Raw genomic sequence first — 70,236 nt, forward strand, 5'->3', positions numbered from 1 at the left:
GATGACCTGCCGCCCTGCTCAGGTCTGCCCCAATGGCCAGTAAATCAAAGAGAGGGAGGGGGCGAGAGGCCGTTCAGTTCTCCAGTCCAACCCTTGAGACTGAGGCAATTCAAATGCAGACTCGGATACAAGTGTTAACCCAGAATGCATTGTGAGCTGAGGCATGGTTGAAAAAGGTTGCAGGGTAGAAGATAAACCGACTTCATACAAATGGTAATAACTTGTTGCACGCTGTTTTGTTCAATACATTAACATTGTTCATTTGGGGGAAATGAATCGATATCATTTGACAAGTTTACACTTCAAAAGATATCGACATTTATGGATTATTATTTATTATATCAACATCTATGTGTGATGATAAACAGCTACCTGAAATTATATCAATATATCTATATCTATATCTATATATATCTATATATAGATATATATATATGTGTGTGTGTGTGTACAAACTTCCCAGCAGTTACAAGTAGCCAGTTTTACTATTATGACAAATAAAAATACTAGTAGTCTCACCTTCCAATCCTTGGAAACTTGATACTGTGTGGAATATTAAGCAATCTTTGTGAAAAAAAAAAAAAACAAACAAAAAAAACATTTTGCAGACAAGATAAGCAGCCGCCAGGGAGCCATAGATTATTTTTGTAACCTGCAACCTGTAATTCCACGCTTCAGTGAAGTGAACTTTTGTTGTAAACTGGCACTTTCAACATTCATTTTGGGGGGAGGGGATGAAAAATATGACAGGAGACACACTGGTTTATTCTGGAGTAAATGTAAACCTTTTGGCGCTTTAAAAAGACCAAAAACAAAGCAAAACTACAAATTTTAACAAAATATTGTGCAGTTTAAGGAAAGTAACGGTATGCTGTGTCAATGACTGGTCGAGGATGTGCTCTTCCTTGTGGCCATTGTGGATTACTGCAATAATGACAATAACAAATGTCTGTAATTGCTATTGTTTTCACTGAGATATATAGTGGTATTGATTATTGATTGCATCCTCGGAGGTACACTCATCACCTCTCTTTTAAGAGGTGATGAGTTTTCATTTTAATTTAAGTAATTTCCCCCTGATTCTCATTATAAAGAAATTGGTTTTGGGCCCTTTCATTTTTCCGCCTCCACTATCTGTCCCTGCAGGCTACTCTGAGGAGACCTTCCCCAAATTTGAAGAACCCTACGACGGCACCAGGAGTAGCACCGTCGTCCTGAGGAAACCCAACTCCCAGCTGCCGACGGCTGAGGCCCTGGCGGAGAGGATGGAGCAGGACGAAGAGGAGGAGGTGGAAAGGAAACTAGAAGTAGTGCAGGAAGAGGACGAAGAGGAGGAGGAGGAGGAGGTGGAGGCGGAGGAAGAAGCAGAAGATGATGCCGACGACGACGAAGGCGAGGAATCAGAGGAGGAGAGCGAAGCGGAGAGGAGGCACCTCCTCACGCCGCCGCTCCGCACCAAAGGGAGTAGGGAGGAGAGGGTGGGTCTGGAGGTGAGCAGGGAGCTGCGGGCTCAGACCGGGGGCAGGAAACAGATCAGCTTCAGCGAGCACCCCGACGTGTTCCGCTACCCCAAGGAGGAGACCTTCGATGCAGAGGAGGAGGAGGAGGAGGAGGAATTGGTGGTGGTGGTGGGGGATGATGATGATGAGGTGGTGGAGGAGGAGGAGGAGGAGGAGGAGGATGAGGAGGAGGGCGATGAAGAGGACCAAACGTGCGAGGCGGAGGAAGCGGGGGAGGCGTACGAGGAGGACCCGGTGATGGAGGCGGAGAGCCTGACGTTCGGCTGCGAGGCGTCCTTCAACCTGGAGGAGCGTGGGGAGTACGTGGTGGCGGTGCAGACTCTGGGGGAGGCGGAGGTGGAGGAGGAGGAAGAGGAAGAGGAGGAGGAGGAAGAGGGGAAGGGCGGCGGTCCGGTCCGCACAGACAGGGCCGTGGCCGCCGGCGACCACCAGGGGATTTTGGGATTGAGCGGGCTGAGGATACGGAACAGGAGAACCACATGAGGCATCCACCAGCGTTTTTAGTTCCCTGCTCACAGTCCCTTTCCTGTACCGTGTTCAACCCCCGATCCCTAAAGGTCAACACACATTTTACATAACATTACCCCTGAACATTTTCCTGATGATAAGCTGACATTTGTACCTTTTCTTCTTCTTTTTTTTAATATTGTCTCTATTTTTCGAGGATGGAAAATTGCAACAAAACAGTGAGAAACCTTCCTTAAACCTACCTCCTGGTCCCGCTGGCAACTACGGTAACACATATTTTTTGGTCAGAGGTACTTAAGTATACATTTCTTAAAATACAAGTCAGTCAACAGATGTTTATCCAAATACGCTTCTTGACTTCTTTATACAAATAAAATCTCCTTTAAAACCTCTCACGTGGTGATCTACTCTATGTTATCAATATCTGCACATGGGCATCAGCCCGTGACTATTTCTGGGTAACAGGAATAGTAAACTAGTAGTTTGTGAGATTGTGAGATTTGAAAGTACTGTAAATAAACAACAACAAATAAACAACAGATTCATTGTTTAATTGAAACATATGCTTCGAGAAATACCGTGAGTTGTGATCACATTACATGCAAATCAAATTTTTAAGGGCGGTAGGCCCACTGTAAAGAAACATTGCCATTTGTGAATTGGTAACAGGGAGGACGGATGGATTTAACAAATAGAAATAGAAGGCTGGGAATGAGCAGGATTTCTGTATTATCTTTGGTACAAATTTGATAGATTATAAAGTAATGGGGTCAGCTTTCAGGGGGATCAAATCGGATAATACTGTCTCTGGCTCCATCTAGTGGCGGGGAGAAAAATAAACACCAGGAATCCCACTGACGCTTCAGTCGTCAGAAGATCAAGTTATGAAAGTGATAACTCTTCAGATAATTCTAAGTGGATTCTATAATGACATAGAGACCAGCACTTGTCATTTCGCAGTGTTACGAGTCTTGAAGCTTGATTGCTACGATCCAGATCTCCAAATTGGTGTAATGAAGGAGCAAAATCTGCATCGCAGAGGGAGCTGAACAGATGTATTTAGAATCCAAGCCCTGGAATTACTGAAACACTTCACATTCTTCACAAGTAAATCAGCCCCTGGATACATGAACTAATTATATACATTTTAAACCACAACTTATTATAAACAGTACTTTTTTTAATCTTTCATATCTTAAATTTAAAACCGAAACTTGCCATCGGAGTCGATCATCACGTAGGGAGCCATTTCATTCGGATTATGTCAGGGATGGTGGAACGATGTGAAGTCTAAATCAAGATATGTAATCATGAGTGTGTCATGAGCTCGGAGGGCTCAAACGGTGTCAAGCAGCTGATCGAATCATGAAAATGAAAACAGGGCCCTGTTTGAATGGGTATTTTAGACCTAAATACATGCATATTATCTAGAGAACTAGACGTTTGCCTGTTATAAACTCTGCAACACCGCTTCATTGATGACAGATGCATTCAGCGAATATCACACAAATTTAAACTTGGTGAAAGTTTATTTCTTCCATGATGAGGACTGGATGTATACAAACACTGTAAATTGTACACATTTTACCTTACAACAAAGCCACTAAAAACACATAGAAAGTGAAAGAACATTTGGTTCCCGGAAACATGTATGAACATGTGTATCAACATTTTGCTCAAAATCTTAAAATAGTTAGAACACATTTAATTACAAGAATAGCACATTTCATGAAAGAATTCTTCATAACCCACAGTAACAATGAGCACAATCAAAGATTGTTCTTTGCTGTTTGCCTTAAGTTAGCAAATTTGTACATATTTAATGATCATAGAATACAAAATACTATTATATATTTGACAAATCATTTTCCCCGTAACAAGCGAGAGTAATATTCTTTTAAGTAAAAATATGCAAATGAATAGGCCTTTTCCACATGATATAGAAACCTGCTATTGATTGGATATACTGTATACTTTACACCAGATTAGTGGAATATGTGATCAATCAAGGACAGAATGCGTTAGTAGTACCGCTACAATGTGCGCTGCTTCCAGGGCAGTAGTTAAACCTGCGTCCAGCTTGCATTTTTCGGGGGGGGGCTTGACTCACAAAATCACAAAATTGATATGGAGCCATCGACAGATATGAGCAGAACTTGAAGCCTGAGAGCCTTCATGCATCGTGCGAATACCAATTGAGCCGTCGCAGGACAATGTTATTTGTAGGTTATAAATGACTGGACAATCACCAAAATGCTGGAAAAGTCCCGACAGGTGGGGTTTCTGCTCCTGGAGCTCACATTCCATCTGAAAGTACTGTGCATTTGAAGATTTAAAGTGGAAATCCATGACATCATCAGTTGTGGGTAGATATGAAACTATAAATATTTTGTATAGCTTCTTCTGATCAGGGGCGTTAGGGGCTTAGCCCAACCAGGCTCGACGGGGACTGATGATAAAGAAACAGAGTAAACTAAAATAACCTAATGAAGGAAAAATAAAAATGCACAGTTTTGCCGATCGCTGGCACGCCGTGGGCACAGGCGGTGCCGTCGGCAAGGGAGCGATCGGGGCACAGAGCCCGCCCTGCGGGGCTATTTTAGATTGGGGGCTATTCATAAAACATTGGGGGCTTACCTCTAACTACGTTGGTAGTGGACCCTGCCACCAACAAAATGGATACAGCATGTAACACAAATACGTTTAATATGTTTCTTATAAAGCTCCGGCTAAATGAAGTATCAAATATGGGACGAAATAATCTCATGGATTTCCCATTTAATTGATTGATTAAAATGATGACAGAGTAAAATCTGGTGGGTTTAGCTACAGCCCTGATTTAACTCGAGCTCGGCTCGTTGGAGACCTAAAGCGTAACACTGGAATCACCCTTTCGAAAGGCACAATAATGTATATACACCCACTATACTGTATGTAGACTCGAAAATAATGCGCACCATCATCCTATACATTACATTCTCAGACGTGATAGTGTGATACAATATTTTACATCCACAGCACTGCGCCTTCCAGGGACGGGGCTCTGGTTCTACACTGGACGCGGGGGGATTTGAGGCTCGTACGTCTTCACCCTTTAAGGGCCCGGCAGGGCGGGCAGTGGTCCCAAAAATACAATTCCGGCTATTTTATTTTATTTCTAAGGAGCGAGCGAAACTTACTTCACAGCTTTAATCGTCAACAACACACGTCCCCTTGGTTTTTGGATTTCACTCGCCTGGACATGAATTCCTTCGCTCCCTGTTGGAAAGCGGTTCATCGACCGACACCGTTGGAACGGCGGCGTCGGAGGGAAGACGACGCGATCGTTACGTGAACACCCCTCCCTGGAACCACAAGCATTTTGGCATTTGTTTCGTTTCATCCCCGGTGTTCACAGGAGTTCACCGCTTGCATGTCCTTTAAAAGCTTAACAATATATAATAATAATAATAATAATAATAATAATAACAATAAAATAAATACATTTTACACAATATATTTGAATATGCAATTATTTTGTGTTTCATTGATCCCCTTTCATTCTTCACCCTCTTCATGCAACTTTGATCCTGCGTGAATACGACTGAGACTCATTAAGGTCACAGTAATATTCTGTTGTTGTTGTTGCTGTTGTTGTTGTTGTTGTTGTTGTTGTTGTTGATGTTGTTGTAGTAGCTCCACAAAACAAACCATTGAAAAAGCTACAAAGGATACTGATAGAAATAATAGTAATTTGAACGTGTGGTAAGAACACTAAGGTAACAAAAAATGTATAAAATCATTTACGTGCATTTTTATTTTTACATGTTAGTCGTAACTCAAGAACTGTGCATGGGCAACATTCATGCTTGAGGAAGTACATCGTATTTTACGGGTTTTTTTGCGGCGGACTATTAAACAACGAGTAGCGATGTTTCGTTTAATGACGGGCAGCTGTTAGTTACGGATGATATCACAGCTGGAACCAAACAAAACACAAGTGGTTTCTTTTTTTTTTAAATCCATTACAAACATGACGCGGTTAGATTAAACAGGATCTCGATTGTGGACGACTCTTTGTGCTTTTTGCCCTTTTTTTTTTTTTTTTTTTCCTTTCGTCAAAGAAGACCTTTTCCCATGAATACACACACACACACACACACACACACACACACACACACACACACACACACAAACGCGCAACATGCACACACTGAAGACGAGCTGTACAGCACTCTCAGACAAATCGCGGATAGCGTCCCGCTCGTCGGTTCCTTGCTCATTTGGAGATCTCAGCCCCCACCGCAGGGGCGACTGGAACCGCAGCCTCAGGTTGGAGGGCGTCTTCAAGTGCGTCGGTGGGGAAGGGGGGAAGGGGGGGGGGGCGGAGGCGCGGCATGGCGGGGTTCGCTACTCACAGGCCAACTTGCTGTCGAAGCTGGAGAGGGCGATGGCGAAGGCTTGCAGGGCGCACATGGGGTAGTTATAGTCCATGGTGAAGACGTCCTCAGCCACGCGGCCAAACTGCATAACAATGTAGTCGGCTGGGGGAGGAGTTTACCTTTTTTCAGTTTACCTTTATTTATTTATTTTTTTGGGTTCAGGTTAGTCTTATTTACAAGATGGACCTGGACAGAGAAAGCGGTAAATAATTTTGACTGAATAAACAACGTACAACATTCTGGTCGTTGTGCAATACTTGAGCAAAATCGCACAAATTGCACGACTACCAGAATGTGAATTTGTCGACACAGAGGTGTATGTTTACTGTTCATTTTTAGGTTTTATTACCAACGTCTTGTTTACTGTTAACATTTTTATGTTTATTTTTCCATGTTTCCCGTTTTGTTCAATTTCAGGCTTATATTTAATAGGTTTATTGTACATTACAATTGTACATCTTTCTGATTCACTGTTAGGTTTGTTTCATGAGTTACTGTTTATCACCAAATTCTTCCTTTAAACATTTTCTGTGATTTATTTTATTTTTTTATTAATTGTTATTGTTTCTCTGTTAGTTTTTAGGTTATATTTGTCATTTCTATCTATCTATCTATATATGTATCCAACATAAAAACATAAAAGATAGAGCACTGTAGTATAAAACAATATTTACCCCTTGAAAAGCATAACAATATAAGGTAGAAATCTAGGAGGTAAAGCAACTACAATCTCCTGCTTCATTCCCAAGACTTTTAACCATCGCTTTGAACATATTCTCAGCGACATCTCCTGCAGCTTTCGGGTGTTTTGTCAAATGCAGATTCACCAAAGGTTTGATTTTGAATTCCAGACACGACTTGGTAGGATAGAGATGTTCAGAGGGTGATAGATTTAGATTCTCAACTTGTCTTCCAGGGGTTTTTTTTTTCCCCTTGCTTGGGGCTGAGATTTGTCGAAAACAAAAAAATGTCTGAGGCATGGACGTGTACAGTTTGTAAAAAAGAGCGTGTTAAGTAACATGATTTAGATGGTTATTAAAAGTATATTTATTATTTATGAATGTACTTTAAACAGGACAAATACAGTAAGTGGATCTACGGCGTAAGAGCCTTTGGGATAACGGAACAGAGAAACTTAATCCAGCAGGTTTAACCTGGTTTAAAATTCATATAAACCATATGTGATCTGAGAAGCACTCGGCAAAAAATAGCAAAAAATATATATGTATTATCCATCCATCCAACCATTTTCCTCTTATCAGGGGCTGGGGTCACGGTGGCAGCAGGCTGAGCAGGCTTCTCCCCAGCAACGTTTTCCAGTTCCTCCTGGGGGACCCCGAGGCGTTCCCACGCCAGCTGGGATATGTTATCCCTCCAGCGCGTTCTGGGTCTAACCCGTGTTCTCCTACCAGTTGGACGTGCCCGGAAAACCTCCACAGGAAGGCGCCCAGGAGGCATCCTGATCAGATGCCCGAACAACCTCAACTGGCTCCTTTTGACGCGAAGGAGCAGCGACTCTACTCGGAGCTCCCTCCGGATGTCCGAGCTCCTCACCCTATCTCTTAGGCTGAGCCCAGCCACCCTACGGAGGAAACTCATTTCGGCCGCTTGCATTCGCGATCTCGTTCTTTCGGTCACGACCCAATACTCATGACCATAGGTGAGGGTTGGGACGTAGATGGACGTAAATTGAGAATTTTGCCTTCCAGCTCAGCTCCCTCTTCACCACAACGGTCCGGTACAAGCACTCTACCCTTTTCCGGCATGCTGACCGCGTCACACTTGGCTGCAAACCGCCCCAGTGCGTGCTGGAGGTCGCGGTCTGATGAAGCCAACAAAACCACATCATCTGCAAAAAGCAGAGATGCAATTCTGAGGTTCCCAAACCGGACACTCTCCTCACCTCGGCTGTGCCTTGAGATCCTGTCCATGAATATCACAAACAGAATCGGGGACAAGGGGCAACCTTGGCGGAGTCCAACACCCACTGAGAACGTGTTTGACTTTGTGCCGAGAATACGAACACGGTCGAAAGCCTTCTCCGGGTCCACAAAACACATGTAGACTGGATGGGCAAACTCCCACGACCCCCCCAGCAACCCTGCAAGGGTAAAGAGCTGGTCCACTGTTCACGTCCAGGACGGAATCCGCATTGCTCCTCCTGAATCGGAGGTTCGACAATCGGCTGGAGCCTCCTTTCCAGCACCCTGGAGTAAACCTTCCCAGGGAGGCTGAGTAGTGTGATACCCCTATAATTGGAGCAAACCCTCCGGTCCCCCTTTGTAAAAATGGGAACCACCACCCCGGTCTGCCACTCCACAGGTACTGTACCCGACATCCATGCCACACTGAAGAGTCGTGTCAACCAAGACAGCCCAACAATGTCCAGAGCCTTCAGCATCTCAGGGCAAATCTCATCCACCCTGAGGAGCTTTTTAACTGCCTCAGAGACCTCTGCCAGGCATATGGACGAGACTTCCCCTGAGTCTTCAGACTCTGCCTCTTCCCCTGAGGACATATTGGTCGGGTTCAGGAGTTCCTCAAAGTGCTCTTTCCACCGCCCGCCAATATCCCCAGTCCAGGTCAGCAGTTCTCCTCTCCGGCTGAACACAGCCTGAGCTAAGCCCTGCTTTCCTTTTCTGAGTCGCCGAGCAGTTTGCCAGAATTTCCTTGAGGCCAAACGAAAGTCCTTCTCCCACACCCGGGTTTTTGCTTCAGTGACCGCCTGTCTGCTGCCTCGGGAGACCCCTGGGCCAGCCAAGCCCGAAAGGCCTCCTTCTTCAGCTTGACGGCTTCCTTCACCGCTGGTGTCCACCAACGGGTTCTTGGGATACCGCCACGACAGGCATCGACTGCATCCCTACCACAGCTCCTAGCAGCTGCCCCTGCAATGGAGGTTTTGAACATGACCCACTCGGATTCCATGTCCCCAACCTCTCCCGGGATGCGCGAAAAATTCTTCCAGAGGTAGGAGTTGAAGACCTTGCGGACAGGGGCATCCACCAGGCGTTCCCAGTTCACCCTCACTACACGTTTGGGTTTTCCAGGTCTATCTGGCAACCTCCCCTGCTATCTGATCCAACTCACCACCAGGTGATGATTAGTTGACAGCTCTGCTCCTCTTTTCACCCGAGTGTCCAAGACACGGCCGCAGATCTGATGACACGACTACAAAGTCGATCATCGATCTTTGACCTAAGGTGGTCTGGTACCACGTACACTTATGAGCCACCCTATGCTCGAACATGGTGTTCGTTATGGCCAATCCATGACTAGCACAGAAATCCAATAACAAAGCCCCACTCGGATTCAGATCAGGCAGGCCGTTCCTCCCAATCACCTCCAGGTTTCTCCATCGTTGCCCACGTGAGCGTTGAAGTCTCCCTGTATAACTATAGAGTCTCTAGGTGGAGCCCCTTCCAGGACCCCACCCAGAGACTCCAAGAAGGCCGAATACGCTGAACTGGTGTTCGGTGCATAAGCACACACAACAGTCAGAGCTTTCCCCTTAGCAACTTGTAGTCGCATAGAGGCGACCCTCTCGTTCACTGGGGAAAACCCCAACACAGCTGCACACAGCCGGGGGCTCGTGAGCATCCCCACACCCACCCGGCGCCTCTCACCTTGGGCAACCCATGAAAAGGTTAGAGTCCAGCCCCTCTCCAGGAGTTTGGTTCCAGAGCCAGTGGTGTGCGTAGAGGTCAGCCCAACTATATCTAGTTGGTACCGCTCCACCTCCTGCACCATCTCCGGCTCCTTCTCCTTCGTGACATTCCACGTCCCTTCCACTAGTCTACGAAGCAGAGGATCAGCAGGCCCAGGCCCTTCGTCTTTCCCTGCCGCCCCGCTGGCATTGCACCTGACGCCAACGCCTATCCCTGCAGGTGGTGGGCCCACAGGGTGTGTGTGTGTGTGTGTGTATATATATATATATATATATATATATATATATATATATATATATATATATATATATATATATATATATATATATACACATATACAGTTTATTTATATATATATAATATTTATTCATTATTTTAATTAATTATTTTATTTGATTAAAAAACTGCCAGTGTACTTAATCCGTCTTGTCCAAACTAGATTATTATTATTATTATTATTTTATCATTGGTTTTACGCTTCGCTGAAAGACGTTTTGAAGTTGTTGAACTCACGGTCGTTGTCGTGGATGATCTGGAAATTCTTGACCGACGCCTGTGTGACTCTGCCGTGGAAGTTGAGCACGTAGGACTGCGTGTCGTCGTTCCAAACCGGCGTCTTGTTGTGGAGCTCGATCACGCTCTCCGTGTTCTTGTTCTGCCACCGCGCCAACAGCGACTCGTGGTCCTGCGTGTAGCAGAGAGAGAAGGGAAGTCTGTTTACAACCCCTTCAGAAATGGCCCACGGTGTCCCGGCCGTGCGGGCACCGGCGTGTCCGTCGAGGCGTGGTTTGATGGCGCTTACGTTTCGAGGGCGGATGGAGACTCTCTCGTGGTCCATGTTCATCCCAGGAATAATGACGCTCATTTTGCGCGGCCCTTTGAATCCTAAGACATTGGTTTCCTAGTTTCAGATGATGGAAAGCATGGTGAGCAGTATATTGTGACAAATAATCCATGAGGGGTCAATAATACAGTTTTTGGGATCTATAATAAATGCCGCTGTAATAAATCGAAGCATGTGGGCATGGAGTTGTGCTGTTGTATAAGCGTCAACAAGTTAAACTATTAGAATATTGACATCATGGACCTCCACCATTTACATAATACCAACAATATACAAAATTATTATGAATCTATATTTGGGTGCTGGCCCTCGGAGGGACTACGTTTGAAAGGACTCACGTAGCAAATGGCGGCCAGCTCTTGGCGCACGTTGCTGGCTTCCAGGCTGGTGGTGCCTTTCACAGGGTTCAGACCGTTGTCGTACACCGTGAATTTCGTCCCCATGAGGTTGGATCTGCGGAGTGCGGAAATTTGGGTTGCGACGCATTTCAAAAACCGACAAACAGAAAATCTGCATTGCAAAACCACAGGACGGCTTGGTATTAAATACACAGACGGGAGACGGAGGAATAAATCATACAAACATTATGTGTCTTTGATGTTTGAGTCTGTAAGATTAGGAACGACACTAGAATGTCTTTCTATTGATTACGGTCGACAAATAAAAGCAGCCTCACCTCAGCTTTCCAATAAAGCTCTCTCCGCCTCGAGAAAGATCCGTGGGATCGATGGAAATTAGGTAATTCGATGTTTTACTCTTTTTTCTCTTTCTGCCGGCGAGCAGGAACACCTAGGGCCAGCCGGGCCAAAGCACAAATTAGTAAGCAAACAATCCCTTCTATTTTGTACCCCCACTTTGTATTATTTTTTTGAGTCTTATTTGACTTTTATGTTATTTTATTTATAGTATTCTATTCATTAACTGCATTAAGTTTTAGGTATCAGTTAGTCTCAGTTATTTTCCAAGTAGGAATTAGGTTAGCTATGATGTTTGGTTTAGTTACTATTGTACATAATCTCATAATCTCTGTACGTAATCTCACTCACAATAATTTCACTGCCTATGCAGTATGTATGAACGTATGTATATGTATGTGACGAAAAAATCTCTTGAATCTTGAATGTAGTATAGTATAGTCTCTGAAGTTGGAGACTGAGTCATTGCCTTTGGTTCAGAGTTCACAGTTCTCTCTTTCTGCAGCACATGATAGATCTTTAAACCTCTTTAAACCTCCCCTGCACCTGATTTAGTGAAATGGAATGTTACTCAAATCTTAATTAAAATGGTAATAAAAATACAATTTAACACAAATAAACATACAACACACATTAAGAATGTGTTGTTTGTTCGGGAGATTACCAAACAGCACAGCTTTTGGGTGGGACTGTTGTTCACGGCCGTGCACAGACACAGTGAAGAGCATACGCTGAAAATAAAAGTCCACGTCTTCTCGGCTCCGCCTGTGTTTTCTGATCTGATCCCAACTTAGGTTCGGCAGCTGTGCTGACAACATATATTTAGCAAGCCCCACACTTGAGATGTTTACAGTTCAACAATGTGGATTTCAGTGCAAATATTGCTGCGTGTTACACAGCTCTGTGGAATACTCTATTCTGATTGGTCAATAGCGACAATCAGCAGTCAGTTCTTTCTGATTAATGACCGCTGTCTGTTAATAATGACCGTTGTCACAGGCAACGTCTGGATTCACGTCCTTCGTATCACTCCGGGCAATGTTTAATTAATATGGACAATAGCTCACTATATTTGCGAAATATGTTGCTGTGGACTATTTTTCAATATTCTGTGTCAATGCATTCATTTATTTAGTAAGTAGGTGTGTAATGAGAGGAAATTGCAGCCAGCTGGTCATTATCGCAAAATAATTCCCGGAACCTGATCAGGGGTCATTTTGCGATAATGACCCCCTGACTCCACATTATCTCATACTTAACCTTTCAATCTTAAGTACAACAAAATAATTATGTAAATAACAAGTCGGGAAAAAAAAGAGTGCAGCCATAAGTGAATGGGCACTTTTGCTGTCTCGTGGGCAGCGGATCATATGCTTCTCCGTAACATGTTCACTTTTACCAGCGGATCTTCCTCTCACCTTCTTGCCGTCCTCCCTCTCCAGGTGGAGGTAGTAGGTGGGGTACATGCCTCGGTCCATGCCCTTCTTGTCCCTGGTGATCCTGCACTTCACCCGGACCCCCTGGGGCGCCGGACGCAGGGAAAACTCCTCCAGGTCGTCCACGTCCACGGCAGGTTCGCTCACCGGCGGGGTGGACACAGAGGCAGCCTCCTACACACACACACACACACACACACACACACACACACACACACACGCACACACGCACACACACACACATGCACCTATAATTGGAAATGTCTGACTGGTTGTCGGTGAGTGAGTTTGAATTTCTATTTCCATAAAAAGGGAGGTAATGAATCTGAAGACGAGAAAATCCGCTGGGGACGGAGTAGAATGAGAACGCATGGTCTAAAATAAGGAGCTGGTGTGGAAAATGTGGATATTAATTTGAGGTTTGAGGAGAACGGGGACTAACTCGTGTTACTATTCTATGTTTTACGATAATAGTGGTGCCTGTTTCATTAAGTTTCTTTAGTAGATTTGGATAAGGGCTGGACACAGTTTTACGTCCTCTAGTTCCATGAAACCGATCTGGTAAACAGCTGTTGTGTAAGTGTATGTGGTTTAAGCAGCCACACGTCTCTCTTGGGTCTAGGTAATTGGGGCCGGGATCAGGGTGGCTGTGCGCCTGTTGCTCGTTAGAGCAATCAACAAGCAACAGGTAAGTCACCCATCCCCACACACACACACACACACACACAGAGAGAGCCTCTGTCATGATGTGCCCATCTCCTTCCATCTTGTTACATCTTGTCACGCTCTACAATAAACCGGTGTTTTTCCAACATCTCTACCTATGTCTCTGTGTCAGAGGGCCCTGAAAAAGCCACTTAGTGGTGTGTGGCAGGCAGAACTGTCCAAAAACATTTATCGGTTAAGGAGCATGGGCATCAGCAGCTCAGGGGACTGAGAAACACTAAAGTATTTGCAAAATAAGTTCTAAAAAATTGTGTTTGTATGAAAGGTTGAAAGCCGAATTTAAATACAGTATAATAAAAAAGATAAAAAACCATGCCCAAACATCTGTTGGCATGGTTTCAAGGTGGCAATATGAATCCATTTCAATAGCTAGTCGACTGATTGCATCAACCCCACAAGTTTTAAAATAGACAGGGGAATTGTATTAAGCAGGAGCCCACGCAGCGAATAAAAACTGATGAATGACGTGGGGAAGTTCAAAATCCCCCAAAAAAGCCTCCAACCTGGAAAAAAGCCATTATGGAGTTGCCATTTGATATTTATATATGACCTGCTTTCAGGGCAGAAAGAAAAGCCAAGGAGCCTGGTGTGACATTTGCATCCCATAATACCAAACTATACAGCGCCAGCTCAGGTTCTCCTTTGAAACAGATCAGGTTGAAAGAGAAAAAAAAGTGAGAAGCGGTGCATTATAAATACCTTGCATGACTTCTTGCTGGTGGCAGAGCCAGGCCTCGTGTTGCTGTTGAGCTGCGAGGAGCTGGAGCTCACCTCATCTTCGTCATCCTCCTCTTCATCGAAATTCATACTGCTGGAAATACCTTAGATACCCAAAGAGTGGCCATTGAAAATGTCAATTTAGACATTTTTGTCAATTTTTTAATAATAAGAAATATATTACTCTCTATTTAGGCTTACTTTAGACACCCTGATGCAATGCCATGGTTTTTACAATGTCTCAAATGAAAACACCAGGACAGACATTATAGTCATAATGAAAATAATTGCTTCCGTCCATGCTTTGTGTAATTTGGCTCTGCGTTGCCTTCAGAGAATAGCATAGAACATTAAAAGAGAAAAATCCTGCCGCTAGCTGCTACAAACTGAACTGAACTGTGTATACAGTATCTCTGGGGTCTGTCTTGAAAACTATTGAATTAATAACAAAAGCCAAACTGCTTTATACAAAGCTGCACCAGTGCACAGCAGTCAAAGTCACTTACATCTTTCTGGAGTGTATTTTTGCATTTCATTGCATTCTACTTTTTGTTTTATACCGGCAACCACTTTCTCTTCAAATCTTTCGTCGTAAATTGTAAACTGGCCTTTCATAAACCGTCTGTGCCCTGGGACCTGTAAAGCTCGTTCAGACATAACTGTAATAAAGGGTTACACAAATAAATCTCACCAGACTTGACTTTTGCAATAAGTGTTATCAGTTTACTGCCGTTTTGTTTTAGTGCACTGCCTAACAGTGTGACTGCCTCCTCACTATTTATGGCTACTACCGCGGAACTAACATGAACAAAAGCACATTGCACACAATAGATCACCATATTCCTGCAAATGGAAGTAGCATCTGCTGAAAAAACATTGTCATAACTGTCTCATGACATTTTGGTTTATAGGTAGAAAGGCTTAACTGCACGGACACAGTATTACTACTGTACTGTAGCAGCGAGCTGGTGTGCGGTGAGAAGCTGATATTACATATTTGGCTCAGTCAGCACTGCATCATCCATCACTGCAACAGAGAACCATGCAGCAGGTTGTGCTGTGTTGAATGGACTGCAAGACCCTTACTGCAGCTCTCACAAGTGCATGAAGGGTTACCTTAATCTTAAATCGAACCCTATTTTTGTTTTTAATAAACTAATGATTAAATAAATAATAACTAAATGGTTGATATTAGTTTGTATAGTACATTAATTAATGAAAATAATTTATATGAAATATTAATCTACATTAATAGTATAATGTATTATTTTTATTATTATTATTAAATGTATTCAAAAACAACATTAAGCCATGTTGACCAAAAACCTTAGATACATTTGTGATTATATGCTTTAGGTGAACGGATGTTGAGAGACTGATCTCATCTGAGGATTAAATCAGAGTTCTAAAATACATCTGCTGATGCACATACTGTACTTGGACACATCATCAGTGATGTAACCTGTAGTCATTGGGTGTTTCGAGTCTTTTAACTATCATACATACACCCTTGTCTAGGTGACCCAACTAGGGTTGATCAAGTCTCAGTCCGAGAGTCTAAGTGGCGTGCTACAGACCCCACTGGATTCCTCTTCTTAGCCAAGTCCATCTAGAGGCTTTCTCAGCTTTCTCCGAGTTCTTACTGATGGTTCTCCTCCTGCTTAGACCGGTGATGCCCAGGGTTCCGTATGCTTTGCTCAGGGATTGCACTGCAAAACCTCTGCAACCCACCTCGATCAGCATGCACCTGGTCTTTGCGAAGGTCCTTTACCAGCTCCTGGTATTTTGCTCTCGTGCTCTCCTGCGCCTCCTCCATCTTCTCCCCCGAAGGAAGGAACCATGAGTTCCAGCAAGATGAGCTGCTTCGTGGCCTCATAGACCAGGAGGATGTTTGCTCTCAGCGAGGTCTGAGTGATGTGAGGTGAAATCTTCAGCTGCCTCTCCAGGTCAACTGTCATCACCCAGTCCTGTGCTGTGGGCAGCAGACCAGCTGAGCTGCACTTGGGTTTCTGATTTGGTCGCTCTCCCTCTTTGACGAATGCGATCACTTTGTTTGTTGAGTGGACGTGCCTGCTGTCATTGATCCCCATGCTGATTGCCTCAGCAATGGATTTGAGGACCTGGTCATGCAATAGCGCCAGCAATAGCGCCCATGGCTTGGAGGAGCAGCTGAGGATATGCTCAAGGGTGCTCTTCTTGGCAGACAGGGAGCGAGCTGGTGTGTCCACTTTGCCCCATCTGAACAGGCTTGATGGGCTTGGCAGGACATTGTAGACTCCCTGTATAAGGAACTTGATTCTTTAGGGATCCCGTACCAGATGTCCTCCCAGTTGACCTTTCGCTCCATCGCCTACTTTATTCAGGCTCCTTGTTGTTTCATGGCCACTGCCTTAGTAGTTCTCTCCTCGTCCACGGTGGCCTGCACCTCCTCCTGGACCAGCCTACTCCTACTCCTTGCCACAAAGGGGCCTTACCGGGCTGAAGTTGTGCTCCCAAGTCCGGCCTTGCGTTGTGCGACCCTTCCCAAGAGGACTTTGTGCCTTGACCAAAATGGAAGTACCATTTCCTGAAAGTCAGACTCGAAGCCTTCCACCGCTGAAATGGGTACCTTGTAGATCAGCAAGGGCCAGAGAATTCTTGGGAGGAACCGGTGCTGCTAGAGCCAGGCCTTGAATTTTCCAGGGGTCCAGACCTGTCCACAGCTCTCAGCCAGCCCTTTCAGATTGGTGGTGGTAGCTCTGATAGATTCTGCATCCTTCAGGCTGCTGTTGAAGACCTTTCCAAGACTCATCACCAGCTTCCCTGTGATGGTCAGAATCTGCTTGTGGCAGTTCCGCCTACCACATTCCACCCAAGTGGTGTTTTCAGCGCCCTCCGGCACAGAGACACAGACGACGATGGGTTGTAGACACCAGTTTATTGTAGAGAGGAGGCTCGGTGGAATTAGCCAGGAGCAGATCGAACATATCATGACAGGGCTCCCATCCTGAGTGTGTATGTGGATGGGGGTTTTAACTTGCTTCTCATTATCCCAACCAATGAGCAACTGGTGTGCAGCCACCCTGACCCAAACACCTAGATCCAGGTCAGGTGTGGCTGCTCAATCCATCCCATCCACACACCTGACCACCCTGCTGTTCTCCCATATTAAAGCGGAACTTGTCCACCAGCTTCCCTTTCTTCAAAACCATGGACCGAGATTTTGCTGGATTGAAACTCATGCATGCCCAAGACGTGAGTTTCTCCAGTCCCTGCAGGATCCATCTTACTCCTAGCACTGATGTTGTCGTCACCGTGAGGTCATCCATAAAGTCCCTGATTGCCGGTTTCCTGGTTCCGGACCTGCTGAGATGGCCTGAGCACTCAGTCTCTGAGCCGATAGTGCAACCGGTGATTATTCCCACTTCAAGCTGGTGCCACTCAGATGTCACTGGGCCAGAAAAGCCTCTCATGCTGAACTTGCTGTAGTAGTCCAGGATTAGGTCTTTCACCTTGGGGGGACATGGTGTTTCTGCAATGCCACCTCAAGCAGCTTGTGGGGTCTCGAGCCGTAGGCATTGGCACGATCCAGCCAATGCACAGTCAGGTCCCCTCTGCCCTCTATCGCCTCCCTAATGATCTGGGTCACCACGCCTGTGTGTTCCAGACACACTGAAATGCCTCCTTTTTGCACAGCTGTGTCGATGTAACTATTACTCAGCAGGAAGTTGGAGAATCGCTTGGCTTCAGTGATATAGAAGATCTTGCTTTTAACACTGAGCAAGGAGATGATATGAAAAGGGCAAATCTTCCCAGGTCCCCCCTCCTTGGGTATCCATACCCCTTCAGCGTGCCTTCATGTCTGGGCGATCTTCCCCTTTCTCCAGACAACCTCCAAGGCCCTCCATAGTTGGTGAAGTACCTTTGTTAAGTTCTTATAGACTTTGTAGAGAACTCAGCTTGGGCCTGGTGCTGAGCTTGCCCTTGGCCCCCTCACAACTGCTTCCACATTGCTCATCCAGAGCTTCTTCAGGTTGAACGTTGTTGTTGGGTCTGTCGGTGATGTCAGTGTGCTACAGGACCCCATAGCTTGATCATTTGCAGGGTCATTGTATGTGCGCTTGAGATGAACGTTGATGTCCTCTTTGGAGCATGTCAGGTGGCCGGTGCACTTCTGACCGAGGAGCTGCTTGGTCAGCTTAAAGGGATTGGCCAGGAATGGTTCTCTCTTCCTTGCGCTTTCCCTTCGCCTTCTTCTTTGCCCCTGCCTCTGCATAGTATCACAAGTTTCTTTCTGAGGATTGCCCGGAGATCTGCCAAGTCTGTCCACTCGACTTCCCCTGCCCCCTTGAACCGCTTCCTGAGAGACCTGCGCTTCTTCCTGAGCTGCTGGATCCTGACTGCTCAGTGATTCAGAGTAGAGGTCGATCAATATGGGTTTTTCATCTATTTTTTTTTATCTGATAACATACACAATTTAATAATAACAAATGACAGAAAATTTCTAAACTTAAATTAAAATTAATTTAACACTAATGTTATTGTCTGTATTGGCTCTGTTTGCTTAAGTAGATCTGTAATCTGCAGTGCACTTGTTTTAAATAAAAAAATGTATCAACTAAATAAATGTCCACAGGTAATCATATTTTTTTTAGTTTTAGTGCACTTAACAACAGCATTTATCAGAAGATATTAGCATCTCCTTGTTTCTTAGAGAGTGAAAATTTGTAAACTTACAAATAAAAAATAAACAATGTTAGTGCACACAGTAGCACCCATCAGCATCTCTTTACTTTTGGTCCAATGAACATTTAACACTAATGTATTGAAATATAAATATTTATTTAGAAAAATATTTGAAAATAAAAAATGTGCATCGTCTCAGCCGGAAGTTACGTCGCTAGAGGCGAGGAGCCGACTCTACTGCTCATTTTTGCACTGCGTGACAGAGCCAGCAGATGTCTTATCTCAAGAGTATCGCACTTAAAGCAACACTACGTATGTAACTTTTTTACCCTCAAATAACGGCTTCAAAATAATTTCGATGGTACACTGACTATATGGAGTATGGCACCTCTTTCATTCCCTCCCTCTTTCTAACGTAGCTGCTCCACCTCCCCAGCGGGTGGGCGAGATAGGCCAGCGCTGCGTCCAGCAGGGCCGGGATCCCACCTGACTTCAGCCGGTGCGCGCCGGCCCTCACTTTCATTGCGCAACGAGGTTTGTGCTGCCCCAGTAGACCGTCACGCCAGTAGTAGGGGGCCCCGTCCCTCCCCACGGGGAGAGAGGGCGCAGCAAGCACTCAGTATATGGCTCAAGGAAGCGGTGAGGTCCATGCAAGGGGCACTGTAAACCTAGGTGTACATTATATTTGCACATTATATTTACCTTTGTAACATACTGTAGACAATTATTGAAACTTGCCCAATAAGGTTCAAATTAGTCCGGTAAAATAAATAACTGAGTTTTGTGATGTTTGTGATTTAAAAAAGTGCAATTGCGCTGAGAAACTGTAGGGGCGCAAATACCAAAAGTCACAAAATGCTTCTTAAAATGGCTTTAATAAAAACCGTGGATTAATCTATTTAATAATTGCATGGAGGCTGGTGGTATCACGTGGCGTGGTTGGTCTGGTGATTGAGTTGCGGCTCCAGGTTATTACTTGTACAAATTCTTATATATAATAACAGACACAAAATAATTTAGTTTAATATATTTTAGTTCAGTCTTTGTACATCACCAAAATAGCAACATATCATCACGCTTGTTTAATTTTGCAGTTGTACCTTCCCCTCGCTCCCCCCGTGCCGCTTCTTTCTCGTGTTCCATGTGATAAATAGGTACATCCCTTTGCTCTGCTGGTCAGCATGGTACACTCAAATATCGATACTGTAGGGCAAATTCATATGGGTTTACTTTCTATACCGTTTCTACCTTCCACCCTTACGCAACATTTTTTGTTTATCGGCTTGTGAGGGCAGGCATCGGCCGATGCCGATTATATCAAATGCAGAACATCGGCCCGATTAATCGGCCGACATATTAATTGGTCAACCACTAATTCAGAGTGTAATGTTTGCCGATGGTGTTGGTTTGACCGCCTCTGTCCCAAACCTCTCTACTGCTATTGCTAATGCTGACAATGATTGTGGCCATTGTTTTCAGCTGGTGGTCCACTTCCCCCTTTGCAGTCACCTCCAGCACCCGATCCACGTCCTCATGGAACTGCTGCCACTTGGTCTTCCTGCTGGATTGGGACCATCGGTCCATGGGTGGAGTGGACTGCTGACAGTATGTGCAAGTGACACTTGGTGGGTCAGGATGCTGTGGGTTGGCTCTGGGCCTGACTCCTCCTGCGTCTCTTCAGGCATAGTTCCTGGGCACTGTTTCCTTGATGCCTCTGTGAAGCATCTCATCCTGGCCTGGTCAATCTTCCTGGCCTTCTCGTTATTACAGGCCTTGCCACAAATACAATGCACTCTCGTCGTCATAATTCTGGTGCCCTGTGTGGTTAACCTTCGGTCTGTCCGGTTGTGGTGCTCATCCCGCCCCCCTCTCGGGCAACCCTGGGGGTGTTTTTCCATTGAAGATTCTGTAGCTTGCTTTGAGTTTCTTCCTTTTGGAAGCTGTGGTTTGCGCCAACCCTCCCCACCCTGGTTGCAGGCTCTCTCCTTCCTCTGCTTCTCCAGCTGTTACCACTCTGTTCATGGTCGTCGCCCAGATCCCAGGGAATCCCAGAGATTTCAGTTCTAAAATAGATCTGCTGATGCACATACTTGGACCAGAATTGTAACCTGTAGTCATTGGGTGTTCCGGGTCTTGGATAGGAGGTTAAAATAGTAGTTTATAGTATATAGCCCTTTCAGTTTATCAAAATGGTGCATCTACTTCCATCTGGAAAACACAAACCATGTGCTTTTCCCTGCCTAACCTATTCCCTGCAGAACTAATATTGAGCAATATTGACAATAGCAATAATATGGAGCAAATATTTAATTATGTGTTAATGTGATTTCTTACTTTTGCATTTTTTACATACATATAAATACCTTTTTTGAGCATGGTGACCCGCAGGTCCTGCTTGCTCTGGGACTGGGTGCAGGTCATCACAGGGTCACCCTCGCCCTCCTCGCTGGCAGACTGACCGACCGTCAGGATCTGAACCTGACCGTCCTCCTGGTGGGATGCCGTGCCATCAGCGCCTGCTGAGACACATCACACACCACGTCCTCCTCAGCCAACGGAAGTCGGTACGACAACAATGTTGTGTTATGTTTCAACTATGTTTTGTTTCATGTTTCGTCAACACAACATGTTGTGTCGATGAAACATGAAACATACAGAGGTAACCACATTAACCAGATTCATTAAAAATAATTAATCTACTCTAAGCCAGTGGTTCTCAACAGGTCTCCCAGGATCCACATTTGTCCTCAGTCATATTGTCTCACAAAATGTATAGTACAGTAAGCCGGAAAAAGATTCGACTAGCAAATACGATTTGCTTTAATTTAATTAGATCAAACAACTGCATGATGGTGTGACCTGTGGGATTCGGAATAAAAGTACAGCAATCATAAATTTGCTTGGTAATCCACTCAAAATTGACCCGTGACACAGTTTTGGATTGGGACCCACCAGTTGAGAAGCACTGCTGTAGACTGTCAGCATCAACACATGAACAAAATGGGATTCTAGGCAATTATTGCATCGCATAAACCAACTGTGAAAGCATACTGTCTCTTCTGGCTTCCTTTGTTTCCTGATTATCCAATTAGTTTTCATAAAAGGAAGGAACATATTCTTCAAGCACTCACGCACAGTATATTTATATGGCCTGGTCAATGCAACATACTTTAATTCTACTGAATGTTTTTATTATATACACTAATATATATATATATATATCCAAGTTCATGAAATGTAGTGACATGTATATAATGATATTATATATAAGAAAATAAAATGTAGAGAAAAAATTGTTATTGACAAAAAATATTGGGATTGTCATCACTTATTTTTACATCAACTAATTCAATGTTTAAATGGAGCTGCAGCACATGAGGCTTCTATCCGAGGCTCTGGTGTCGAGTACTGTCTGCACATGTGTAAGAGACGAACGCTGAGTGAGGTGCCACTGGCCTAATTAGTCTTTGCTCTGACTGGAATCTTGTCAATTGCCCCTTTTTTTTTTTTATCTGGGACAAAGTCATTGCACGGATTGGACGGGCTGGTATGGCAAATACGTTCCTCGTGCTGTCGATCTGTTGAAGCATGAATAGATTACAAATACAAACCTAACCGAATTATTAAGAATTCCGCAGTCAAAGTAAATGTTAATTGGGTCTACTGACTAATTATCTGATGATTGTATTATCACTGTTAATTACTTACTGTATTCATTTTGCTCCATTTTTTTTTTCTCTACTGACAAAACACCTCAGTGCCTATTTATTTACCATCGACTCAACTATCAATAGATGGAAACCCCTGCAGACATCATCCATAACAGGAGGAACATAAATTAACCCACCTAGTGGATGTGCTCTCCATTGTACCAGATTTACTGCAATTTATCATATTTATCTGGTACCTTGTGCAATCAACAAGGGAGAGTACACAGCCTGCAAGGTAACATCAATAAACTATATTTATAAATTGAGTATATTGCAGGGAAATTCAGTTTTGTTTGCAATGCACTTTCTAACCATGGTTATCAAAATATGTATTATGAACTTTGACATTATACTGGCCTACTATGCTTCACTTTACCTGTACTCATAATAACCCGTAATCTTGCTATGACCCCAAAGCAAAGACTGGGGAAAAGTGACTGTGCCCTTGTGATTGCGGAAATGTACATTTTCCTACTTTGCGAATGCGACAATACGCTACACATCAATGCAGAAAGCAGATGTTTGCATTGTATCTGCGTGGGATTAGCTCGCTCTGCCCCTGTTGATTCATGGGGCGGCTTTCTCTAAATGTCAAGGCCAGCTCAGCTGTCCAGCCACCATGCATGAGTTTATACCACTCCGAGGACTGTGATCTCAACTAATCTAATTCTACCAGAAAGCTACTGATGGTTAGAATGTCTGCAGTTAACAATTAATACAATTGAGCCATTCTGACAAACTAATGATAACAATACTCCTTCTTCCACTGCGACAGGCCAGTCAGTGGCTCCAATTGATGCCTCTGCTCTGTCATACTGTAAGTAGCCCGCACTTCTTCCTTTGAGTTACGACCATGTAGGATACACCAGATACATGTATGCACACAGCCGGAAGTGCAACAGCTGATGAGATTCAACTGTTGCACTGCAGCCTTTCTAGTCTTATTTTTTTATTGAGTTTCCTGTGCAACTGCCGACTACTCTAATCAATCTACAATCTGATTAGTTCAGAAAAAATGTCCATTCTACTGTAATGCAGGCCTTTGCTTATGTAAAATGCATCACATTCTGTATATTCTGTATATTTGTTTATTTGGCAATCTTTGTATATTTGGTTATTTTTTTCAGACTGTTAAGCTTTTTCAATGCTAATTCTGGCCTGATTCTGATTTAAACCAGGAGTGTCAAGATTTAAGATATACCCTTTATGAAAAACTTTGTATTGTGATCAAATCCCGAACAATTCCCTGTAATTTAAAATTATGAAAATCCTATTAATATATCATATACCCGCTGTAACTAGAAGTTTATGTAAATATCTCTATTTACAATGTAAATAGAGATATCTCTCTCTCAAACAATATTTCATGAACATCCATTGTTTCTGTGATAGAACCCTTGAAGTTCCCTTGATCGTAAGTGCTGTTAAATAGCACCTTAAACTTTACCGTGAGTATGTCTCTGCCAAACAGTGTCAGCCCAAACACTTCACACCAAGGTTGTGAATGTGTAAAAAGCCTGGAGAGGGAAAAGAGTTCTCCAAAAGTTTGTGTCAAGCAGTTTTCCCTTCTTCTTATTAAGATGGCGGCACTAATTTCGAACGTCTATTTTGGGGCGAGGGTGTCAGTCTGTCATATGCTGAGTTGGCAAGCTGAGAAATCTCCGTCTTCACACATCATTACAGACAGTTGACTTCTGACAGGGGAGGCAGCTTCATTAACCCTAGCGTGACATTCGGCACAACTGGAGATGTGGCCGGAAACCATCAGCAGGAAGGCTCTCCTCCAGTCTGAGTGAGGCTGGAAACCTCTAACCCAGTTGCAGCTGATGGACAACGACATGTAAAGAGAATTTGTCCCCTTCCGTTATCGTACTGCAGACCATACTGAGCGATTACAATCTCTTTGATGGTTGGAATACGCCAAACCCACTTCCATCGTAATTTGTAGTGTTGTCTTCAGTGCATTGTTATCTTCTATTGTTACTGCTTCTTGTGTTTTTTTTTTGTTTTTTGTTTTTTTTCTTGAGTTGAGAGCGTAAAAGGAGTTGCTTACGTCAGTATCTGCTGCTTGGTTCTGCTTTTTCAGCTTGCTCCCTGTACTAAACGCCATCTCTTGTTTGTCTCAGTGTGTCTAACAGGTTGCTACTCCCGTTTAGTTTCCCTATCATCCGTCCTGCCCTTCTAACTCTGATTGCCTTTCTTAATTGTGGCAGGCTGACCTTTGTGCTTGCCCTTCCTTTCTTTCTTGACGCTTCCGGTCTGCGGGGTGGAGCTCGCCGAGGCTTTGCCCTTCTTGGCAGAGCGCGGCAGCTGAGGGTCCGTGGACACTTTCTCCTCCTGTTCAGCTTCTTGCACTGGAAACAGAGGAATGCACGCAGGAGAGGAGAGAACCAGCAACCAAACAGTGATTACACTTTTATGGATAAGGTTCAAATTTGTGAGGTAAAATCAATTATTCGCACCACTTTTGACACTTTTGACACACAGTTTTACCACAGTGGTGTAAAAGTGCAATTGCACTCAGAATCTGTAGGGGTGCCAAATCCCAAATACCAAATGTTACATAGTGCTGCTTTAAACATGGCAGGACAATAGAGTATTGTTAAGGAAATTACTAAAACATAGTCTCAATAGTAGTGGTGGAACCAATAGAGTAATTAATGAATATTTTTGGTTTTGAACAAACCAACCAGCCAGTCAACCAGCCAGTCAGCCAACCAACCAACCGGCCAGACAACCAGCCAACCACCCTACCTGCCAAAAAACCAGCCAACCAGCCAACCTGCCAAACAACCAGTCAGCCAGCCAGTCAGCAGGTCAACCAACGCAACAGATCACAAAACTCACGGTTCGGATCGTATCACAGTTTTGAGTCACGGATGGGATCGTTTTTTGGATCAGCAAAAAATAAAAAATAAGTAAAGTGAGACATAAAAATTAGCTTTCCATTTATTTTGTAAAACACTTGAAGCAAGGAACCTTCGCCCATGGTCTTAAATGAAAACAACATACGAGATGTCCAATGTTTAAATAAAATCTTAATATATATAAAATATTCAATACTCAATTGTTAAGTTAAAGGGCAATATAAGGCACTCATGATACCAATTTCTGTTAAACATGGTAGTGAATGAAAAAATATGGTTAGATCCGCCAAGCCCCGCCCCACTAATTCAAATAAGTAACCAGTATCATGTTAAATTTTTCACATCTATAACAAATTTAATGAAAATTAGTTCAGAATTAAGCTTACAGAATTAAGTTACAGTGGATTTTATGGAGAAGTCGGCATCTCTCAATAAACAGTACATTGCATTTGTTTACTTGCGCCTCTTGACCGATCCAATATGGAGGATGAGCACATGCATAGCGGCGACATACAGCAGCTCATACCCGACACGTCGTGAAGTAGCAGCAACATAGTGCATCATACCGCAAAGCAATCATTGTGCTTCAGAGTAAAACACAACACGCATCTGTCTTGCTTGTCTTCTTTTTACTGGAAGGGTGTTCCCTTGCAGTGCGAGGGACTGTAAGGGAATTATTACTATAAAAGTAACAGCGGCAGTAAAAATGTATTTCACTATAATGGTTAAATTATTAATCCGATGTTCACATGCGAGCTGGACCCTGGGTGGGGATCCGTACGGATCATGGATCATCTATGTTCTGTTACACCACTAAATACAACCCGCCAATAGCCAAACCAGCCAGCCAGCTAACCATCCAGAAAGCCGCCAAACCACCCACCCAACCAAACAGCCAGCCACCCACCCACCAAGCAACCAGCCAGTCAGCAGGTCAACCACCCATACTACCAGCCGATCACCAGATCAACCAGCCAACCAATCACCCAACCAACCAACCATCCAGGCAACCAGCCAGCCACCCAACCAACCAGTCAACCAGCCAACAAACCAGCCAACCAGCCAGCCACCCAACCCGCCAATCACCCAACCAACCAACCAACCAACCAGTCAGCCACGCAACCAACCAACCAGCCACCCAACCAACCAGTCAACCAGCCAACAAACCAGCCAACCAACCAGCCAGCTGACCAGCCAACCAGCCAACACCACCAACCAACCTTTCACTTTGTATTTCCACTTATATATGGCTCAATGGCCTTACATTAATTAACTAATTTCTGCTTAACTTGAGGATACACTTATTGAAAAGTTCCTAAATGGAAGACGTAGGAGTCCACTAAGAGGTACTGTATGTTTGTTACTGACCATGATAGATTGTGCTGCTGTTGCTGCTGAGGTAGGATTCCACTAGTGGAGCCTGCTCCTCACTCTGCTTCGCCCGGCGAGCACGTGAGCGCCCATCCACATTCGACTGGACCATCAGTGGCTCCTGCCGTTTCTTTTTCTGCTTCTGCTCCAGGAGCGCACGCTGCATGATGAACAACATTGAAATGCTGTTCAATCAAACGAAAAAAAGCATCCCCACACCTCAGCATCTTATACATAATACAAATTTACATAATACTAGTTGTAACAAACAGGTTTTGTGGAATAAAACATACTTTTCCAGTATCAATTGGGATAACTTGACTTTTGATGCTGATTCCCACGTGGTGCTTATGTCAATAACGGTTTTATTGACACCTCTGAGCTGGTAGGTACTATACTTCTTTAAAATAAAGTGGCTGACTTTTAAACAACCCTGTTTATCAAACAAAAAATAACATGACACATTTGCCTTTCCAGTACAAACCGTTTAGGTTCACTGAGGCTAGTGTGTGATGTGTTGAAGTGTTGAAATTTGGTATCAAACGCCCCAGAAGTTATCAGTATAATTAAATTCAAGTCGGAGAGACTTGAGAGAGTCAAATCTAAATTTAGCTAGAGCACTAAATTGTCAGGGTGAAAGTGACCTTATGGAAATTTCATCAGGAGCACATACAGTAATCTTTCTAGTACAGTAGAGCTCACATTTGGGACAGTGCAGTATGTTCAATATAATTATGTAACACAACAGCTAACAAAATAAAGTGCAAGCTATTTGAAAAAAAATAAAAATGATGTGCATATTGTAATAAAAGCTCCACAGATTCATTACTGTACGTAGAGAAAAAAATGTCATTTAGAGCTGGAAAATACTTCATTCAGACTGTTTCATATTTAAACAACCCCCTTCAGCACCAATTCAGCCACACACACACACACACACAGTCATTAGAGCTTGCTTGGATATTCAGTACAGGTACTCCTCACTTAAAAAACCGAGTTCCGTTCCTACGACCAGGTCGGTAAGCAAATTGGTCGATAAGTGAGGACCCGCCCCCTTACCATTATTTCAGTCTTGTCGATTGCGAACGTTAGTGCAGTGACTACTGACCGACTGAATGAAACTGAGAGTGAGACTGAGAAAGAGTGATGCGCGATGAGACGCTTGACGCCGAGACGACACGCTACGTACAATACGCCGCGGTATTGTACGCAGCGTACAATACCGACTGGCCAGAGAGCTGGTTGTAAGCCCGAATGTTAAACAGGTAAGTTGTTAAGTGAGGAGTGCCTGTGCTTTGAATTTCAGATTTTCCATTTACTGTATGTTGTTAATTGCTCTATCAGATTTTGTGCTGAATCAGACCCAAGGCAGCCATGTATGGCATTCTAGTCATTATAGCAATTGCAAATCTCTCCCCACCGTCAGTTATATAAATTCATCACAATTACATTTAACTGACATTGGTATCTAGAAATATAATGCCTCTATTACTACATATGTCCTGAAAGCATTATGAGGTTTTTTTTTAATTCGTCTCGCTCTCTCCCGCCCCCTTGTCCTTGCATTAATCAACATGGCAATATAAGTGAAAATCAATAAGTCTTTAAATTGGCTTAATACTAATATGCTTAGCCATATGCTGCTCTTTCAAATGTCAAGGCCTTCTACTCCATTTATAATTTAAATTAAACTGTATTACTTTACACTGCACAGCACATTTCTTGGAATCAAAAAACTGTTTCAGTGAAACGGGATGACTTCTACAGTTTTATTTACACTCATGTACTCCAGCTTGCATTCAAGGTTCATCCTGGGTGGCGTGTTATTTTGGTTTTCAATCCAACAAAAGGGAGGTTATTCGATAGTCACACACCTACACAAACTGAGCTTATTGGGAGTTTATTCCGAAGACAAGAATTTGCTGTGTGTGTTTAGATTATTACAACGTGGTTTATTCCAATATCAAAGTAAACAGACCGCCATCCATAAATGAACAAGATTCATAAATGAATAGCAATCTCTGCCATGGAAAGTCATGTAAAAACTACAAAAATGAAAATGTGAATAATTGTGAGTAAGCTCATGAGTACTAATGTTGAGCACCATGTACCCTAACCACATTGGCATGTTTCACATATCTGTTTTGCTTTTGTGTAAATGTAATGTTTATATTTAAATTTAAAAAAAAGAGTCAACATCTGTAGGCTCCTTGTAATTACAGTAGCTGCTCTACTAATTGGGTTCACAATAAGTTCTAATCCTCAATCTTCTTCTATGACTCAGAATGATAAGGGCCAGTCTATTTATTTATAATCCCTGCCATTTCCATCTTTACATTTCAGGAAGATTAATGGGCAGAGAAATCTAATTTTATCATTACAGCATATGAGATGATTCTACAAGTGAAAAGGGCAAATAAGTGATGAATCTGATAAATCACTCCATGGCGTTGTGGTTTTTGATGCTGTTCAGTTGAGGTGGCACTCTACAAATATATTATCAATGTCTATTTTGGAAGGGGCTTGTGAGAGAAAATGCAGATGATCAATGCCTTAAATTATGTTTCCTATGTGTTGTATTAGACAACAGCCTTTTAGTATCATTGTCAGACAAGACCAGACCACATTCCATCTTCACTCAACCTTGTGTGGAGATAAGGATAACCCCAGGGGGCCTGACAGAGTATTGTGGTTTGTTTTATAGCACAGTAAGATTGTACAGTATATGTGACCGGAGTTTGGACATTGTATGAGGGAAACACTACGGGAAATGAGCGGTCTTGTGAATGACACCTGACCAACGACACACAACCTCTCATTGGTATAAAACCCTCTTCGGAAGAAACAAGGGCAAACTGAACAGCATCACAATTTTGAAGTGCATCTGTATGTTTCTCTTTATTGTGCAGAATAAATATCTTTAGTACTCTCAGTTTGTTTTCCTGCAGTGAAACAGGTTCACATCACCGACCACCCAGTGAGAATTCTCCAACAATGTAGCGATGATGATGAGACTCTCTGCTTGGCTCTGTTGGACCTCTTCCGTTGGACCGTTGGACCGCTGTGCACACAACCTGGAGGTTGTTGGCGGTCAAGGACCGACCGTAAGACAGGGAGTCATCTGGATGCGACAGAAGAGACAACACGAGATCCCGAACAAATAAAAAAAAAAAAAAAGCTTTGATTAAGCCTCGATATTGTCCTGATCAGTGACGATCGAAGGAAAAAGCTTTGAATAAGCTTAAAGAATGCATTGATCTAGAGGATCAATGCATTCTAGAGGAAGAAGCTTTGCTCAGCTTAGAAATACCCCCCCAGACAGACGTGTCGCCAGCCGCGCAGGCTAGGAAGGGCAGTGGAAATATTGGTCTGGAGTGGCCAAATTTGCTTCGATCAGGAGAGATCGTGGTTTTTATTTGTCTGTTTTTTTTTATACTCATCAATGATAAAGTCGACATAATTTAATACATAATTATTAAACTATAGGTATATAGATTACTCTTCAGTAATCGATATACCTGTCGTCGTGTGGTGTATTGGGAGACAGGTTTGGAAGAGAACTTGTGATTAACGAGACACAAAAAAATACCACACACACACACACACGCACACGCACACGCACGGTGTGTTTACTCTATTTGTGGTGATATTATTGGTGTCTGGGGCGTGTGACCACCTGGCCAATACATCACACTGGAACACCTATGGATGAGATGAGTTCGGAGTGATTTTATCAGTCTCTTGGGTTATGCTAGCTACCTGCCTGATAAAATCTCAATGAAACAAGCAAATGCATAAACGCAAGATAAGCGTAGTGTGTGTGTGTGTGTGTGTGTGTGTCAATAAATGCAAGATAAGCTTAGTATGCGTGTTGGACATAACATGTCAAACGAGTTTCACACATGGGTCCCTGGTGAGAAAGTAGCATTATAATCGAATAAATCTGGTGGGATTCCTGGAAGGATACTGCAAGGCTTTTAATTAATTTGCAAAAATTATAATAAGGTGAGAGAGCGCTGTAAAGCTAGTTGATAGAGTGAAAGGATTATGGAAGTTGATGTGAAAGACAATGAAAGTGGAAAATTTAGCACATGATGCATTTGGGATTCTATGTTTAGGATGGAACTTGGAGCAAAGATATATGAATATATTATAGATATGAATGTTATTTAGTTAACTAGTTAGTTTAGTTTAGCAGAGGAAGCTTCAGGGCCGAGTGATTTAACTAATGGTAAAATGGTGTAAAACTGTCTGTTGGTTTATTAATGCAACTTTGATAAAGATGAGTATGATGAGTGTTTTCAGAACTGTAGTTTGTTAATAGATTTTATCGCAAAGCATTCCAAATTGATAAAACGAACCATATTTTTGTGATGTCTCAAATTGCAGATATGATGCATAACAACAGCAGGAATGCATTATTTTGGTCTCTAAAGTTTGAGTTATTTCTTTTCTCTTTTTGAGTTCTTTGTTTTGTGTCCTTGTGTCAAGGTAAAGATAAGATAATCCTTTATCTATCCCACAGTGGGGTAATTTGCGGTGTTACAGCAGTAACGGATTGGCACAATAGCATGAAGCATTCGTAAATTGGTCATTCTAAATTAAAGGATATGATAAATAAGTAAACAGTATATATTAGACATACATTAAATAGTAATACTAAATACTAATCCTGATATGGACTTGACATTGAATAAGGTAGCTATTGATATACAGTACAGTATACAATGTAACGAGTAGGTTAACAAAGAGGGATAATTTTTTTTTTTTTTTGTGCGCTAGAGAGGTAATGGAACGTGTATATGTCACTAAGAATTGAAACACTAAAATAAATGTGAAATACGTTCGCTGTTTCAATGGCTTTTAATTTGGGCATGCCAAATTTAAAGTTTTAATTTGTAAATATCTTGTGAATCGATTATTCTTGTAATTGTGTATTGATGGTTATTAACCAACTCGTCTATTCTGTGTTTTATTTCCACGGCTTTTAAGCATTTGAACAGGAATCCACTAAGCTGCAGTTTGACTTTTGGCCAGTGCAGATGTGACTGCGTCTGATTGAGAAGACCTGAATGATTGACAGCAAAATTGATCAAGGAGAATTGCTCTACAATTGCATAAGGCGATAACATGTCCAGCATTCAAAAGGTCCTTGTAAATTATTGGTATTGTTGCTATTTGTATACATGGGGAGACCTTGTTTAAATTTAGATATCTCATATTGACATATTTAACATCGTTAAATTATTGTCAGATATTATTGTGCCCTATAGAACCAGAATCATTTTGATTATTCTTATTTGAATGTGACATTCTCCTAAATTTACCTAGTTGTTGAAGCAATGTTCAGAAGTTGAGTCAATGATTGCTGTGCTATCACTTAGACATTGTTGTCAGAGAACTCTGGGGTGATTAGCTTTATGAGACTGCCTGTGACTGTGGTAGACCTCTCCATTAATTCTTCTGACAGCTATCTGCAACAAATGAATCTAGCCCCCCAGGGCTTCACCGAGGCCTGAAGGACATTCCTATCTGCCTGGTATCCTGCTGAGAGACACTACTCCTGCAGGGCCAAATTGGTCTGCGAAGACCTTGTATAAAGAGAACCAGTTCGGCCAACATCAGGCTGAATAACCTGATACATTTTCTGAACAACGAACAAAGTTATTTTGTGTGAAATGAAATGCAAGCATCGACTTCTGCTGCTCCTCCCCTCCACCAACAAACATGAGGTGTTTTGGCCTCCAAGTACGGCAATTGCACAATTGAGAAGATGTTGTGCATAGTTGAGGACCCTAAACAACAATGCTCCTCTGGACCCACATTCGGTGAGGTCACTGCATCAGACGAAACATCATACTGAATGACTGCAATCTGAATGTTTTTCTGCCCCAACCGGGATCTGTGGGATGATTGATCGCATCAAAGTCCTGCTGAAATGAAACCTGAGTGATGGCCAGGGGGCTGCTTTTGTATGTGTTTGCTGCTGTTGTTTCCTCATTCTGTCTACTCTAATAATATACAGGTTAAATGTTTTGTAAGAAAACTACATTGTAATAAGTATTGGCAAATTGAAATTAAATAATGTTAAAACCTTTTAGGAAATGGTTTGAATAGTTAGTAATTTATATTATCAAGTATTAGGCACAGAATTTAGAAGAAAAAAAAGATTGCTTCATTGATTGTGGCTATGTTATTGACATATGTTATTGACATATTGACATTGTACTTTTTTTTAAGTAAAGGTGTTGATTGTAACTTGATTGTAAATGCCAAATAACCTAAACATTTCTCGAAACAGACTGCCGAATGATGTGACCTATAGTTGAATACTCCGTGGCCGAATGGTAAGACTAGCAGTTCAAAGCTTAACATTTTATTAGAAGCTAGGTAATACACTTGACCATTGAATTGACCATGAGATAATGGATAGTTGATCAAATGTTATTGACGCTCGTCAGGCTTCTGTTAGCTTGACGGCTGCTGAGATCTCAGGCTTATTGTTTGCAGTTATTAATTGTACCTTTAATGGTATAAGTAAAAATAATATAAATTAATTAGGAATGTTGTATTGAACACTACATTTTAAAATGTTTTGGTATGTAAATAAAAAAAATTCATACCCTCTCTAGTTGCTTAACTTATTGTTGAAGTTATGTGGAGCCTCCAGTAGTGTTTTTTCTGCCGCTATACCGATATTTATTTTTGGGTAATTTTTAGTTTATTAATTTCACACATTCGCACATTAATCCAAATGATGATGGTTTGTTGATCTGCTTGTGTAGTGGATACACAGGACTTCCTAAAATACTTAGAACAAGACGGTCAGAGTTTTTTTTCCTAATAACTCCAGCTGGCACAAAAGAACGTTCACTATTTGAGCCATGACATTTATTTTATTCTTTTTTCTTTTATCCTCAGGGTCGCACCCTGGCATGGCCTTTTTAGGTCGTGGTTTTGTGTTGTATTTATGTTGTGGTTATTGTTGTTTTCGGGTCGTGGAATGAGGCAACTCTTGCCCAGCCATTACCACAAATGGCTCATGGGAACGGCTTATAACCATCAGATTGGACAGAGCTGATTGACGCCTTGGGCAGGAAAACCTTTTGTTGCTTTCAAACAAGCTTTTACACCGGCTCCATATTGGGTTTACTGGATTACTTTAACTCTGGACGAGGGGGATGGGTTTATGTTAGCTGTGTTGTTGCAATCTTATGGAGATGAATTACGTCTTGTTGCATACTATGCTCAGAAACTTGGTGCCGTGGTTATTGGTTTGATTACATGCTGTAGCCTTTATCTTGCTACGGAGCAAATCCGCTAATTTCTCTCCGTCAACATCAGCAACTTTCCCCTCTGCTCATGTCACATTTAGGTGGTGCACTGCTCCTACCCCAACTTCTCTTCTTCCCTCTTATGGAGATTCACATGACTGCTTGGCAGCGATAGCCATTGTGGCTTCGCTCTGCACAGATCATGCTACTGAAGCTCTTGAAAACTTAAACTACGATGATTTAAACTCATGAGTACAACTATTAGCAGGGTGTTTGTTTTGTGTGCCATCTGTTTTTTGTATAAAAGAGTGTTTGTCTATTTTGTGCAACTGGTTGTGTTTCTATCTGTTGTAAGTTTTCTTTTGTTTTATTCTTGAGCCAACGCAGCCAACAAAGCCCCCGTACCTGATATTGCTCTTGTCTAATAACTGTTGTCTCCTCCACAGTGGGGACATAGGATTCCTCACTAACCTTGCCCCCTCCCCCCTACTCACAGGCATTACGCATTGGACTATTGTTGTGGCAAGCTAAAGTTTGTAATGGTAGAGCCACTTGGTACTGTATGATCTACAGGGGGAGCTGTATCTCCCCTGCTAGTCTTTCGTTGGTTTGCTTGTTTGACATATGGTAAGTACCATTTGTCAAAAAGAAGGGATGGTTAGAGAATAAGGTTAACACTATGATTGTGCTCAGAACAATGCAGGAAGAGAAGTTTCTATTGCCAACTTCTGCATTCACGTTCACCTCACCGACCACGTAGTGATAATTCTCCAATAGGCTTGCTCATTTACAAAGAGCTGTCTGGCCTGCTATGAATAGACATGATCAGTTTAACACTTGTCGTATCAGGTAAAAAGCACACGCTAAAAGTCTTGAATTGTCCTTTCTTGTGGAAACAGATTTGTGTTACCATGAGAATATACAGTAGGTGGAAATTGGGAGTTCATGCTCTGTACTGTACACAAGTTTTACATTACTTACTTTCCTTGAAAAAAACCTTAAATAATAAAGTGGGGTTTTTTTCCCCATTGTCGTCAGATTTTGTGTTCTATATTCTGTTCTAAAAAAAAAAGAGGCATTTTTAAGAGAAGAAATATATTTTAAATGCCTCATTGGCAGCATAAATGTTATTTGTACATTAAGATCATGGGCTTTTTTACTTTGACGTGATTATACATTTTGATAAAAATACTTCTCATATAAAAAACTTAAATTTGTCTATCACAGGTCACATGAAAATGAAAACAAAGAAATGTATTTCACATATCTCTGTTGTAGTTATGGACATATTATCTAACGAGGATATAAGGGAAAGGCAGAGGTTCACCTGTCTGTCCAGTTTCTGTTGTCGCAGGTTGCTGCTCTCATCGTCTAAAGTGCTGCGAAGAGAAAGGAAGGTGGTGAGTGACAAGTAACAAAAATGTTGAAAAACATTGAAAATAAATAATTTTATTCTGTCTGACTTCCAATCAAGCCACTTGCTCTGTGCTTCACTGCTCTTCTTGTTTTTTTAGCCAAATTGTGCAGCTGTCTCTATCAACAGCTATTGCTAGTGCTTTTACACAGTATTGCAACAACATATCCTTAAAGGTACAATCAGTAATATTGCTGACTCTCTGTTCAGGAGGAAAGGCCTCTAACCCCCAGACCTGTCCATCTCTGTTCAATCCCCCCTGAGCTGCACCGCTTATATCCCCAAACTGCTTCCATTTTAGTTTGCCAAGCATGGACGAACATTCATTAACCTAACGACCAAACTGCTTAGAAGCCTCATGGGGGAGGAGCGTCACGATTGGCAATGTTGGTGTAGTTTCTATGACTTCCTTTAGGGAGGCACTATTTGCTGCTAATTGTACAATGTTACTGATTGCCCCTTGAAAGTTCAATTACATCATACATCCACTTCACTGCTCTACCTCACTAGTCCATCAAGCATTGTTGGTTTACTAAAGAGTGGATATGGAAGAGTGTGAGGTGCTTTTTCCTAAATGCCCCCTCTTATCTTATCTTATCATAGCTCTAAAATCTCATAGTGTGTTTACATGACACGTCATAAATCCAGAAGTCGGCCATTTCGGAGAACGTAACCAACAAAATCAAACTCGCAACGGTTCCTGATTATTGTTGGTTAAAATGGTAAATTATTGCTTTTGGCTGTACTAATCTGTCGGACGAGGAAAAGCATTTGAAGTACTTCAGATTGCCAAAAGTTATTACAAATCAGGGAGAAGAGTGCAAAAATTGTCTGAGGAAAGGAGGCGTTCGTGGTTGTCAAACTGAACCAGGATTTCCACCGCGAGAATCTTGACAGCATTCGAGTTTGTTCTGCGCATTTCTTGTCAAGTAGGTGAAATATTAATAACAGCAACTCTTAAAGGGGACCTCTTATGCAAAACTCACTTTTTCAGTGCTTGTGAACATACATTTTGGTCTCTGATGGGCCTACTAACACACCAACTGTGGAATAAGACAAACCAGTCCGTTTTTTGTGAGCGTTCTAATTCAGAAGACATGTCCTGAAAAGAGCCATTCCAATTTGTGTCTCAGATCTACATAGCATTGAGGCACATTCCAACTAGAACCGCCCTCCATCTGAATAACTCCACCCATGGCGGGCACGCCACTGGACCAGCTAGCATCAAAACTTAGAGCTAAGCATGGGAAGTGCTACGTTACTGACTTACAGACCAGCACAAATCCTCTAAAAGAAAGAGGAATTAATACCAACTGTCTGTGACAGAACTGCAGAAGATGGAAACGTAAGAATTTGCTGTGTATTTCTTTCTCTCTCTCTGTGTGTGTCCACTTCTGTACTGTAGACATGAATGAAACAAAAAAGCCTCAAGCCTTATCCCAGAGTGCTCCAAGCTGCGCGGTGGAAGTCGGAACAAACTTAAGGCCTTGTACAGTAGATTTACAGAAACAGCCCGTTTTAGAACACTATGGTTTTGAGTGAATAATCGAAGTGGTATTTTGAGCAAAAAACTTCAATAACATTTTTTGGGGACCTCAGAGATCTAAATTAACTTGTGTAAAAAGGAGCATAATAGGTCCATGTTAACACATTTTATAGTGTAATAGTATGCAAGCATACTGATATTAAGCTGCTGTGTCTTGCATTCTTTGCTGAATATGTGATTCTGATATAATTTCATAGCCTACTACAGTAGTACAATACTTCTATAGTTTCTGTAAAATTTTCCTGAAATGTACCTTCAAACATGTGCTATATTTGTCTTTATTGAATTCCAGGTAAAAAAAAGTCAGACCTGTACAAGAAGGATGACCCAGATTGGGTGCCATCTGTTGCTATGACAGGAAAACAAGATCCGCAACCACATAAAGAAACATTGACATAACACTACAAGCGTTGTGTGAATCGAACCTAGCAGAAACTGAAGGTTGATGCTGCTCGTTCCTTGCTTCTCATGATTGCAACGACGCCAATGCAATTCAGAAAACATTTTGGGGAAAAATGTGTTGTTATTATCGACCGCTTTGAGGTTTTTATAGATCCTCCTTATAGCTAGAACAGGAACACGGTCTTCCTACAAGCACCATAACACAGTTAAACGTTTGATTGGTATTACACCACAGGGCAGTCTCTTACATATCAAATGCATGGGGAGGAAGAGTTTGTGATAAGTACATAACCGAAAACTGTGGCTTTTCGGACAAAATTGTCTCTGGTGACTTAGTTTACTAGTTAAGCCTACTATGGCTTTGATATTCAGGACACTTAGGACTAGGGTTAGGTTGCATAATGGCTCAGGTAAAAATCCCTAACTTTACTCATGGGAAGTTGCAGTTAGCTCCGGCTGACTTACACTGTAGAGATTGTCTGTTGTGCTCTGGTGCAACTTTGCCCATCAGTTGTTGGTTTTAACTGAAGTGTCTTGATTTAGGCTATGTAGATAAACAAAATCATTGTTTAGTCATTGTTAATAGTATAGTTGTGTATATGTACAATACACACAGTATACCATTCCCATGAGAACAACAAATATTTATTAAAAGATAATACTATATAATATCAGAACACTTGAATAACACAACAGACAGATGTGTATGCAATCTGATGAGTTTGACAACTTTAATAGTCAGAATAGCATTCTAAGGTAAAGAAATAATGTACTCATATAATTCTGAAATAAAATAAGAACAAAAACAGTCATCAATGCCAATTATTCAAAGATCACACATTTCATTTTCAAAAGGTACACGTTTGGAAATAATATTTTATTACTATTATCTATTTTACTTTATATGTCTTTGCTGCAGTGAAGTCAATCTTTGGACAGAGTGCCTCAACTTCACTGTTGCTTGGATCAGAAACAACAATGCAGCAACATGTGGGCTCCAAGATTCCTCCCCGACTTTTCAGCAATCATCCAGAGTTCCAGGGGTATTTCTTGGATTCGCTGGGAATGGAGTACCTAGATAAAAGAGAAGACAAGCGTGTAAGAATAACAATCTAGTTTCTCATCAATTTACTTCTTTAAATTGGTTGAAGAGGGAGATATTAATTGTTTATATTTTTATGACGGATCGGCATTTTGATCCAAAAATGTGTACTCGTAGACTATTAGACTCAAAGTCCTAATTGATGTTGTAACGTTATTGCATCACCTACCTTGGCTTTTGCAATATTGATGTCATCGATGAGCTGATACTGTGCCTCTCTCACCCATCCACACATCATCTGGTTGTAGGCCACCTTTGTAATATTTAAGGTCTTCAGCTGTGTATGAGCTTGGCGAAGAAAAGTGGTAGTTGACTATGTCGGGATAGGAGATAGAAGGCAGAATTGTCGGGTCGCCCTTCCAAGACGAAGGAGCCAGCTCATACAAATCTTCCCCACCTATTAACCTAAGTTGCTCAAAATATCGCACCCTTTCCTGCTGACTAAGTGCTTCGCTGTGAGTTTTAGCAACTTACACAAACTTCCTGAACTCATGGTGGTTTAGACATCCTAAAATCGTTTGAAATTGAACATTGAGCGTGCAATCCATTCTGTTGTTTACATCCCAGTATCTCCGTAATGGCTGCGCGTCCAGGTTACTGACCACACTGTAACATAGGTGCAAACACTCTAGAGAAGCTAGGATACAGTTTGTTTGAGAAATTGTATGGGTCGAACGATTTCTGGAAGAACTCTACAGAACAGTTCCTTTCCTTTAAAATGTACATTTCATATAAGACAAATATACAAAGCCTGAAAAATGTTATTATGTCATTAAATACGCAATTACTGTAGAGAGAGTGAGAGGTTATAGAGCTGATATTTAGTCAGTTTGTAATGTGAGTAATGTACAATGTTCTGAAAACATACGTTCTAGTAAGCACACACATCCGAAACACACTTTTTTCACATGGACTTTACTGGAAATATCTGTATATACAAATAGCCCATCCCATATACATAACTCTATTCCCTTTACTTCTATTTTGTACCCCCACTCTGTATTACCTTTTTGACTCTTATTTTATTTTTATTTTATTTTATTTATATTATTCTATGACCGTATGTGTATGTAAGTGACAAATAATCTCTTGAACTTGAACTTAAACTGCATTACATTTTAGGAATCAGTTAGTTTCAGTTATTTAGCTAGGTAGGAGGTTAGCGATTATGTTCGGTTAAGAAACTACTGTGCATAATCTCAGTGCGTTGCAAAGACATTTCACTGCATATATGTATGAACGTATGTATATGTATGTGACAAAGAAACCTCTTGAATCTTGAATCTTGAACACTGGAATTATATTTTACACATTTTGCACTCAATAAAGCATACTTTTCCATAATTAATTTATTCATAAAGCCACACAACAGGGTTGTAATAATTTGCTATATGGCATCTAATTAATATTGTTAATGTGAAAATATCAAGATGTTTTTATAATTATTATTCAAATATTCAAGAACCGAATTACTCTAAAATCTGAAAATAGGTCAGAAAACCTAGTTAAAAATGAAATATTTATTATGAATTACAATAAGTTAGTGTGCACAAGCAGAACCCCTGAGACCCTGTTCAGTGGACGAGGGACCATAAAAAGACCTAAAATAAGAGGTTTCATGAATGTGTATAACAGGTGAATTTCCTATTTTTAGTTTGCTTCAATCTCCACAACATTAGAGCATTAATCAGTGATGACTCACAGAGCGCTGGCTTCACTGAGACCATGGTGAAACTCCAATTTTTCATAATTAAAGGCTAATAAGCTCAAGAAAAGCTCCAATGAAAAATAGAGAACAAATTGAAAAGCAGAAAAGGAAGGGATGGAAAGGGCGGGCTGGGTGTGGGGCCTTTAAGTGAATTGCACTGAAGAAGAAAATAAAAGAAAAGAAAATAATATTGACCATTTCTTGACACATTGACACCTGCAGAGTACTGTAAAAACAAGGCCACTCAAATTATTGATATAAAGTTTCTCATGCAGGATTTCTCCATTTTGTGATGAGTCAGGAAACCATCATTAGTTCATAGCGCTTAGAAAAAATATATATACGTATATATGTACATACATACACACACACACACACGCACACACACATATATATATATATATATATATATATATATATATATATATATATATATATATATATATATATATATATATATATATATAAAACATTTTTGCCTCGGCAGGGCTTTCCTAATCCAATGTTACAACAATATTTAGCTGGTCAACAATTAAATATTGCAACTCGCTCTTATTATTTCTTGCCATTTTTTTTATTATTTTTTAAAACACTAAACCCATCTCATTCAAATTCCCAAGCAAATAGTGCAATAAAAAGTTGAATCCACAATTTTGACTAAAACTGGAGTATTGAAGCAGGAACTTCAATACTTCAAACACCCTCATTTCTTTTACATCTTTTTCTTCCATTTGTAATGTCTCTGAATGTTTTTGTTTAACACTACAAGGCACCACACAAACGCAACAGAAGCACAACACTCGGCAACAAACAAAGCACTCCAGGTCTGCAATCAGAGTAATGAAGAGCACACACATCACACTGACACATGAGGACACACGCATGTTCCCCTGGAGGTCAACCACCTCATTACGCTGGAGAGACACTTGTCTCTGATGTCCTGCACCCCACTAATGACAAGGCTTACATGCTGCCACGTAATCCCCAAATAATTACATCATTTATCCTTTCTGAGTAGCCTCTAAAACGCTGTTGACTTTGCGATTTGTTTAGACTATATTAGACTATAGGTTGCATGGCCACTAATACACCATTGCATTTTATTAATACTGGAAAATAAATGTTCATTGTTTATTGGTTTTGTCACTTGCTTTACATTTAATATCATCCAACCTTAAAAGGTTGTTTATGGTATAATAATAATAATATTAATAATAATAATAATAATAATAATAATAATAATAATAATAATAATAATAATAATAATAATAATTACTATTATTATTACTTACTATTATTAGGGGTTAACCTTCTTGGTGTTTTTCAGGCTAATATTATCTCCAAGCCGACAACCGTAGTACACACAGACATGGTTCAGGTCTTGTTAGAACTGGGCCGTTCAAGTTTGATCAACATCGATTTACATTTGGAACAGAAATTAGTGAAAAACCGTTGTAATTTTACCGGAAGTAGGAGAACGTTGGCGCAATTTGATTTGTTCCAGGGCCAAGCGCTTTGTGACATCATCATCCGATGTTAAATAAGTCCGAGCTTCGTCACTCGGAAATCATTCACATCCAACGACTTGTGCCCTGTGGACTGCATAGTGTTTGTTACGCGACAGACAACCAGACGCCTACGCTGAATTTAATGGAAACTCGGAAAACTGTAATCGGATACAGAAGGTGTTTTCGCATCGCAGGAAGTTCTAAGAACCTTTGGAGGAACTGTCACTTTCTTTTGTGTCCGCACTGCATGATCCAGGAATGATTGTAATTGTTAAAACACTGTTCTTGAGGGATTTAAACTAAACGACACAAAAGGAACATTCAGTGACATAAGTGCATGGTGGTTGGTCTGGACATAAGTCTACGGTGATTGGACAAAACACACATAAAAAATATGATGCTTCATTTAAAGTAAAATGTCTTTATTTATACACAATTTATTTCCAAGAAATATAATCTATATAAAAAAAACAGTGTCCCTCCGCCCTGATATCGCAGTGGGCACGGCGGACTCAGAGCAACCCTCGATCACGACAGGTTTTCCTCAGTGCGACCCGACCAAGTTGCATCGCCAATCAATAAAGGAGTGGACAGACCATACATCCTTAGAGGTTAGTCACACTCACGTTAAAGAAAAAGACCAAAAAAAATCACATAAACCTTATGAAAAAGTTATGAAACAACCAGTGAAAAAACAATGGATATGAACAGTGAAAGATCAATGTAAACTCGGAAAACTGTAACTCGTGACTTGTTTGGCAGAACCCGGAAAATTGTAATACGTACCCAACATGACTAAACCGGACCCTGTGTGTTGCTGGCCGAAGCTATATTTATTATCATTATTCCTTACTGGAAAAAAAAAAGAAAAAACTTGCTTTGCAGGAACTATTTTTGGTTCTAATTTGTGTGAGTTCCTGTGGGTTCACATGTATGACCAGAGAAACAGGCGACGGTTTGCAGCTGTTTTGGCTTTGCACCGAGGACCATACATTTTTCATGATGGGCTTAACTGGGCTAGAAAGAACTACTCTGGTGAGGAAACCACCCATGATGAGGCATTTAGCTCTATAACCTCTCTCTCTCTCTCTCTCTCTCTCTCTCTCTCTCTCTCTCTCTCTCTCTCTCACACTCTCTCTCTGTCTTCTCATAACTGTAATCAAGTGATATCAAGTTGTCATATGATGTAACTGAAGTTATAAAAGGACCAGGTCATGCAACCTTCAGTTGATCAGGTCGCACATAATCTACAACCAGGCTTGAAACTGTAAATATGACCACAAACAAAACAAAAAGCAATAAAAAGTATTACATTTTTGGCGGTAGGCATTTTAATAATGATAATGTAACCATACTGAAATTAAACAAATTCAATATATGAAGAAAAAAAAAAAGAGTCCAAACACGAGACTACTAGTCTCCACCACAGACTACTAATCCGATCGATAATCAATGACGCGGCGCCACGAATCACGTCATGAACCTCAGTGGTTATCAGTGACAGGAGCAGGCGATAACGTGGGTTTAACCAGATTGTAAAATATACCAGTAATGATGCGATGAAAGCGCTGTAATTGAACACAGGTGTCGGTGAGGCCACACGGCAACATGCATCCTAATGCAACCTCATCCTGAAATGCACGGACACTGGCTTCTGTAACTTATAGCAACCGAGAGCCAATGGCATCAAAGAGAGCAGTGAAACCATGGCGATGGTTTTTCATCCATACAGCATGGAAAGCATATGCACTTGAGAAGACACCAGCCTGTGATAACTAAAAAACAATGTGTACCCGCACACACACACACACACACGCACGCACGCAGGCACACACACACACACACGGCTAATAAATCCTTCACTGACTGTCAAATTAGACCCCGTTTGGATAGATAATTAATTTACTCTGGTAGGTTCTTACTTTAAATTCCATTATACTCTAACCTGAGCCTTATTTTGACAAAAAAAGTAAAGCTATAGTGTGAGGTGTTTGTACAGCTTGTTCTGCATCCGGAAGAAATGTTATTATTATTATTTTTTACTTCAACAGTGTGTGTATGAATTATTAAGCAGTTTACGCTGTAGTTATTATCTATCACACAAAGAAAAACTACAGTGCCAACACACTATCACTGTGCCAGGGAAACATCTCAATCACCACTCTTTTACTCTCTCTTCCTGTGTCCCTCCATACATCAGTCCGTCAAATCTTCCCATCAGAAAATCACACACACACACACACACACACACACACACACACACACATACACACACACACACACACACACACACACACACACACACACACACACACACACACACACACACACACACACACATACACACACACACACACACACAATCACACAGCTCTCCCCTGGCTGTGGTACCTGTAGGGGATCCAGTCGGAGCCGTGCTTGGAGCTCATCCTGGGCTTCTCACGCCGACTAGCTAGCTCCTTCTTCTATACCAGCGAGGGGCAAACGGCCGGGAACGGCAACAGTGGCAAGCGGGCTGCGGGTGGTGTCGACAGCTATGGCAGCTAGAGAGCCAACATAATATCCTGCTCATCCCCCAGTCTCCCCCCCAGCCTCCCCCCAGCGTGTCCTCTGAAGCTCCGAGTAGCAGCCCTGCCTCCTGCCTCCTGCCCCTTGCAACTGAGCCTCCGAGGCTGGATATGACAAACGATGGAGATGACGGCAGACCGTCACCGTGCTCCTCAATCATGTACAGTGGGCGTGCAGAATCACCCCGCCGCCTTCCGTCCTTGCTCGCTCTCCCTCTCTCTCTCAGTCAGTCTCCTCTCTCCTCGCTCGCTTTCCTCCACATCTTTTCCTCCTCTGGGTTCTGCGCTATCTTCTCCTCTCCCGGCTCCTCACGCCGTAAAATGCATCTAAATCCTCCGTTTTTGTCCCTCTCTCCCGCTCTCTCTCCCCCTCCCCCTCTCCGCTCAACTCTCCTTTCCCTCCTTATGTCTCTAATCTACCTGACTATCTCTCAGCAACACCCGCGGCAGCACGCAGGGTGGAGCCTCCGGGAGGAAGGAAGCAGGTAATGGAGAATCCCTTTTGTCGCGCTCCTTTTCATAATTTCAGCTGTGCAGTTCCTGCTTGTGCCACACTGACACACAAATACTATGTGTCCACCCCCCCCCCCCCACACACGCACACACACTTTAACTTCCCCTGCATCTTTCGCTGTGTGCCGCTCGAGGCATGTAAAGCAGGGATTCAGATGTGTTTTCTCGACCATAATTTATTTATTCTTTGGGCGTAAAAGTGCATTAGCATACGACTGTGCAGGGGTAGTGTGGGTCCTGCACAGTCTTTAATTTAACACTCCCCGCCAAACAAAGGAACACTGTGATAGAGCCACAGCTCTGACCCTGTCCGAGTCATCTGCTTCCGCCCTCCGTCCGAACCCCCACACCGCACCACACTGCTGTAGCTGCTGCTGCTGGATACACAGGCAGCTGACACTGCCACCAGAGCCTGTCTGATCGGCCACATGATCCCTGCACCGCTCCAAAAAGTCAATGAATCTCAGACGTAAAGGTGAAATTACAGGATTCGTTTATGCAACTATTACCACAAAGTGTCCTTAGTGATCTTAATACCCTTATGAAAATTGATTTATTTCTTGTAATCTACCATTTGGAACGTCCGACTGGTGATTCAGAAACTTTGATTCCCCGGAAAATCTCACGCTGTCATACAAGAGATGTTTTCAAAGGATTGAGGCTCATGCTTTGCAGTAGATCAGTGGTTCCCAACCTGAGGTGCCAGACCCAAAGGGGGGTCACAAGAGAGTGCAGGGGATCTAGACCATTTATATATTATATATACGTATATATTATATATACGTACGTATGTTTCCCAATAGTCAAAGTTCAAAGACAAGTGTGAGTTAAAATATAAATTGTAACAAAATATCTTGGAATGTATTGTATGCCCTTAAAACCTTGCTCCCTTCTACCATATAAATAGAACCAATTCAGACAAAAAAGACAATGAAAAATGTCCGCTAAATGCACCTCTCAGATTGGATCAGTTTTGGTTTAGGAAGTTGGGAATCCCCACAGTAGATCATCAAAGAATTGAACGTTAAACATGTGAGGATTATTTATTTTATTTTAGGTCAGATGAGACATGATACGATACACGGGAAGGTTACAAATTATAATTCAGTACCACACAAAATACACCAGATGCACAAACCATTTATATAGCACTTAATAGACACGTTGCACCTGGCAACGAGGAAATTCAAGCGTCCTATTTAAATAATTCATGCCTAGAAAACATAAAAAAAACTACCTGATAGAGTTCAATGGTAGGAATACAGTGAAACAGCAATGAGTGCCAAACCCAGAAATTATTGTATTCCAATATCTGTTCTGTCAAATAAGTGACAGACTTAATTTAGAGAACTCCATGGTACGGCAACTTGTTGGATGAGAGTCCATGTGTGAGTAAACTCACTCCTGGTGAAGAGAGTAAACCAAGAACTACAGAAGCCACGAAGGGTAAGATGAAAAAATCTTGTATCTCATTGTAACGCATCACTCACACGTTAAAATTAAGTTATATGGAAATGTTTTCGAGATACTACCTAGTTATCTCCTTTAAACAACTTTCTATGTCATTTTTAACAAGTTACGGAGAATACCTTTTAATGAGAAGAACTTAGATGTTGGCCAAAGCTGCTTCTTCGCCTCAAATCATCTAAACTAAAAGAGCCTTTCAATCAAAAAATACCTATGTCGTGTATTCGTATTCAACTTTTCAACGAAATGTAACGTCTCATTTAAAAACGCCACTTTCTGGAAACAAGGCCACATATGCAGCTCAAATTGTGTTGTTCATTTCTTAAAAAAGCTCAATAATTACAAATAGGCCAAAACAAGACTAAATGTATTTTATGCCAATCGTAATGTAATGGCCTTGAGTTGATGGAGGAGATTGAATTTTCTAAACCCTAACCCAGCACAAAACCAAATATCAGTGGTTTGCATAAATATTATATAACAAAATTCCTATCCACTCCATCAACTCCAAACCATTAAAATACCCCATAGCATTTGTAGTTCGAAATTAATGACCTGCTTTATAAACAGCATTAACAAATGATGTGCCACGCATCTGGCCATGTTTCCAAAGCTGCATTTTTAAACCTTATAGACATGAAATATTAAAAAATATGGAAAATTGTAATTATTTAAACTTAAATTCATTGGAGTGCTACAACCCTGTAGCATAATTTATGCAAAGGTCAATTTATGATAGAAGATAGAAAGAACAGCTTGAGAACTGTTTTGAATCAAAATCTTTACATAAATAATTGGCAAGAAACAACAAAGAGAGATCATTACAATAGATGTGAGAAATGGATGACATATGTGCATTCAATGTTTGGGTCTTTAATGAAGAGAGGATGCAACTTTCCCATTAAAATGGAGGAAAGGGTCTCAGATATCTCTCATACTCTCTCTCCCTCTCTTCCTCCATTATCTAATAGATACGTTCGTGTGTGGAGGCTGCTATCTGCATGACCTAGTTCATAGCTTAACATCCCACCAAACAAAACACTCTGTAAATCATGTATCCCCCAAAAAACGCTGACCGCCATTTTTAAAGAAGCCACTGATCCACTTAAAGCGCCACTTTTTAAGCCAAAGTGTGGAATGGGATCCACATTGGGAGGCTGTGCAGTCTAATAACGTGTCAAATATCCTGTCCTCTTTTAAGGGCTGTTTATTGTTATTTCATATTTCATATTACCGCACAACTTTTAAGATGCAAAGCTCCCAAACAACATCCGGGAGATGTTTTTTAAAGTGCAAGCCTCCGGAGAGCCGCTTTGTGCACGGGCTGCTGTGATGAAGGAGAAGGCAAACGCGGCGATACGCTGAGAAGCAGGTGTAGGCACAGCAGGCCGCTTAATATTTGATGCTGAGGGGCTCCCTTTGAAGTTTGGCTTTGGTCACCAGAGAGTTTTTCGTGAGGACATTAAATGCTTAAATATCACACACTTGTGGTAAGAGTAGTAACATGATATCCAGTAGGACGTGGGCAACAGCCACCCCGGTAGAGGATCTAATCCAAAAGGAGGAAGAGGGCCCTCTTCTGTGACATCACACGTTTTTAGTCCATTAGAAAGCAAATGGCTAGATACTCTAACCCAATTTATTTTTTTTCCAGATCAGATTTTGCGAGCAACTGGGGGATGGCAGGATCAGTCATGGCGGTAATGCTCCTAGTAAAGTGTGGATCTGGGTTCTGTTTAAATGACACTGAGCGAGGCCTGAGTGGTGGTGCAGGAACGAACCTGCACCTCAGCCTGTGTGGATCCAATTAATGTGTGGATTTCACCTCCATTGATTATAGTAGTTATTTAGCTTTCTTTTATTATGCAAAAACATCCTATATACACACATATAAACATCCTAATATAACGATTATCCTTAGACGATGGTTCCAATTTTTCTACAAGCACCCACCGATTTTAGGCACATATCTTACACCACAGAGCATCCAATGTATCTCCTCTACTCCTTCGATTTCAAGTAACATAATGAACAAATAACCAATAACATATAACATTTAATAAAAAATTAAATAATTGTATTGTAAAAAATAAAAACAAAAAATAAAAATGAATGAATGAAAAAGCAACATTTTTAGTTAATGGCAAGAGATTTTACATCTGTATATACAGTACAAGGACATATGATGAAGACCCCGAATTAGAGCCTCTAAGAAACATTTAAAAGGAATCTTATTTGATGGGGTCGATTTGGTTGGGAACCCGCAAAAAATATGTTTGCAGTGAGGACGGTGCAAACAGTGGCAATTTATTTTAAGGGCAGTTGTAAATCCAAGGGCTCCAGAGGGACAGAAGAACAGGGGGACTACAGTGTTTACACGTCAGTGAAATAGAAGGTTTTCAGATCCTTCAAATGAAGGAGGGAGATATAAAAAAGACAAAACACGTACATGCGTGGGTATAGGAATCAAAAGAAGAATGGCTGGCATCCAAAATCGATTTCATCTGATGTACACAAAAAAGATGCACTCAAAGAACTGAAAAGATGTCCTTGGATTGGAGGCCATTGGATCAAATTAAAAAGAAAATACTTGATGTATGAACCTGTAATTTTAGGGCTTCTCAATTTAAAAATTTAGAAATTAAGATGTACATTTCAAGTTGAGAAAAAAAACAAAGAAATAAAAGGTTTTTTTAACTTGATCCACTGACTCTAATTCAATAATTTTTGGTCAGTACGTGTTAAGACAAGTTATATGCGAAGAAGAAAAACATGTTTCAAGAATGTGGAGAAACGCTAAAGCGTTTCCCCACTACGACCGGAAGTGACGTCGGTCAAGTTCTTCCGACGGCCACTAGGCGAGGATCCGACTGTCGGACACAATTACGCATTCGATGTGAAGCAAGCTTAAACCCTGATGCTACTGCTGACCACAACTACTACACATAAACAGTGTTAATGGACTTGCAAATATATGTTTCGCGCATTTGTGCTCCTTACATATCTTTAAAAAATAAATAAATCCCCCAATATTAAGTAGTATGTATTATAAAGAGTAATTGATTAGATAACACAACACAACCACACACACACACACACACACACACACACACACACACACATGCAAACAGCGGACCTTGTATCAACATTGGTCCTGGTTTCGCGTCTCTTGCTGCCAAACTGGGGGCATGCATAAAACATGATTTGGATTAGAAAATGTCACGCTAGGAGAAACAGAGTCCCAGTGTCCCGGCGGGGCCACCAGATGGACTGCTTCAATACACACAAGTTCCCTCGCCCCCCTCAAAGTCCAGCTTTAGGAATAACACCCAACCTACTGAGGACACGGCTGCCTAATCCCAAAAATCTGCCGATCTCTCCACAAATTCAAAGCTATTCTCACTTCGTAAATTGTCACAAATAACTACTGCAGGCTATTTTTAGATTCATATTTTACAGAATATAAAAGTGATCATATAAGTGAGATATTAGAGCTGGACAACATTGACAAAATCAAATCTCACAATATTTTTTGACGAGTACCAATATCGATAATTTGATTGTATTTTGGAGATGAATATTGGTAATTGCAAAAGATATTTAAACACATGAGGAAACAATTCGTAATGTGGATATTATGACCAAGCAGGTAGAGGCATTGGTTATAATTTCATCTTTATTATTCAACTAGAACAGTTTATTAAGTTCAGAAAATTACATAACTTTACTGTAATTCAGCCTTTAAGATAACTTTGCTGCAATATTACAATAACCAAAATCCAGATATCTAGTCTCATGCAACAATATTGATATTAGAAAGATATATTGCCCCTGCATTATTATGATTATTTATCTATAAATTATATATTACAACCCGTCTCAGGCTTTTTTCTTGCTCATAGTCACGAAAAATTAATCTATTGAATCGTGTCCTGGAGTACGATTGTCCTACTTTTTCATGCTACACATAACGAAATTTAAACCAATTCATTTGAATGTGGAGATTTTTTCGTGCTACACAAAACAAGATTCAAATCAGTAAAAAAAATCCAACCCTGCCATTGCGGTGGAGTGCCAAATGTGGATTCCAAGACCATTCACAATCTAAATGTAATAAAATCATATTGATATCATTACTTTGTCGTAGAAAAAAAACAAACACATTCAAAAAAAAAAAAGGTCTCATCTTGTAGGTTAACATGTGTAAGATTGAGAGATTTCAGTGGATCCTTAACTGAGATACTGACCTTTGATCCCCGACCAGAGGTCACCTTTGAAGCCCTATTCCAGTAATTAAAAGTTTTACCAAAATAAGGTCAACTGTTCTGGACATGTACTTTTAGAGCCCAACGCACAAAATGGCGTTGAATTGTAGTTTGTGTAGTCTTTAGAGTTAAGGTTAAGCATTAGGGTTTCAAACATTGATAAATAACTGCGTAAATATTACGCAATGTATATAACTACTACTACTCATAATCCTAAGTGTAACAGCGTCGTCTCTGATTGGTAGAGCTCGCTGTTACCATGGTAATGTCTCCTCCACTGGCTGATGGGTACATCAGCCCTATTCTCGTCCAACCGAAAAAGCGAAACCACCTTTTATTTCGTAGTCGAACGAATTGAAACCCATGTATTTTGAATTTGAATACATCCATGGCCCACAACCACCTCCCCTTGGTGCCGTTCTTTCGTCAGCTTAGTTTTAGTTTTCGTGTACGAATCTGCGCCCCCATCCTTCCCCATGCACTCCCCCATTCTAAAGTCAAAGAAAAACTCCCCATTCCAATGTATTGGTTTAAATTTGTAGCACGGAAAAAAAAAAACGCTATCAGAAAAAAGTGATCCAATATGATCAATGGATTCAAATGGAAAGTATCACCCTCTATAACAACGACAACAACAACAATAGATAGATAGATAGATAGATAGATAGATAGATAGATAGATAGATAGATAGATAGATAGATAGATAGATAGATAGATAGATAGATAGATAGATAGATAGATAGATAGATAGATAGATAGATAGATAAAACAAATCCAGTGTCTGGCAGGACCTCCATTGTAAATCGAGGTTGTGTTAGCTGGATTTCCATCTCTTGAATGTCTACTTAGTATATTTGGAATATAATACTCTATGGTCCCCTATTCTGCTAACACTATGACACTTGTAATGCACGAGTGCACTTCACTGTGATATTGTCTCCCTTTGCCTGTTTGCTACTGCACTTGATGTGCGTTTCTAGTGCATATTGTCATCATATCCTTCAAGCTCTCTGTATAATTGCAAGAGGCTGTGGCTGCACCACACTAAATCCCTCAGTAGAGAGAAGAGGAAATTAAAAAAAAAGCAGATATTCTATTTTATTCCACAGCAAATTATCACTTGGCTCAACATTTGATCACTGTGAAAAGCCAGCTCACACGGAAATGCCTTTGGCACAAACAATACCACCACAGGTAGAATCTCTCCTCTCTCTCTGTGATAAAAAGGGAGAATCTCTGTGATAAAAAGGGACGATGCATCTCTGTGATCTTTCAGGAGGAACAGGGTGAAGGCGAAATGAGAGGGCGCAATCTCTAACTCCACATCTTAGTGAGTAGGCTGGTTTCTGCTGTGCACGTCATGCTGCTCCCCCTTGACAGACACACTGCTGCTGCCTCTCTGCGGTCGCCATGGCAACAGAGGAGACTCATTAGTATTTAAACCGCACATTGTAGGCCATTTAAACACAGCAGCGTCTACTTCCATTACACGCATGCCCACAAAACACAATGCCATGTTGGGTGTGGATGTTGTGACTTAAACTATGTGATTAATCAACATCTGGGATAAGAGGTGAATGCGGAATGTCGGAGACTGTGTTGACCTCCCTTCACCGACAGAGGGAAACAACAGCAAGAGAGAGAAAGACAGTGAGGGCAGCACTAGAACACAGGGGGGCACTGTAGAACCGCTTTAGGAGGGCTATCATCTGCAGGGATTTACACATTATACCGTTCCAAATTATTATGCAAATTGGATTTAAGTGTCATAAACATTACATTTTTTGTTTTTCAATTAAACTCATGGATGGTATTGTGTCTCAGGGCTCTTTGGATCACTGGAATCAATCTCAGACACCTGTGATAATGAGTTTGCCAGGTGAGACCAATTAAAGGAAAACTACTTAAGAAGGACGTTCCACATTATGAAGCAGGCCACAGGTTTCAAGCCATATGGGAAAGAAAAAGGATCTCTCTGCTGCCAAAAAGCATCAAATAGTGCAATACCTTGGACAAGGTATGAAAACATTAGATATCTCACGAAGACTTAAGCGTGATCATCGTACTGTGAAGAGATTTGTGGCTGATTCAGAGCACAGACAGGTTTGTGCAGATAAAGGCATAATGAGGAAGCTTTCTGCCAGACTAATTCATCAGATGAAGAGAGCAGCTGCTAAAATGCCGTTACAAAGCAGCAAACAGGTATTTGAAGCTGCTGGTGCCTCTGGAGTCACGCCAACCTCAAGGTGTAGGATCCTCCAGAGGCTTGCATTTATGCATAAACCTACTACTGGGCCACCCCTAACCAATGCTTACAAGCAGAAACGGTTGCAGTGGGCCCAGAAATACATGAAGACTCATTTTCAAACAGTTTTGTTTACTGATGAGTGCCGTGCAACCCTGGATGGTCCAGATGGATGGAGTAGTGGATGGTTGGTGGACGGCCACCATGTCCCAACAAGGCTTCGACATTAGTGAGGAGGTGGCAGAGTCATGTTTTGGGCCGGAATCGTGGGTCATCTTTAGGGTCCCTGAAGGTGTGAAAATGACTTTTGCAAAGTATATAGACTTTCTGACTGACCACTTTCTTCCATGGTACAAAAAGAAGAACCATGCCTTCTGTAGCAAAATCATCTTCCTGCATGACAATGCACCATCTCCTGCTGCAAAGAATACCTCTGTGTCATTGGCTGCTATGGGCATAAAAGGAGAGAAACTCATGGTGTGGCCCCCATCCTCCCCTGACCTCAACCCTATTAAGAACCTTTGGAGCATCCTCAAGTAAAAGATCTATGAGGGTGGGAGGCAGTTTGCATCAAATCAGCAGCTCTGGGAGGCTATTCTGACATCCTGCAAAGAAATTCAAGCAGAAACTCTCCAAAAACTCACAAGTTCAATGGATGCAAGAATTGTGAAGGTGATATCAAAGAAGGGTCCTATGTTAACATGTAACTTGGCCTGTTAAGATGGTTTTGATTGAAATAGCTTTTGATTTCAGTAAATATGATTCCTAATGCTGCAAATTCAACAAATGACCATTTTCAGTTCTTTACAACCTATAAAATGTTTTGAAACTCTGTTGTGCATAATAATTTGGAACAGTGCATTTTGAGTTTTTTAATTTTGAAAACAATACTGTTATCATTGGGAGGTTTGTTCAATAACAGTCAAATTATACCCTAACGGTTGATGACTTGAAAATTATACTGACTGTCCTTTGCCTCGACTATTTAGTAAAATCGGAGAAAAATATAATTTGCATAATAATTGGGAACGCGGTGTATAGAAGAGCAGATAATAATAAAAGGTAAGATAACATAACATAACATAACATAGTACTATGTTATGTTATGTTATGTCACGTCACAGGAGCTCAGTGAGGACTGTGATGCAGGGATACAGAAAGTACAGAAAGCAGTAAGAATGTGTACACTAGGTTATTAAAATATGAAAACACAGAAAAAAAATATGTAACCCACAAAAACAGATGAGTAAATTTTACAATTAAATAAAAATAGAATCAATGATTATTTAAGCAAGTATTTTCAAAAAAGGTGCGCGAGAACTATTGCCATTGTAAATGAAAAAACTGAAGTCAGTCATCTATGGATGTCCTGGATTCACCAAACTCAGACAAGATGAATAAAATATGTATTCGGGGCAGTCCCGATATGCTGTTGTCCATGTTTGATCCAGATCGGTCCATTATTGTGGAATGATTTAGTAAAAAACTGTATTTTGACGCACATGTCACATGATAGCATTGTAGTCTAGTGATTGGTCAACGACCGGGTCCTCACCAAGATAGCGGAACTTGCAGATGGGACTGACGTCACACTTTCATGATGTCATGGATACGACAATCTGAAGGTGTATTTGGGGCACTTCGAACATGACGTTGTTCAAATTTTCATCCAGATTGGTTGAGTACGGTGGATGGAGTTTGTGATCAACAATCGGCACCTCACCAAGATGGCGCCACGCACAACGCGCATGGGCAAGTTTACGGAGTGCACAGATCACGTGATAGCACTGCAGTCTCGTGACCCACTGATATAGTTGCGATTGGACTTTAACAAAAGGAATATAAGATACAAACTCTTAACCATACAAAGCATATGAGCACAGGCATTATTTTATTACTATTAAACTTTATGTTTGAAAAAAATGAAGTTAAAGTATTACCAGAAGAAAATCGGATTATATAAAGTGGTGCATATTAATGTCATAAATACTGTATATACATTTTTGAGGACAACTGACAGGCACCAGAATAAGTTCTACAAAATAAAAACCCAATGACATCACTGTCAGACTTTGAAGACATTCCAGAGTTATCTGTATACAAACCTCCTGAACTATAATACAAGGAACATGTATTTATTGTGTATGTGCTTTGAAATATTTTATTTTTTTGTGTGTTTTTGGGTTCCCTTCCAATGCCAGATTTGTTATAATTACAACTTGACAGAAACAAAAAATGTTCGTACCCCACTACACACAATTTATTTGATTATATATCCTCTACAATTGAAGTCAGTAAAACCACTCACCTTAGTTTATTTATTTGCAGGGTTTATAAAATACATTATTATTGTGTTTTCTGTTAATTTACAAAGTGCCATAAAATTATTATTTTCCCCAAAATGGATGAATAATTGTAATAAATAATCGTGAACACAATATTGAATAAAATAATGGTGATTATCATTTTAGCCATAATCATGCAGCCCTACTTCAGAATAATAACCACCGTGAGTTGTAGCGTAGGAAGCCCAACCACAGCCGCAAACACCGCCCCATCATATTACACTGTAACCAGGCTGGAACAAGTGAACTTCTACGGTCACAAAACACCGCAACAGAGAGCCAAACCCCACTTGTCCATTGAACTTTAATGAAGAGCCGACTACCCTTGACCCCACGTATTGCTGCTATTCATTATTGTTATTGTTATTATACACAGGGTCCAGTTTCGTCATGTTAGATACGTATTACAGGTTTCCGAGGTTCCGCAATACGAGGTTCCAAAATCTGCGCTCCGTAATTATATGCGGCTATGTTTGGAGCGGACCGAGAGACTCTCCGACCGTGTCAGACGTTGAAAACTGCCGATTCTTTCTTTAATCGCTCTCCTTTTACAGGGATGGGGGGCGCGTCAGGCTCGGTTTGGGAGGAGGGCGAGTTTGACTTCAAATTGCTGTTTGAGGAAGACCCGCCGCGTCGGCTCCTGTGGGCCTCATCCCCGTTGAGCGCTGCCTGGCCGGAGAGCGCCGCGGCCGGCGAGAGAGCAGAGGAAGCCCCGGCACCCCGTCTGTATAATGGGCTGCTCGTGTCCTGTCTTTGTAAGTAGAGGAAAACGGACTCCGTGTCGAAAATAAATCTCATAAATTTGTCATCGTTATCGTGGCAGATTTTATCAAGAACATTATCGAGATTTCGAATTTCATTGCCCAGCCCTAGTTCCTCCAAAGGTTCTTAGAAATTCCTGCGGCGCGAAGACGCCTTCTGTCACAATTATAGTTTTCAGGGTTTTATGAAACGCAGCACGAGTTCCAATTTTCCGGGTTTCCTTTAAACGCAGCATCGACTCAAGTTGTCCCTCTACGTGTCGCAAGTGGCTGGATGCAAATGAGTTCCGAGAGACGAAGGTTGGCTTATATAACTTTGGATGATAATGTCACAAAGGGTCTTGCTCCTGAAACTAATCAAAGCGCCTCAACATTCTTCTACTTCCGGCAAAATTACGACTTCTCTCTGCTCCAAATGTAAATTGATATTGATTAAACTCGAACGACGAGGGCGTCTGAAGCATCCCGGTTCTAATGAGACCTCAAAAATAAAAAATCCCAGCAATAATAATACGGGGGTTATAATAATAGTAATCATAATAATAATGTTACATATACTATAATACTGTTACATTTTATGTATCTTAATTGTTAATTCTATCTTGTACATTGTGAGCATGCGAATGTAACAGGCTTGCAAAAGAGAGCCTGATCTCACTTCGCCTGAGTAAATGAAAGAAAATAATAATAATAATAAAATATTCTAAGCTAATAGGTGACGCCTCAACATTCTTCTACTTCCGGCAAAATTACGACTTCTCTCTGCTCCAAATGTAAATTGATATTGATTAAACTCGAACGACGAGGGCGTCTGAAGCATCCCGGTTCTAATGAGACCTCAAAAATAAAAAATCCCAGCAATAATAATACGGGGGTTATAATAATAGTAATCATAATAATAATGTTACATATACTATAATACTGTTACATTTTATGTATCTTAATTGTTAATTCTATCTTGTACATTGTGAGCATGTGAATGTAACAGGCTTGCAAAAGAGAGCCTGATCTCACTTCGCCTGAGTAAATGAAAGAAAAAAATAATAATAATAAAATATTCTAAGCTAATAGGTGACGTAAATCCAATCCATCTCAGTCATACTAATGGAGTGCATTTTCATCCAGAACTGAATTTAATTGAATTTAATAATTTAAAAAAAAAAAATTTAAATTAATTGAAAATGTAAAAATAAGAGTTGATTTTTAATTTCACAACATCAGAGGTTAGAGCAGTTACAAGTGTTGAGCAGGCCGTACCTTGCATGGCTGCCTCCGTCATCACTGTGTGAAAGGGTGAATGTGAGGCATAACCATGAAGCGCCTTTGTGTCCTTGGACTAGAAAAGGAGCTTTATTATCTGCAGTCCATTTAGAATATTCACGGATGGCGCAATACACACACTTCACACAGCTTATAAACTTGCATATGCACTGGAGTGCTTGAGTGCTGGAGTGATTTATCTGCTTAAGAGAACAATGTCGGTCAATTTTGAGGTGAATAGAGCACTATTCATGCAGTATTGCCCAATCAGTGACAATGTCTAACTCGGAAAGACATTTTGCTGCGGTTTTAAAATGTCAGGAAACCCAGGTCATCCGATTGGAATGACCAGGGCTGATATAAAATGGATTGTTGGGTAAGAATGTCAGAGGGGCAGTGCATGTCGATAGCAGGGATGATTTCAGTGCTATAATCATGATATCGTAATGATGGTTTAACTGTGGGCTATTCAGCCAAAGAACTTAGAACTATTACCCAACGCAACATTATTAAATCCATATTTAAACACAATCTTTGGGGAACTGTAGCTTGATAAAAAGCAGGCACTCTCGATGAAAGTCAAAGGGGGAATATTTTGACGTAATTGCAATGACACGATTACATTGCAAGTTCAGGCCTGCTTGGTGAGAGTGAGAGTCAAAGTGTTCATAGGTGTGATGTGGATACACCTATGAACTGTATTGGCACCACTACCATGATATAACAGTCATTTTGGAGTACAAGTCTTTTTCATAAATGTTATCTCCTGGCGAAAAAAAATCACCCAGTCAACACATTCATTGAGTTCATCTCCTTAGCTGGAATATTCAAGACACTTTCACTGATCATTGATCACCTGCGGTAGACGAACAGTAGGAGAAAAGCTTACATGTTTGGACACGTGGTTTAACGATGAGAACCTGTATTGACACAGCTATATACTGTGATAAACAGTATACCTCTAAAACATCACACTGGCTCTCCTCTCCACCATGATACTTCACCATAGTAACCGGCCTCACAGGCATATTGCTCACGCACCCAAAAACACACACAATCAACAGCCAGAGAAGGAGAGATTGATACGGATGCGCAATTACACACACAAGTACTGTGGGAATGTAAAAGCATCCAAGGTTAAGACGAATGTAGAATAACAAGGAGGGGGGCAGAGATCAGGAGTGGAGACAGGGACTTACCCTGACATACAGGATAGGATGTGCATGTGATAGCAACAGAGAAAAATAAGCCAATTTCTGAAAGATTATGAGCAATTTTGTTTGGAGGTAATTGCAGACATCCCAAGGGCATAGATGGGCTGTCATGCTCCAGTGACCTGCTCTCATTGCACACCTGCTGGATGTCTAGTCTACGCATCTCTGCTTAGATATGAATAAAGGAACAAAGAGCCTCCCATGTGATAAAAAAAAAAGACACCAAAGGCATCAAAAGGGAGGGAGACACTTAGAGTCCACTCATACCGCCAATACATTTCTTGGATGTACAGTCGTCACTACATGAGTGACCATACATGAGACCAGTTTTACAGAAATAGAATTTAGCAGCAAGTTATGTTACAAATCCATTGAAGTCATTAATGATATCCAGTTGATAACATTCAATGGCCATTCAGTTGTGAAGATGGAGACTTTGAATGTTTGGAAGGCAGAGTGAGAATTGACGTAGTCACCACGTAGTGTATGTCTTCAAATTGTGTTATTTCTACCTCATTTGCTTATATTTCCACTCCAGCTCTTGCTCCATTTCTGAAGTGTTGAGGAACACAAAGTTTCCAGGCAACATGATTTTGGACAAATCTCCAAACAGCACTTTGGATTCACCGCAGCCACCCTGTGATCCACCACCAGCATGGCTGATCAGATTCTGCTGGAGATTGAAAGTCTTCTCCACCCTTAAGAAGCTTCCAAATAGTATGCCATGTGTGCTGCGCTCAGTGTCGTGTGTGCATGCGTGCTTTTGGTTTCTAGGTGAAAAATAAATTATCCATAGGAATGAAAATTGGACTGCTGTCATTACTTTTTCAACAGGAATATTGTTTATGGTATTATAATTTTAAGTTCAGTTGGCCTGTATGACATATTACATGAATTACATTTATATATTATATTATAATATTGTATGTCTTCAGACCAGTGTTGGGGGTAACATGCTACAAAGTAACGCATTACAATATTCAGATTACTTTTTTGTTGTAATGAGTAATATAACGCGTTAGTTTTGCAATTCATGTTATCAGTTATTTGGTTACGTTTTCAAATAAGCAATCTGTTACCATTAAAATGTATTTCTCTGTTCCTTTTGTTAAGAGCTGTAAAGGGGATATTGCATCTGTTATTCCTTTTATTAGCCTGCAGAGTTACAGATTACAGGCGGTAGACTTGGCTATGCAATGACGTTGAATGAGTCAATACATTCAAAGGTACAGTACAGTAGGCTACACGCCCTCTGGACAACATAACCGAACCAACATGTGCAAAGGAATTGTAAAGGGGTTTTAATTTTTGGTAACGCAAAAGTTCTCTAACGATTTACTTTTTTCAGTACAGTTAGGTAACGCTGTAATGTAAAGAGTTACTTTTTAATGGCAGTAATCTCCTATGTGAAGGGCCCTTTAGACTGGTGGCTACAGCAGGGATTGGACAGCTTCAAACTGCACCTAATGATGTCTCTGGTACTGTGGGCAGGGTTGACCAGACTTCAATAAATGTGACTCTCCAGATTGCTGTATAGCTTCTTTTAAGTAGGCTCAGCTTTTTGTCGCTCCACATAAGGTGAAGGCTAACAAGGATGGATAATTGCAGTCAGGGGTGATTGGTAGAGGAACAGTGAGACAGGCCCTACATTACTGTTGTCTATGTGGATGTTCTGCACTTTTTCCCCAGAGGCTGAGGTGTTGTTTCCTCCTTAATCACATCCACATGTAAGGTTAGCAGCTCCAGTGGCGTAAGTACTGATGGTGCAACCGGTGGGGCCCAGTGGCTGCTAGGGGCCCATCTCATCTGGGGCGCCTATGATCTGTGCTCTTCTCTGCATCCCAGTGATAATAATAAAAGACAAACAAAGACAATCATAATCCAACCCAACTTGCTGTTGTGGAGCAGTGGGGCGGACCTCGCTCTTGCGCGGGGCGCAGGTGGGCATGGGGGTCCCACCGGCTCGCCTGCGGGGTGGGTGGTTCGGGCGGGGTGTTGGCCTGTCGGTGCAGGACCTGGCTCCGGGCCTGCGGTCCATGCCTAGTCCATGGGCTAACATCTGGTTGTCCTGTGCTGAGCACACTAGGCTACGTGGATGGGCGCTCGGGGATTGCGGCTGCGGTGGGGCGTCTTGTCGGCTGCGGTGGGGCGGACCTCTCTCTTGCGTGGGGCGGGGGTGGGCATAAGGGTCCCACCGGGCCTACGGTCCTTGCCTGGCGCCCACGGCCCGGGTTCTGCGCCTGTGGCTGCGTCTTGTGCCTGCACATGTGGGTGGGTTGTATGTGGGCGCCTCAGGGGTGCAGAGTATCCTTGGCTCCCTGGGACTGGGTTATGCTCCTTGAGGCCGGACGTGGGGGTTGCTCCGTGGGCTTCTGGCTTCTCTGGGGACTGGGGGGGTCTTCTGTGCCTGTAGGCTGTTTATTTGTCTCACCCATGGTGATTCTCCCCCTCTTGGATTAGTGATTATTGTTTATAGACCCAAACAGGGTAAAAGAGTTCACCAAAGAGGGGCGGTTCTGTACAACAAAAAACTGTTCTGTTGTCATCCTACAGGTCGTCCACAGGACGTTATTGCAGCAGTTCTTGACAATTTAAGAATAAATAAAGAGTTGCATTGCAGGTTAGAATTTGTACTCCACTTGCAGACTAACTCTGTCCTCGATGCAATAGCATACAAATGCTCTGCAAATGCTGTGCTGTCAGCACAGGTTTAAAAAAAAAGAAGAGAGAAACAAAAAAATGAAAACAGTGTGTTTTTATTTTAGATGTAGGCCATTTTATTTAACTCCGTTCCTTAGTGAATAGCGTAACAGGGACACTCTCTCAGATACTCTGATCAGATACTTACACCCCCCCCCACCCCAATGGCCTCGGCTTTGTCTGGCGAGTACTGTAGAGTGGGTGTGATGCATGCCAGTAGAACGTGGGCAAATACCTTTCCCAGTATACTGACCAACGTTACACCACGGTAGTTCTGAGTGTGGTCCCTGGAACTTTTGTTCCTCCTCAATGGGAGGATGACCTCCTGTCACGAGTCATCAGGACTGCGTTCAGAGTCCCGGAGGAACGCTTTGCCTCACATTGGACTCATCACTCAACAAGAGCTTGAGTGCCATGTTGTCAAGGTCTACATCCATTACCATTTTGAGACAACCAAGTGATTCTCTAATGTACAGTAGGTGGTGTTGTGGTGACAGACTGGCCCTTATAACTTACTTTATGTCATGTATTTTATCGATTTTAATGTTTATTCTTGATTTTTCTTGTTTGTTATTTTACTGCCTTCATTTGATTTCATTGGTCTTGCACAGATTCTTTGTGTACCCCGTATTATTCTATTAAACTTTTGTTGGTGTGAAGAGATGCATGCCCTTGGTTAAAAAAAAAAGTTTAAAAAAGCAGAAAACTTTTCTAAGACAGCAGAATAACACACTACTTTCTCAAGCCCAAAATTACTTTGCCAAACAGCCAGAAAGGTCCATGTTTGATGAACAGAGGGAGATTTGGAGCGTACGCCCCAGTTGGCATCCCTCAGAGGAAGTGTGCTAGGTGATTCAGCTTTCTGCAAAGCTGGCTACTTTGATGGTTCTTTTGATGTTAAAACGTACCGACTGCCCCACTGTGTCTGCCGAGGACTTCATTATACAATAATAATGAAAAACATCAATTACAGGAGGTTTCCTACTGATAACCCCAATTTCACTGTTTTTCTGTGTTTTTCTGTGTTTGAGCAATGAGCACCTGAGCTGTTGTTTTAATGGATAATCTTTGAAGCTATGTGATGCAATTATATAACCTAGAAAGATGGGAAATGTGGAAGGTTAGAAAATAAACAGTATGTTTTTTGGTTTTTTTTTTGTTTTTTTTTTGGAATATGTTAATATTTTCATTTTTTAATAGAATAACGCTAAAATATTTGTCAAAACAAAAATGCTAAAAAAGTAGAAAAGCCAACAAAACGCACAAATAATGTGAATAAATTACCAATTAGGAAATACTTATTTACACAATTTTAGGACATTTGTACCTTAAGCAGGCCAACTTAACACAACTAAATGAAGAGTAGTTTTTATTCAAACACGAGTAATATGAATACATTTTAAATGGCTGTTAATTGAAAGCTCCTAATTAAATTTAAAATTAAAACCCACTGAACAATGCAGAAATGTAATATAATGCCCTCCCAAAAAAAGGTCAGCCCCCTGAGGTAAGGTAGGTTTGCTGATTTTCCCTTTAGTATTAAATATGTTGACAACAGCTGGTAATCTATCCAAGATCCAATCTCCCAGTTTGCTCCAGGAGCTGCCCATGTAGACCCCAGACCTGCACAGGCATAATGGAATTGAAAAAACAAAGCATGAGAAAGGTAAAGGTTTAATACAGAGGCTTTCTCTCCTCCAGTACAGTTACTGTACGTAGCTGGTCAGATCAGGCCCTGCATTTATCAAAGTGGAACTTAGAAGATAAGTAGAATATGCAGACAGGATAATTAGTTGCATATCTGGCGGCGCTGTCACCGCGGTAGCACTAGATCCACGACAGTTCACCATCCAGCATACAGAGTACTAATGAGTAGCAATTGGCAAAACTGAGATTCATATTTTACAAGAAAATGTCAGAATCTGGCCCTGTGTTCTACAACACGATTCAATCCCAAAAGACAATAAGATGGTTCAGATCACAAAGTTTTCAACTCATCACTTCTGAAAAGACATGACCAGACAGCCTTTAATGGGGAAGGCAACATTTTCTGATGCGGTTTTTTTTGTGTGCGTGTTTTTAAACTACATATTATCAAGTGTAGAGGAGTCAGCAGCCGACCTTGTTCCAAAAACCAAACCCCTATCTTAGTAAGAAAAAACCCACAGAACTTTGAAGATTTCAGACTATTACACTGTTCATTGACCCAGCACCCAAAGTAAATAGGTGTTTTTTACTGCCTATCAGTATATATTGTCATTTATTTCAACATATTTTAGGCTGGGAGGTGAGAATAGAGGTGGCTGTCCAACACTGCTGTCTGAAAGGAATGATGCTTCACAAAATATATATTTAAGTAGTCATGTACGAATATTATGACTCCAGACTTTCTCCGGTCTTTTGTCCATCCATTTTTGTGTGCTTCTCTCTGTGGCTACTCCAGAAACAGGTGAGTAGTGACTCACACCGCTACCAATTGTCTGTATCAGAGGCAGCAGCACTGCAGCGAGGAGCCGCCCAGGTCAGAGGGAGATAGCCAACAACACATTGCATGGGGATGTATAAAGATAGCAATTTCCATAAAAATAAAAAAGTCCAATAATAATAGGCCAACTCTAAGATATTGGAAAATATATATTTATCTATATAAATATATAGATACTGTATATACTGTATATATAATGTGAATCTCAAAATATGTACTTTTCAAAGCCATATTTGAAATTCGCTGGTATTTGTTTGCAGTTGTATGTCTTGGATTAATTTTCTATCATATTTAGAAGTGTATACAAATAAAACTAATTTATTTTCAATGATCCCGGTGTGATTTTCAGGTGGTTGGGTAATGTCGTGCAGTGAAGCTCTGCCCACAGCTTCTCACACAGCAGGCTCAGGAGCCATTCTGACATTCCCTGGACAAAAATGTCACTTCAATTGCTCTCCTCTGTTCTAATGTGGCAGCCCGAAATAAGAAGATTACGGACGCTCTGCTGATTTTTATCTCAAGGAGCGATGGTAATACTGTATAATAACGCTGGTGTGCAAGAATGTGTTATCATTTATTACCATTATCATTAATTGTCATCATGTATTACATTATCAGCTAATTATGAACCCCCTACGAATACATCTGAGCTTATTCACATTGAACTACATGGAATATAGCGAAAAGTGCAAATATAACACTGATTTCAAACCTCATTGAAATGTGGAATCATGTTGAATTACAGTCAGATTGTGATTCACTATGGTTGATATGTTTAATTATCATTGTTCGTCATCGTTCGGTGGTATCATACTATATCACATTCACATTCACATAATAGTTCTATTCATGCATTTTATTTGAGTTTCGGTTTCATATTACACTCTTTCTACAGTACATGTAAATATATGTTTGTGTAAATATAAGTTTATATATGTATTTATATATTTCATTATATATATGTATCGAAACAGTACAGTACAGTTCTTATTTTTGACTACTTGAGTGTGACTTGTTGATAGAGGTCTATTGTTAATTGAAAATGTTTCTTTCTTTCCACCAGGCTTGAAACAGCGAGATGAACAAATTCATACTCATATCCATAGGAACAGGACGCAGACATCACACCCAATAAAATGCAGCTTATAGGCAATGGATCTTTATAGGTTACATCCAACATTAAAAAATATTTAGTGTTTCCTCTCCCTGGTGTAATTTTACCAATTAATTTGTAATATCTATTTCACAGAAAGACATCTATAGAGAACAGCAGTGCTTACATTACACATTTACTAGGAATGCTGAATGGGAGAGGTTTCTTTTAAACAAGCCTCTTGTCCTTGATTTAAACCATGGGAAATTGTGTCTTTGGAAATGTCAGCTCTCCATGCTCCTGTTTGAGTATTATCTAGCCTGCCCACCGTGGTCCTCTATCTCTAGGATACTGTGTTTACCGAGTGGGTGCCAGCGCCGTTGAATTATCACAATGTGAGTGTACATAGATCCCAGCTGTCAAAGACAAAACCGTGAATTACAATGTTTCTGGGGAAAAAATACCACATCAGTACCACGGTAGGGCTGGCCGTTGGGATACAACATGAATTCGTTTGGTAAGCGGTATACAGGAATATACAGGTACTTTATTAATATTAAAACCCAGCATACTGACCCTGGGAGAAGAAAACTAAACAGCATCATGTCCAAAATCATCCTATATCCTATACCTTACCACTAAAAGTTCACACTGCCTGAGCTATAATGGTAGAATATTTGGTGATGCTCCCAGGCGTTGTAGTATTAGTTTGCACCGGTGTCAATTAAGTGTTAATGAGATTCCGCTATTGAATAGTTCTAGTCAATTACATCAATTGCATACGATGTGCTCTAGGAAACATCCAGGTATTTTGTTCTATTATTTAGCATTTTAAAACATTTGATTAATATTGCCTAATCAATTTTCAAGGTAAGACTTGAGATGAAAAATAATGAGCTACAGTCAGAAGATTTTTGTATTTCAGACACACAACGGCTGAGCTTTGTAGATTTGTCAGTTGTCAAATTAAAAACGTGTATCATTTCTGTGTCCGTATGTACGTGTGTGTGTGTTTGTTAGATGATGAGGCATAGAAACTTAAAGCTGTATTAAGTGATATTTCTAATAATTAAATGGAATTAAAAGACTCCCTGTTAAGACTAGCCTGGCATCTCCAGAATAATTTGCAAATGCGTATTAGTCTGGAATCTCTCAGTTCATTTTCAAGGGGCGTTATCAACAGGCGCAGACCAAAATGTCTCTGTACACAATTGGATAGACCTACAACCAATCAGAGCAACAAAATGTGTGATGTATCGCTGAGATGAGTGGGTGAATTAAACTTTGCCAAACTGCCAAATCCAGTCAGAAGTACGGAAACACATCCTTCTGAAATGCCTAAAGGCATTTTCACTGCATATATGAACGAAAGTATGTACAGCATATGTATGTGATGAATAAACCTCTTGAATCTTGATCAACAAAAGGTTTTTAGAGAAAATGTACCGTCCAATTTGTCTAATACTGTCGCGACAGCGGAATCAACAGACCGCTCCACGTCAGTGGCAGCCATCTTGGTAAGGTGTCTCAACGGCGCTCCTCTGCCTCGTCATTGTATCAAACCCCATATATGATAAACGGTTGTGATTTGCCCGGGCAAGGTCGGGTGGAAATCTGTTTGAACGGGAGGACGGCCAGACGTATTCTGCAGAGCAAATGAAACATGAGCGCTCAGATTTGTCTGGTTCCCAGGCTATGTTAAGACAGCAATATCTTTGAAGAATTCAGTGTGGTGTTGTTCCTCCTCGCTAGACACGACTGCGAGTGTTTCCCAATTGAATCATTCCCAGCTACCCTATGCTTCTTGTTATTTCTCAACCAATGTGGGTAAACCAAAACCACTTCTTGGAAGAGAGCGAAGGAGGGGAGTCTGAGCTTATTTTTACATCAATTGTAATTTCCTTGAATCTTGCTAAACACAGCTTTAAAAAAAAAGGACAATGAGTGCGTATATGTGTGTGCATGTGTATGCAGTACAACAGAGGTGTATTGTACTGAAAAACATTATTTATTTACAATAATGTGGAAACAGGCTCTCTGCAGACACGACAACAAGTGTATCAAAAACCAAACACTTAAAGTTAACCAGTCATCAGCTCTGTCTGTCTGTCTGTCTGTCTGTCTGTCTGTCTGTCTGTCTGTCTGTCTGTCTGTCTGTCTATACATCTATATATAGCTCAGAGAAGATGGCTTGCATCAGGGTCACACTTGGAATTGCCTTTTACCTTTCTCCATTAACCTTGGCAGAATGGCAAATGTAACACCAGAGAAAGATTAATATAAAAGATAAAAGCCAGAGAAAAGTGAAATTATCACCCACCTCTGGATTTCGAAAAAGCCCAACACAAGGACAAACGGATCATTGGCCATCGAAATTGGGGTGTCTTGAAGCAAAATTGACGGCGACAGAGAGCCATGGCCAAAAAATCCATATCCATTTAGTGTGCCCAAAAGTACATTTTATTCCACAACTTTATGAACAGTGACCATCAATACTTTACTCACAATACTTAACACATTGAAAACATATTTTGAGACTGAGTGCAGAGGGAGCTGCAGATCAGGGCCCTTGCAGCATTTGGGAATGTGAGGATTTGTTTATTCTTGCGACACTGGTTCCAGACACAGGGTCCTAGAGCCATCCTAAAGTGTAATCTTGAATAGGTGGAACTCATCCTTACTAGTATCCTACAGTTAGAAATACTAATTAGAAATAAGTTTCATGATTAGTATTTTGCGAGGATGTTAGTTGGGTAACAGGTATTAACACATTTATCATCAGCGTGGGTTCGTAATAGAGGATTATCTAAGCTCATCTGAAGATTTTGAGATTCCAAGAGCACCAGCTTGACAGTTAAGTCGAGGAGGACCACGTCAGGGTTCATGTTTTTGGAAATGATCCCTCACCCACTGGGGAGGGAAAAAAGAACTTTACAGGCCAGGCAAGATTCCATCAACACAGTCTATGGTTATTCCGTACCCTACTCCACTACCAGGACTGGCAAAAGTTTGGGAATTTTCTCTCGGACCTACAGGGCCAGAGGATCCCCCGACTTTATACATCACTTCCTCTCCTTGTGGCAAAAGAAGGAAGATGGGTTTGTATTGCAATTCCTCCATTAGAGCATTAGGCACTATCTCTTGCCTAAAATTCATGGATGCTGAAGGACAGTGTGAAATGGAAATCATTCTATGCAAGGCCAAGCTAGCATTAAGACCTACACTCATTGTTCTCAGACTTTCTCGCTTTCTGAATACCATTATTTAAATGTGACCTCAAAAATGGAGGTGCCAGCAACATTTTAAACCACTCCTTCTCTCTGTAACTTTGTTTCCATAGCATGAAATAAGGTGAATGTGGTACACAGCAATCTGTCACACTTTGTGGTGGCATTTTAATTGCATTATGTCCATCTTTGATGTTAGCGGCTTACAAGTCAAATGTTTTATTTCCTCTTTTAATCTTGGGTAAGTTAGAATGGTAGAGATGAAGAGCGTCAAGGACCTGTCTCCAGAGACCCGTTTTTTAAGGACATGGACAAGTTACACTGACACACACACTTGGACTGTGAACACTCACTTCACACACACTTTGACATCTGACAGCTACCCTTTCTTCTTCATTCATTCTCTTTTCCATTTGTCAATTGGTTTGTAATAGTGATGCTAATAATAATAACAGTAATGGTAATAGCCACTATCGTACAACACAGTTCCATCTGTGTTGTACGATTGCAGTAATGTGACGTTCTATGGATTTCCAAATGGTGCAAATGTAGACAAATGTAGATCTTGGTTCATTGGTTAACCCTTAAAAAATCAACATGTGTAAGCATATTATTTATGTGTACTTTTTCGTGAAACGTTTTTTTTCCGAGGATGTTGATTTGGTGACATTCATTTGAATACCCTGGTTTCCATATAGCCAAAAACACTTCTTCTGTTGTTACCACAGGCTATTCTCTTTTAAAATACGTATTTATAATTGATCAACATACAGTATGTTGCATGTACATTTGATACTTACCTTTGGCCTAGAGAATTCTCTGCAGTATGTAATTGTTAAAATATATTTCATTTGTTTTGCCTTATTCTATGCATTTATCTGATAGGACATTGTTTACTGTACTGTTTTCAGTTTTACACCCCTTCCATTAAAAGATCTGTTTATGAAAATACATACATTTACATTCTGTTTTAGGGTGGACTCTAGATGTTCAGCGGCTTTCACACTATGTCCCGTCCCTTAAGGACACCCTGCAGAAGCTTGCATACAATCAAAAAGAGCGAGCAAAAACCTCTGCTGTTGGGTCAAATTCTATACATTTGCAAAAAATTAATTGCCTCATGCTGACTGCAACGACTGACTGTGGCTGCAATCTCTTGAGATGTCCAAGTACATTCCAGAATACCAATTACACTGTCCATGGCTGCACGTGCAGTATCTTGTTGACAGGCTTAATCTTCCAGTGCTGTGGCCATGCAAATCGATATGAGGGTCTCCACACTATAGGCATATCTGCTGTGAATGCTGTATTCTACATTTTGGGAAATCATGGGCCTAGTTCACAAATCGACAAAGCTCTACAGGAGAATTGAGGAATATCCGTAGTGTTTGTGTCTTGATGTCTATTATTGAATATTTTCACAGATTATTCTGCAGCTCAAATCTTAATGCTAACGTATACTATTGTGGTTTGTTTTTCTACAACGTAAAAAAAAAACACGTGAAAAAATGTTCATGTCTGGATTAACTAACTTTAGAGGTGGTTGGATTTTCAAATAAAGATATAAGATATGGCATGTAACGTGGTTATCAATGATCTCCAGTGACTGGCATTGCTGACAGGCTTATGTATATTTATGACCCATGGGGGAAAAAAAATAAATCGGTGTCAGTGACACCTCTGAAAATCTCTTCACACCTTGTGACAAATATGTCAAAAAAAATATAATACTACAAAAAAAAAAACATGGGAAACAGGAACATTTCTCTTACGTCATATTTCCCCCACCAATATAAATATGTAAAAAAAGAAAAGAACGGACACCCCGTGTCAAATATCTAAAAAAATATATATATATATCTTAAATGCATATACAAAAATACTTTTTTACACCAATAAAAATATGTAAAAAAATGAAAAAGATGAAAAAAAAGAAAATCGAAAGAAATGGACCGCCTCCTATCTGTTCTGTCAACTATTTGCGCAGGGGAACCGACGGACTGTGTAATCCCTGCTGGCCTACTACCATGGTTA

The 70,236-nt window shown here is 41.1% G+C and overlaps 2 protein-coding genes across 2 annotated transcripts in view; one reads left to right on the forward strand and one right to left on the reverse strand.

Annotated features, from left to right (window-relative positions):
- Positions 1-2,963, forward strand: part of ric3a (RIC3 acetylcholine receptor chaperone a) — a gene marked incomplete at its 3' end in the record, with an annotated part of 6,220 nt that extends 3,257 nt beyond the window's left edge. Inside the window, exons 6-7 of the mRNA XM_079997278.1 lie at positions 1,147-1,856; positions 2,949-2,963. Of these exons, the coding sequence (XP_079853404.1) occupies positions 1,147-1,856; positions 2,949-2,963 (725 nt within the window). The remainder of the gene's footprint in view (positions 1-1,146; positions 1,857-2,948) is intronic.
- Positions 2,964-6,377: 3,414 nt separating this feature from the next.
- Positions 6,378-44,488, reverse strand: tub (TUB bipartite transcription factor; the record flags this gene model as incomplete). Its single annotated transcript, XM_079998301.1, has 12 exons — positions 6,378-6,511; positions 10,588-10,759; positions 10,877-10,975; positions 11,257-11,371; positions 11,595-11,707; positions 13,032-13,223; positions 14,475-14,586; positions 21,511-21,676; positions 25,087-25,221; positions 27,103-27,265; positions 35,707-35,758; positions 44,451-44,488. 12 exons carry the CDS (start codon positions 44,486-44,488, stop codon positions 6,378-6,380), a joined length of 1,491 nt encoding a protein of 496 aa, XP_079854427.1.
- Positions 44,489-70,236: the final 25,748 nt, after the last annotated feature.

The sequence above is a fragment of the Zeus faber genome (genome assembly GCF_960531495.2).
Source record: "Zeus faber genome assembly, chromosome: 3".
NCBI classification, from domain to species: Eukaryota; Metazoa; Chordata; class Actinopteri; order Zeiformes; family Zeidae; genus Zeus; species Zeus faber.